The sequence below is a fragment of the Rhinopithecus roxellana genome, chromosome 12, assembly GCF_007565055.1.
Source record: "Rhinopithecus roxellana isolate Shanxi Qingling chromosome 12, ASM756505v1, whole genome shotgun sequence".
NCBI classification, from domain to species: Eukaryota; Metazoa; Chordata; class Mammalia; order Primates; family Cercopithecidae; genus Rhinopithecus; species Rhinopithecus roxellana.
This window is the reverse complement of record NC_044560.1, coordinates 26,545,612-26,617,700: the sequence shown is the minus strand read 5'-3', so window position 1 is coordinate 26,617,700 and position 72,089 is coordinate 26,545,612.

Here is a 72,089-nt window from a genome sequence, read left to right as displayed (position 1 = left end):
TGGCGTGAGTTCACACAGCAAGTGAACAGTGGAGCAAGGGAGGGTTGCAGCACAGCAGTCTTAGGCGAGAACACTCCTTTCTGCCTGCCCTCCAGCTCTCTGGAGGACGTGCTTTACGCGGAGGCCCAGAGAAGCCAAGCAGGCAATCTGATGTCACACAGCAAGGTTGTGGTCCTGCTGGTTTAGAGCCCAGGTCTCTGGCCTTACCTGCTGTGGGAGCAACAGGAAAACAGGTAGGATGTGTCCATGCCATGCACTGTGCTTGGCACTTTCTTTACACATCGCATGTGATCCTGACAACAGTCCTATAAGGTAGACATGCACCTGCGGTCCCAGCTACTTGGGAAACTGAGGTGGGAGGATCCCTTGAGCCTGGGAGGTTGAGGCTGCCGTGAGCCAAGACTGCTCCACTACACTCCAGTCTGGCCAACAGAGCAAGACCCCATCTCAAAAAAAAAAAAAAAAGGAAAGAAAGGAGCTTCTGCAAATGGGATGGCAGAGCCTTTACTCAGAGGCTGGTGCTGGACCAGCCATTTTGACTGGGAAGTGCACTTTGGGGTCTAATATATATCTGTATAATCCCTATGATATGCAAGAGAAAACAGAAAGTTTGAGACACCTGTTCCCAGCAGCTCAGCAACCTGGTTTTCCACCCCTGAACTCAGGCTCCCGCCAGCACTGCAGCTGGCCCTGTCTCCCCATCCCAGGGCACTCTCCCTTCTCCCCTCACTCCTCTTAAATTCTTCAGACTAATTTATGGACGGCAGGCAGAGCGAGTTCCAAGTCTGAGATAATGAAGGTGCGGTATTAGGAGAAGGCAGGAGAAGGAAGAGAGGGGGCGGGGCTGTAAATACTAATTGTTGTATCAGGAGGTTGCTTTTTATTTCCTTGCTGAAGGGAAGGCTATGTTTAATTAACTCTGCCTGTGTGCTGGGGACGGGGCCTGATTGAAAATGAGTTACCGGGCCTCTGTGACAAGGCGGAGGGCACAAACTCTGAGGCAGAGAGGCCCAAAGGCTCTGAGCTATCTGTTCCCAAAAACCTGTCAAGGCTCCCTCGCACCCCTCCTGCAGGTGTCCAGGCCTCTGCTTGAGCCCCTCTCCCTTCCAGGGGCGCCCTTTCCTGTTTCCTCTGGCCAGCACGAACCTGTCCACTCACCCGCCCTAGGGCTAGCATTATTTGAGGACAAGAAACTGGAGGCCACGCTAGTTTCACTTAAGTCCAGGGGATTTGATTATCAAGCTATAGGTTGCCCATGAACCCCAGAAGCTGGAAGAATGGCTGGGCCTCTAGAACTCAGAAATCGTAAGGACTCAGAGGCAAAGCAGGTGCATTCCCTCTTTTCCCCCCACCTCTGGCCTCTGCCCTCCTCTCCTTCTCTCCTTGGCGCTAGCTCCTCTCTGACCCTCCAGTCTGAGGCCACCACAGCTCCCACTTTCTGGTTATGTGGGTTTAAATTCTTGGGTCTGATCGCAGTCTCATTGGTCAGACGTGCACCCGGGTCCCAATAGCCAGGGCTAGCACGGTCATGTGACTGTCCCTTGAGAGTCAAGCATGGGGCTGGGTCCCTGGGGTAGAAGCAAGAGGATGGGATGGTATTGATGAGCAGAAAAGGAAGGACAGGGGTGGTCTCAGGATTCAAGGCTCACCTTAAAGCTCTCCCTTTCAGAAGTGTCCCACTCCTGGACTCCCCTTTTGGAGTTAGTTACACTTCCACTGTATTTTCACTACCCCTTTTACCATGTACCAGCTGTGTGACCTTGGATAAGTTACTCGTCCTCTCTGTTCCTCAGTTTCCTCATCTGTAAAATGATGTAAATAACAGGACTCACCCCATGAGGCTGTTGTAAGAATCTCTTAAGGCAAAGAGGCAAAGCATTTGGCACATCCCCTGGGAGTACAGTAAGTACCTAGATACGTGAACTCTAATTATTGTTGTGAGTACTGTTACATCTTTAATAGCATTTTGGATGTCATTTGGAATCACTTTCTTATGTGTGTGTCTCACCTACTACCCTGAGTGCTCCTCCCTGGAGACACTCAGCCATATTCCTCTAGCCATTTGCCTCCGAACCTGAACCTGCCCTAGCACCTGGCATGAGGTCATTCTCAGTCAATGCCTGATAGGCGAATGATACTGACAACTTCTGTTTACTGAGCACCTACTATGTGCCAAGGCAGGAAGACCAGAGATGGAGTGCCCCTGGGGAACAGGGCCCTTGATACACATTTGCTGAACAAATCCAGAAGCAGGTGCTTCACAAACCTTTATTTAATTCCCACCACTGCCTTGAGAAATAAGAATTTGTGTCCATTTTAGAGAAGGGGAGATTCACTGTCCTTGGTGAGTCTCAGGGAGCCTAGAGTCACCAGCCATGGAGGGGGACCCAGGATTGTTGACTCTTCTCATTGAACTCCTGGCTGTGCTGGCTTCAAAATGAGGCTGGAAACAGGGTTTAAGGTCTAAAAGCCCCAGACTGAGTGGGAGATGGATGGTCAGAGGGTCTCCACCCACCCAAGACAGTCCAGAAAGGGGTTATGGGTGGGGACACCCAGTCCAGGCAGATGGCAAAATCACTGTAGCCTCCAGAGATTCAATTCAGGTACCAGCTCCAGGAGCAGGTGTGCCTGTGTGCGCACATACCTGGGGATGCCTCTGTGTTTGCATGTGTGCAGAACATTTCTGTGCATGTTCTCTTTGTGGCTTCCTGAAAGTGCCAGTATATGTGACGTGCTTGCCTTTTCTTGTCAAATTATTCAAGGCATGCAAATCTAGAAGCCTCCTCATCCCTTAGTTCCAAACTGAAATTCAGGATCCTAATCCCAGCATTACTGTGACCTTGCTGTGTGACCCAGGGTAGGTGCCTTCCCCTCTCTGAGTCTCTGTGTAACAGTGGAGTTGAGTGAAAATATTTTTTAAAGTCTTTCAGCTCAGGATAGTGGAGAGACCTCAGGTCTGAATCAAGTGCCTTATTTTGTCCTTCCACGCAGAAAAGGCCTGCCCCCCACCTCTGTGGAGAGAAGACGGAGCAGGCAGGGGCCTGCATTATTTTTATCCCAGATTAGGAGCCTCTTGCCAGTCGCTAGGCCTCCTGACCCCACACTTACTCCTCTGAAGGGCGCGCCAACTGCTTAATCAGACCGCTCTCAGCACAACTGATTAATAGAGGTTCCTGCTTTTAAAAAAAGAAAGAAAGAAAGGAAATGCTTCTGTAAATCAGCTGTTTATTTAACTTTCCCTGGCATTTAATGATTGCGAAGCTTGGGAGAGAAGGAGAGATGGAAAATTAATTTGAGTCTCACCAGAAAAGCCAGTCAGGGAAATAATGAACTTCCCAAGTCTTACGGGGAACAGAGACAGAGGAGATGCCAGGAGGAGACAGAGCCCCCGAGCCTCCACGCTGTGGGCTGGAGCTGGGCTCTGCTGAGTGGCAGCCAGGCAGCCTATCCTGCCTGAGCTGCCGTCAGATAGTGAGGGTGAGAGACAGGCAGGGTTTCAGCTTCTTTCAATATGCAAAGTCTCGTCAATTCCACCCCACTCCGATCTTGTTAAAATGGAGGGAAGCAGAAATACAGCAAGGAAGAGCCAAGAAATTGCAGATAATAACAACTGCTGGATGTTTTTGTGTTTGTGTGCTCAGATACCCAGCTGAACTCCTCCCCATCCACCCACCTCCCCACAAGATGGTGGCATCGGGATGGAGAGGAGATGGGCCTAAGAGATGTCCAACTCCAGAGTGAAAAAGTAGCACCTCAAAGGTAATCTACCTTGAGTTCCTTCTTCTACAAACATGGAAACGAAGACCCAGGGGAGGCAGGAGTGTGCCCAAGACTACATATTGGGTATGGAACAGAGCCGGAGCTCAAGCCCACACCTCAGTTCCTGGTCTGGCTATCTCTCCACCAGAGGCTGTGCAGAAGATAATTCCATTGTCTGTAAATGACAGAGGGGATGGGGGTGATTCCAGCAAAAGTCCCATGGCTGATTCTCATTGGAACATCTTAGATCACATGCCATTCTGGAACCAATCATGTAGCCAGAAGAATGGACTCTACTGATAGGCCAGATGTGGGTCAGGTGACCTCAGCACCCCTACTGAAACCACATGCCTCAACCACAGGATAGGCTGACAGTCCTGCCTGGGCCTTGCACTCTCCCACCTCTGAGTCTGTGTCTACATTGTCCTCTCTTCCTGGGTATTCTGAGATACTGCAAAGCCCAGTTGAAATACCACCTCCTACAGGAAGCCTTCTGTGACCACCTGGTCCCAAGTGTCATCTCTCTTCTAAACTCATGTTGGTCCTTCTAAGATACCACCAACCACTTTGGCTGTGTGTTTTAGTTAGCTAAGCATGTGTCTTGCCCCACTCATAGACTCCTGGAGGGTGGGGACTTTGTCTTATTTATCTCCCTTGCCCAGGGCTCAGCACTGGCACACAGCAAGATAGATGGATGATGGAAGGATGGATGGATGGATAGATGGATGAACAAATGAATGAATCAGAGCTCATGTGGATGATTCAGAAATCAGAAACAACAACCTCTACACAGGTATCCACAGTCCTCTTTGATAATAAAATGACAACTGGTCCTGCCAAGATGTTCTTCCTGATACCCGACTTAAACATTTCCTGCTTTTTTTGGCGGAGGTCTTTAGAGACAGTCCTCCCCACTCTCCCCATAAAAGTCTTCCTTTCCAGCTCTGCTCTGGCTTCTTCCCTCACAAGCCAAATCCCTCACTTCAGGACTCAGCACACACAGGCTGTTGGAATGTCTTCTTCCAGGGGTAGCGGGATCCAGCCAGCAACAGCTTCACTGGGTGGGTGTGTTCTCAGGAGAGGCCTGGAGGCTGATGCCCGGAAAATGCCACCGCCTCTCCCTGGCTTCTCCTGGCAAGCCCATCTCTGCACCCCTCCCTTCCCTTTCAGCAGTCTGTCAGAGGCGGAAGGCTGATGAACGGGAAGCTGTCACCCTCTCCCCCTACCCAACATTGCCACCACATCCTCCACTCTGGCCCTTCCTGGCTCTGGGTAGTGGTGAAGCTATTCCTAACAAGTTGGCACTCAGCCTGGCTTTTGCCACTCAAGGGAAGGCAGCTCCTTGCATGCTGTGCCAGGATGCTGACAAAGGAAAAGAACCATCTCCCTGCACAGGGGGCAGCAGGGAGGAGCTATCCCCCAAGCCTGGCACACAGAGCGTCCTCATCTGGACCCCAGTGCTAAGCTGTCCCTCCATATCTCAGGCTCCCCCAAGATCAGAAGCACCCAATGCCTCTGTCTTCCTCAGTTCTTCCCAGGAAACCGGGAAATGTGGGAGCCGGGGAGGTTCTTAAGGATCATCCTGTACAAATGTCTTATTTATAAGTTGGAAGGCCAAGACTGGGGTGAAGAAGGAAATGTTCTCAAGGAGGCAGATTTGCTCCAAATGCAGAGGAAAACTGTCAGGACCATCTGGAGATGGCATCAGAAATCCTGTTGGTGCAGGCGCCCTGACCCCACTCTGAATATCGTCAGCTCCCCAATGACATTGCCAGCTCCAAAATGGCATAAATGTGCTTGTCTCTGTCCGCATAGTAATGCTGATGCTTGACATTGTGCCTGGCATATAGTAGGTGCTCAATAAATGTCTTCTGAATGGATGGTTATAGAACAAACTTCATTTATTAAGCAACAGCCAATAGGGATTTAATCCCAAGTAAATTCTTGGTCCCCTTTGCTCTTTTTGAGCAGCTGCAGAACCCCCTGGGACAGCCTCTGGCGCCCTCTAGAGATCTGGAGAACTTACGTTAGAAACATTGGTCTTGCCCACATGTATCATTCATTCATCTATTCATTCGGTCCACAGATCTTTACTGAGCACCTGCTGAGTGCCAGGTACTGTTCTCAGTGCTGGGGATACAGCAGCAAACAAAAATGTGTTGTAGAAATTATCAGGTATGGCACTAGATTCTCACAATAAGCAAACAAACAAAGAAATCTATCAGGGAAGGGAGAGCAATGCTTTGAAGAATAGGGAGTGATGGGGGTGCTAGTTTAGTTAGGGTGGTCAGGGAAGGCTCTTCTGCCGAGGTGACACTTCAAGAGATTTGAAGGAAGCAAGGGAATGAGCCATGTAGATATTGGGGGAGACCATTCCAGAGGGAGGGCTGCAACGGCCTGGTATGTTCCAGGAAGTTAGAGAAGGTTCATGCAGCTAAGGTGGAATTAGCAAGCAGGGAAGTAGCAGGACACAGTCAAAGAGCTGGCGAGGGGCCAGATAGACCCTACAGAGGCTAGAGGAGCCCAGGACAGACTCTACGTGTTATCCTGAGTACAGCACAATCATTCAAGCATCTACTTTGTACCAGGCAATGTCCCTTACTGCTATTTTGTGGCTCTGTGACAGCTGCCCTCTGTCAAGATCTCCGGGGCTGAATGGACCAATGGGTTATGAGAGAGAAGAGTGTGTGTGGCCATAGCTCAGCCACAAGCTCACCATGTGGTTGTGCCCCCTATGTTTAACTTGACCTCATAAATGCAAGGAGGACAGAAAGGAGTGGGGTGTCACCAACATGCATCAAGCACCCATCATGTGCCAGGCACCTCCCACATCATCTTACCTGCCCCGCTGAGCATGGCTGCCCTCCATTTAGAGAGGGTCCAGATGGTGCAGGTACCCCTCATCGGGAAGAGTTTCACCGCTACCCGGAGCCAGGAGGGGACAGGGTGAAGGAAGTGGTGGTGATGTTGGGTGGGGGGAGGAGATGACAACTTCCTGTCCATCAGCCTCCAACAGGCTGGTGGAAAGACAGGGAGGGGTGCAGAGACGGGCTTGCCAAGAGGAGCCAGGGGAGAGGCGGTGGCATTTCCTAGGCATCAGCCTCCAGGCCTCTCCTAGGAACATACTCACTCAGTGGGGCTGGATCCCTCCTCTTCCGGAAGAAGTCATTCCAGCAGCCTGTGTGTGCTAAGTCCCAGGGAAATGAAGGACTTGGCTCCAGGAAGGAGGAAGTCAGAGTGTATCCCAAAAGGTCACCTGGCTGACAGGATTCAAGCCCAAGTCTACCTGGAGCCAAAGTCGAGGATGCTCCATAAAGCAATGGGCATCCTCCAGTGGCCTCCCCTCCCCACTACTGAATGGAAGAAAGGCTCTGCTCTCCCATTTGGCACTGAGCAGGCTACTCTCACCTGCAAGAGAATTACTTTAAACTCAGGAAATGCAAACCAGTTTTGACATCCATCAAAACAAAAGTTCCCTTCCCCCAGATATAAAGGACATAATCTCTTAGGCCTCCTTGAGGCGCTTGCATTTTGAAATAGGAACTCAGTGAAGGCATGGCTCTGGAACGGCAGACTCCAAGCACATTGGCAGTGGATGAGCGATGGAAATATTTCAGGCAGGGGCTCTTCCTAGCAGCCATCATTCACACCATACAGGCTGCCGCCTACTCCATTTGTACATAAGGCTGGGTTTGCGCATATGTGGGTTCCTGCAAACGGTTTTTAAAAAGCTCTCATCCCAGGGAAAGTCTATTCATAGACTCTTAGAGCTGGAGGATCCTTAGAGAGCATCCTAGTCCAATCCTTCTGTTTTCCAATGGAGGAACCAAGGAAGCTCCTCACCGAAGGTCAAACAACTACATTCAGGAGCAGAGCCAGGATCAGAAACGTTTGTCTGACTCTCGGCCAAGATCCCTCCCCACAACGTCGCATTGTTTAATTCACCCCCAGAGTCAGACAGACTGGGCGTGAGGCTCAGCTCTGCCACTCCTTAGCTGCGTGGCCTTCGCTAAACACTTGAACCTCTCTGGCCATAGACTCCATAATGATGGTGCCTGCATCATGTGCTTAAGTGTGATGTGCGCTTGGCCCTGAGCAAGTGCTCAAGACTACAGTATCCATCACCCTCATGTCTCGACCTCATTTCCACTTCTTGACCTCCTGTGACTCAGAGAGAATCACCTCCTGCTCCCAGCAAACACAAGCCTCTCATGGAACAAAAGAGCAGCACAGGACAGGAAGCAAGGCTGGGGCTTCCCTTTCCCTTCTACCCCATGGCTCCACTGTGCTGGACCAACCCAGAACGTCCTACAGTGGAGGACAGGAGGAGTGGGGAAGAGGAGAAGGAACTAGGTGGATTGTTCCCCAAGCCCTGCAATGCAGACCTCTCAGGGGAAGGCAGAGGACCAGGCAGCAATACAGGGTCAGATAGAAAAGCAGGACAAATGTTCATCTCAAAGGCAGGCACAGCCTCAGCACCTGCTGCCATGGTGATGAGAGGCAGGGGATGGGGTTTTGGGAAGCGGATAACGAAGGGATAATGGAGAGCGGAGACACTCAGGGTTCAAGGACTCCACTCACTCCAGCCAGCTTTGAGATCTTCAGTGGTGTCTTGTGGGTTGCCAGCCAGGAAACCTTGCCCCATGGGCGGACACAGGACAGAGGGTGCCATCTGCTGGCCCTTGGGACTCATGGCCTCCATCCCCAGAGGACCAGCACAGATCCAAAGCCTGCCAGAGCCTGGCAAGTCTTGGGAGAACAAACTCCTTTGCTTTGCAGATGAGAAAAGGACACCCCAGAGCAGGGAGGAGGACCCTCTCCTATCTCCACCCCTCAAGTACATGCACTGGTGAGGATGGACCCAGGACTCTAAGTTCCCTCTCTCTGGCTCCTTCGGTCTTTTCTCCATGGTGCCTGTGGGCAATCTTGATTAGATACAGACATCATCGCTGGATGATGAACATTTGGGGCCCAGTCTGGGGGACCCTTATCTTGTCAAGGGGCCTGGAGGATGAGCAGTTGAAATGGTTTCTGTGGTTCATTGTCCTTTGGAGGAAAAATCTTTCTTGAGATGGAGATTGGGAGCTGTCCCTGGTGCTGACTCCTCTCAATGTCCTGTCTAGGTGGCTGTCTGGGCTTGATCTACTTATATAACATTCATGGCAGTCCGTTAATGTCAGAACTACTTCTCCTGACATTTGAAATCTTCTGGGTCAACTCCAGTTAAGTGAAGATGATGGCAAATAACATTGGGGCCAGATGCGATGGCTCATCTCTGTAATCCCAGCAATTTGGGAGGCTGAGGTGGGAGGATCACTTGAGGCCAGGAGTTTGAGACTAGCCTAGGCAACATGGCAAGACCCCATCTCTACAAAAATTCAAAGAAAAAAAACCCAGAAAATTAACCAGGCATGGTGGTGTGCGCTTTTGTCCTAGCTATTCAGGAGTCTGAGGTGGGAGAATTTATTGAGTCCAGGAGTTCGAGGCTGCAGTGAACTATGTAATGGACCACTGCACTCCAGCCTGAGTGACAGAGCAAGACCCTGTCTCTAAAAAATATTAATAAAAGTAAACATTTTAACAAAACTCTCTACCAATCATTACCATCCAGGCAAACATTTATTGAGCAGTTACTATGAATCAGGCACAACTCCAAGGGCTGGATATGTCATGATTTATTATGCTGACAATAGTTTTATGATATAGATACAATTGTTAAATTCTCCTTGTTTCAGGTTAGAAAACTGAGGTACAGTAAGGCTGAATAACTTACTCAAAGTCATGCAGCTAGTAAGTGGTAAAGCCAAGGTACACACTAGGTGGTCTGTATCCACAGTGCACTTACTTACTTGATGCCATCACACTTCTTCCATTCCCTTGCAATCATGTAATGCAACTGAAGGACAAATGTAAATGATTTTGTATTATCTGCTGCTTTGCATGATTAGGGACATGGCTCCCTTCCATAAGTGTAAAAACCAGGAGCTGGCTGGTGAAGACAAGGGCTCACGTCCTTCCTCTAGAGAAGGTTTTACTGGGGTCAGAGGGAAGCCCAGAAATGGAGAGAAATTCCCCAGGTACTTAGTAACCACATCCGATTGTCAGGTTGGGTCTGAAGGCAAGAGATCAGGACCCTGGTCTGACAAAAGATGCAGCCAACAGGAAGTGGGGCCAGGAACAGCAGAGACAGGAGAAGCAGACCTGGGACCCAGAGTGGTCAGGGCAGGACTGACCTAGAAGAGACTTGCGAGAGCCTCTGGGTTAAGCTCTGTGATGTGCTACCCAGGTAGTCCTTCAGGAATGAAAGACTGGAGAGACTGGGTGCCCAGCTACTGGGAGGGCTACCAACTCACAGATCCTAATTCCCAGCCCTCTTCGGGGATTGCCTCAGTTGGAGAAAGTCACCACACCCAAGTCTTGCTCACTCCCCAGGGAGGCCCACACCCCGCCCTCACCCCCGACTTGGGCAGACTCTGAAGAGCCCTTCAAACTCTGGCTAGCCAAGTGCCATTGGCTAAGACCATTTTGGGACTCTGTCCCAACTCAAATTCTCCCTCTGCCCACTTCTGTTTCTATCCTCTCCCTGCCATGGGTGGCGTTTCCAAAAGGCTTTCTAACAAACATCCTGCACACTGAGCTCCATCTCACAGTCTCCTTCCCATAGTTCCCAGCTCGCAACAGTCTTAAATGCCCAAATTTACTTAGTGGAGATGCCCAGCCAGCCTACCCACTGGCCAAGTATGTACTGGCACTTTAGGTGAGCTATATATTGGCAAGTTGATTTTCCACGCAGGAAAAAGAGCACAGAGAAGGTTTTGCAACAACATTACTGAAGAGGAAAAACGCTCCTCCTGCACCCAAACCATCCAAGTAGAATACCACATTGGGAAAGGGAATGACGGGGTGGGCAAGGGGTGGAAGACAGTGCCAGCATGAGTGGGGGATCTGGGCCAAATCCTACCATGTTCGTGAAGGAGACCCGTGGAAGTGACACAAAGGTATCAAGCGGGTCACGCATGTAGAAGAAAATAGAATTAAAGTTGGCATTTGTACAATGTGCCCAACCCTAATTGACAGTGGAAATCCTGCTTGCATTCCACTTACTTCTACATTCTGCTCACCGTGCTATCATGAGGCTAGTGCACCCACTTTGCACTGTGTTTCTAGTGCACATATTTTGCATATAAAGGTGTGGAGATCCAGTCACCCACCTGGACAGGGATAGACCTGAGTAGATCTAGAAACCAGGATTTCATGCCAAGTTTCCCAGCTGCAGAATCCAACTTCTCTCACACCAGGCTGAAGGAGTGGAGAGGCCAAGATAAGAAAGGAAAAAGCAAACAGGAGAGCAACGAAAGCAATTCAGATGGCGGTAGAGACAACAGCCAGCACTAACTCCAGGAGCTGCTCAGCCATCTCTGTGGCCAGCATGGCCAGAGGGTGGCAGCGGGGAAGGAGACATGGGTGTCTTTATTTCCCAAAGCCAAAGCTCCATGAGGAATTTCAAAATTATCTCTGCTGCCCTAGCTGGGACTCACCACTGACAAATGGAGAACAAATGAGACCGTTTAGCCAGTAATTAAGCAATAATGGCCTGCTCAGAGGTCTCCACCAGGCAGCAACCAGCCCAAGAAAGGAGCTAAAGGTTCCAGATAGGATCCGGGGGAGGAAGAGCCATTTATCAGATTATTGCAGAGTGGGAGCGACTCATTAACCCCACGCCAGGCTCTGGGCCTTCCTTTCACTGCGCAGACAGAGGGAGGCCCTGGCATCTCTGGGTTCTCAAACGGGGAAGCCCAGCCTCCTCACTCAGCCTCCTTCTTGGATCTGACTCAAGGCGCAAGACATCCCAGAAACCAGAGCATCTCCCAGCCACCAGCCCTTACCCAGGGGCTCAAAGCAGAGATTTAAGTGAGGTCAGTGCTGTCTACCTTCAAGTTCACATCCATGGCTAGCGACACCCTCCAAATGGCCCTGTGATGTCCTGGTGTGGCCTGAAATCAATTCAACAAAGAGATACTAACATCCCTAATGGTGGTAATAATAATAACAATAATAGCAACTGCCACTCATTAAATGCTTACTATGTGATTTTTACTCTGCTGAGCTGTTCATGTGAAAACATTGCAAACCCATTCTACTATTATCCTATATTGCAGCAGAGGAAACACAGATGAGGCTCAGAGCAGTTGAGTAACATCCTCCAAGGTCACCCCACTCTTCTGAGATTGTACCAGGTCTCAAACTTGAATCTGACTCCAAAGTTCATGTCTCAACCACCATGACACCCAGGGTCTGCTCTGAAGACACTCAAGAAAGTCCCTAACATGAAGCTTCCTACAAGGAAAAGGTTGTTTCTACCTAAATGAATCAGTACAAACTTCCTGGAAGAGGGTATTCCAACAGGCCCTTGAAGAATGAGTTCGATTCATAGGCAAAGGTGAGAGGCGATCGAATGGGTGAGACCGGGGGCGGGTGGGGTCAGGTTCTGAACTGCTTCATGTCAAGATTTGCCCTAGAGGTTCTTTGAGATGTTAACTGGAGTTGCAAATGAAAAAAGAAAAGTCCTAGAGTTAAATTTACTTGGAGAAAGTAAGAATTGAACAACATTAAATCCGTTTGCTTATTCCGGGACTTTCTCAAGGAGCGGGCATTTCCTTATCCTGAGACTGTTGGGCAAGGAACTCCTGTCTGGAGGCCAGCTTCCAGAGGCTGGGTTGGTGGAACACACATCAACACATTGTTTTAGGAAATGACCAAGCCCTCCCCATTCTTCTGTGCCCTGGGGAGCCCTGGTTGGAAGAGTACGCAGGGTTCTTATAAACGTGCATTTGTAGGAGCATAAACCATCAGCTCTGAGGACGATGTGTGTTGAGAAACGGAAGCAGAATGGGGAATCCTGGCACAGCAAAGCTGCACCATGGAAGGTGTGACCTCCAGAGGCAGAAGGAGGGTCCAGGGTCAGGGTCAGGAGGAGAGCAGGGTGAGGGTCAGATCTGTAAACCCAGAAAATCTGAGACAGGTTTCAGTTGATTTAGAAAGCTTATTTTGCCAAGGTTGAGGACACGCACCTGTGACACAGCCTCAGGAAGTCCTGACTACATGTGCCCAAGGTGGCAGGGGCACAGCTTGGTTTTATACATTTTAGGGAGACATGCGACATCAATCAATATGGGTAAGAAGTACATTGGTTCCGTCCAGAAAGGCAGGGACAAGCAAGGAGGGGGCTTCCAGGTCACAAGTAAGTGAGAGACAAATGGTTGCATTCTTTTGAGTTTCTGATTAGCCTCTCCCAAGGAGGCAATCAGATATGCATCTATCTCAGATGCTTTGAATAGAATGGGAGACAGATTTGCTCTGAGCATTTGCCAGCTTGATTTCCTTTTAGTTTCGTGATTTTGGGGGCCCAAGATATTTTCCTTTCACAGATGGGAAGCCTGTTTGGAAAGCCCTTCCACTGGAAAGAGGGCAGAACTGGAGCTCCCAGAGATGGTCTTTGCCCTACCGCAGGGAACCACGCAGCAGCTTGAAGCATGACAGGGGCAGATGGCCTTCCCAGAGCTGGGCAGAGAGAATCTGCAGGAGAAAGCGTGTGGGACAGGAGATGTCTCCCTCAGAGAGGAGAAACAGTGGCCTAGAGGTGAAAAGCTCAGGCTCTGACCACTGGAGTGCCAGCTCTGCCCTTCAGTGCTCTAGCTACTCTGGGCATGTTCCTTAACTTTCCTGTGCCTCGGTTTTCTCATCTGTACAATGGGACCATTCTATAAATTCAATGAGATCTTTGTCAACTACTCAGCCCAGTGTCTAGAACGTGATAAGCTCTCCACAAAAGGGAGTTATTGAGGGAACTTTCATAGCCTACAAAGTCTGAGTGTAACTTCTGCCCAGGTAAGGAGCCCTTTGGTAAACAAATGGCAGAGGCTCAGGAGGGACAAGCCACTTCCAAGTCTGGGAATGAGAACGGGACAGGGCATGGTGTTTCATGTGAACTCAGGGAGGCAGGAAGAGGCAGCCTAGATGCCGCGGGGGATGCAGGGTCTATGACAAAGGAGGACAGGAGGCAGGGACCATAGCTGACACTCCCCAGGACACCCATGACCTTGCACATAACAATCCCCACAGCTTGCAATATTTTTTGCACATTTAGACTATGGTCCAGGAATTGTGGTAAGTCCCTTGCAATCAACTCGTTAATTCCTGACAACAGCCATGTGAAGTGAAGACTGTTTACAGGCCTGTTTGTCAGATGAGGAAAATGAAGTATGTAGAGGGTAACTAAGTTCCCTGGGGTGTCACAGCTGCTGTGCCTCACTGAGCCTTGTAGACAGTGGGAGCTCAAGCATGGCTGTGTCCTCCATGAAGCTGAGGATCAGAGCCCCATCACGAGTGGGCACTGATGGATGCAGTAAGAAGAATTTGGGTGTGGGCTACAGAAGCACACCTAGATGCCGAGAGGGGGACTGAGCCATCCCCAAGGACTAAGACTCAGAGTAGCCAGTTGTAGTCATGGAAACCAAAGCTCTTGAGCACCCAGCACTCACTGCGTGCTAAGTGCTGCACGGAGTGCTTCCCGTGAACTAATTTAATCCTTACAGCAACTTCGTGAGGTGGTCCTCTTATCACCTCCACTTTCCAGATGAAGAAACTGAGGCACGGAGAGGGTATGTCCCTTGCTCAAGGTGGAACCGGTTGCAGAGCCAGCTCCTCCCCACTCGCTGTGCTGCCCAGATGTGGGAGGCAGTGTCAACATGAGCGGATGAAGGAGAGACAGTCTGAGAGCTGCCAAGGGTTTGCAGTCATGACCTGAACCCACCGCAGAGAAATTCTTTCTAAAATTTTGTTGCTTAAGTTTGGGCAAGGCTGGGACACTGGGGACAAGGGCTTGGGGGAGCACTGTCAGGTCACTTAGGGACCACAGCTTGGGGGTGTCCAGGTGGGACAGTAAGGTGAGGACTTGGTGACCATTGGGTCCTGCCTAGGACTTGTCCTGGAGCTGTTCTGTCATCAGTTGACCTTGGCTGGTTGGACTAAGGTGTCTCTAAGGAGGACTTTGAGTGGGACAGGCTGCCTGCTGGGGCTCTACCCTGTGCCCACCATGACCAGAATGCCAAGTCTGAGCTCAGATGGTCTCAGCAGGGGAGGTAAGAATGACCTGATGGTGCAGCATGGGGTGGCTCTGTGCCAGGGTCACAGGTCACGAGGTTAACAGCGTACCTAAGAGAGAACAAGGCAGGCAAAAGGTCATGGCAAAGAGTCCCTCTCAGGAACGCCTCCATGGGGCTCTGTCATGACTCACAGAGACTTATTCACTCTCATGAGAACAGCATCAGAAAGACCCACCCCCCTGATTCAATTATCTCCCACCAGGTCCCTCCCACAACACATGGGAATTATGGGAGCTACAAGATGAGATTTGGCTGGGGACACAGAGCCAAACCATATCACTCTGTGTGTATACCTTACGAGGGTGCACAGAGAGTAATGGGGCCCCCCAAAAATGGCTGGGGTGAGAAAGGGGGGCTGTAGGGGAGGGAAGGAAGAAAAAAGATAGGGGAGAGAAGGAAGGAAAGAGGAAAGAAAGGAAGATGGCAGGGAAGACGGGAAGCATCTCAAGACCAGAAAGTTGTATTTTTCTTTATGCCCCTCTCCTCCCCAGGTCTAGCTTTCAGCCTTGCACCTAATATGCCAACTGATCATTATTAGTTGAATCAGAGTGAGCCACGATCAACTTAAAAGAGCAGTAAATGGAATCCCATAGCAAACTTCAGCAGAAGGCCTCCTAATAATGCTATCCCCGTCTTCTCAAGCTATGAGTAATAGAGTTGTTGTTTTAAATACAGTCTATCCTGGCACTGCCCATAATTCAAAGTCATGTACATTTGTATGTTTGTCTGCTACACAAATAATCACATTAGGGCCTGCAGGAGGAAAAAACGCTCCGTGCTGTCTTCAGAAGAAAAAGCAGGAGAATTAGAAGAAATTGCAGCAATATTTCCAGTTGATCAGCGACAGTTCTGCCTGTGCAGAGGAGCAGGTGGAAAACCGATGCACCGTCCCGTGCTGGGGACTGCAGGGCGTCTGGAGTGGCTAGGAAAAGGCAGCAGGGGGTGGAGAGATGGCTTCTGCCCAGACTCAGACAATGGCAATGAGACAGCAAGGCTGGTTCCCCTCTCTGGCCTCAGTTTCCCCACAGGGGGGATTAGGACCAGAGGAGAGAAGAAATGCAGTGCTGTGATTTTGATCATTGGCTCTGGGGTCATACAAGCCTGAATTCAATCCCAGTTTTGATGCTTAGTAGCCTGTGACCTTGGGCAAGTAACTTGGCCTCTCTGAACTTCAGTTTCTTTCTGGACAAATAGGGATTGTGGCAGTACCATCCCATGGGGTTGCAGTGAGGAATTAGGTCATGTAAAACACTACAGTCAGAGCCCAAACTACAGTAAATACTAAATAAAAAAGTACACATCTCATATAATCTGCCATATATCATATGCAATATGTAATATAATAGGATATACAAACATACAACTTAAATATTTCCCTAAAATCCAGCTGAACACGCCAACAATTAGGCAAACATCCACAAACACCAGTAATAGCATAAAAAACGTGTCATCAAGTCATAAATGATGACAGTTAAAGATGACAGGTAGATAGTAACTATTTATAAGTCACTGTTTATCACTTAATCATCTTAAAAAACAAACTTAGAATTTTCACAAAGTGGAAGAGTCAACATCGGCTCTCTACCCTGATTCAGCAAATAAATCATTTACAAGCTTTCATTCATTTCTGGGTGTTGGTCTAATTAATCAAAGAATGTGCAGTGTCTTTGAGTATCCATTTACTTCATCAGCGATTTAACTGTGTAAAAAATTTTAGAGAAGAAAAACAGCTGAATGGTACTCAAGAACTCAGATAAGCACAAGAGAAAGGCTAATAAAACTTAAGAGGCAGGATTAACAGAGCATACAAGTGAAAGAAAGCCCTGTGTTGGGTTTCCTGAGGTGTGGAACGTATCTGTGTACAGCAGGATTAACAGAGCATACAAGTGAAAGAAAGCCCTGTGTTGGGTTTCCTGAGGTGTGGAACGTATCTGTGTACAGCAGATTTTCTGTGATTTCAGTATGATTTGTGAACCTAGAAAATCTGAGACAGGTCTCAGTTAATTTAGAAAGTTTATTTTGCTACAAAAATTAGCTGGGTGTGGTGGTGGGCGCCTGTAGTCCCAGCTACTCAAGAGGCTGAGGCAGGAGAATCGCTTGAACCCGGAAGGTGGAGGTTGCAGTGAGCCGAGATCACGCCACTGCACTCCAGCCTGGCGACAGAGCAAGACTCTGTCTCAAAAAAAAAAAAAAAAAAGAAAGAAAAGAAAAAATAATAAGAAGAAGAAAGTTTATTTTGCCAAGGTTGAGGACGCAGCCATGACACAGTCTCAGGAAGTCCTGACGGGTGCTCAAGGTGGTCAGGGCACAGCTTGGTTTTATACATTTAGGGAGACATGAGATATCAATCAATATATGTAAGAAGTACATTGGTTCAGTCTGGAAGGGTGGAACAACTTGAAGCAAAGGCAGGAAGACTGGAAGTGGTGAGGGAGTTTCCAGGTTACAGGTAGGTGATACACAAATGATAACACTCCTTTGGGTTTCTTTTGTTTTTCTTTCTTTTTTTTTTTTCTTTTTTTGGGACGGAGGTTTTGCTCTGTTGCCCAGGCTGGAAAGCAATGGTGCAATCTTGGCTCACTGCAACCTCCACCTCCTGGGTTCAAGTGATTCTCCTGCCTCAGCCTCCCGAGTAGGTGGGATTACAGGCACCTGCCACCATGCCTGACTAATTTTTGTGTTTTTAGTAGAGACGGGGTTTCACCATGTTGCCCAGGCTGGTCTCGAACTCTTGAACTCATGATCCACCTGCCTCAGCCTGTAGTGTGAGCCACCATGCTGCCCTGCTGTGAGCCACCATGCTGCCCTGCCACCTGACTCTTCTGAGTTTCTGATTAGCCTCTCCAAAGGAGGCAAATCAGATATGCACCTGTCTCAGTGAGAAGAGGAGTATATTTTGAAAATAATGGGAGGCAGGTTTGCCCTAAACAGTTCCCAGCTTGAGCTTTCCTTAGTGATTTTGGGTGCCCAAGATATTCTCATTTCACAGATTTCAGGTGTTAGAAGAAATGGCATTGGTGGCATTGGTAGCCCCCAAATCACACAGGGTTAGAGTGAATCTCTCTTGAATTCTATTCCAGTCCCTCTGATTACACCAATGAGTCATCTCCCTTGGTGCTACTCTTTAACAATGTTTATTTTTTTTTTTTTAACATTTTCCCTTTTTAACAAAGAGCCTCATATTCATGGTCTTTACTGCAGAATCTAGCCAGAATTTAATTAACACTGATTCGGTTTCACGGTATTTATTTATATTGATGGCATATGATTCTGATTTTCTATGTACAGCAGTGATCAGAAGTTCTCTTCATTACTAAATTTATTAATGTGTTCAAAAATAGAGTGCAGAAAACAATGGTACACGTGATATGCAGACACAACAGAAGTGATGACATGATATCTAAGTAAGGCAACACTGAGAAGAGGGTCAAAGAATGTCTGCAGTTGAGAAACTGTTTACACCTTTGTGAGCAGGAAGAGGAGGAAATCCCGAACCGAGAAAGGAATGGTAGCAAGTGAGAAGAGGAAGACCACGTAGGACTCATAAAAGCTGGATGTAAATTACAAAGAAGAGGCAATAAATGGGGACATCTATCTCGTATGAGTGACCAAGGTGGGCACTGCAGTGAACTTGGACGCTGTGCAAATTCTCACCCTTCCCTCCTCTCCCTCCATATAGATGTACTTTTATGGTCCCAGGCATTCAGCCTTGTCAACAGTCATCAGAGGTACTGAATTTTAGCAGAATCCACATATCCCTTTGGCTGATCCTGGGCCTGGTTGCCCCTCCCTCATTCCCCTGTAGCCCATGTTTGGTCTGTTAAGCAGGGGAGAGCCCAACCCTGCAGGCTGAGCTGCAGACTCCCACGTGGACTGGCTTCTGGTGGGATTTAACCAGTAGGAGAAACCGTTGGAAAACTGAAACGGCAAGAGGAAGAGAAGCTAGAGTAATTCTCTCCCTTACTTTCTGCTAAGCAGTTCTCCAGTGGCCGCCACTCCTCCATGACTCTAGCCCCACTGGATGGGGACAGGGTGGCTGTGGTTCCAGCTTCCCATTGGCTGCCTGGGCTCCTGTACCACCACCTGCTCCCTTCTCCCAGCAGCCTAGGGTTCATAGCAGCTTCCCTTCCAATGTTTTATTTTCCAGCTCTTCCATCATCTGTAGATGCCGATTTACTTAGTAAGCCCTTATCTATCCCTGCTATTTTAAATACTTACTTAGAGCAGCTTCTGTCTTCCCGGTTGGGTCCTGACTGATACACCTCCCAAAACCTTTGCTTATTCAGAAATAACCTTATGTTGCTCTATGAAGAACCCTCTCATTAGACTCATTAAATGTTGGATCTGAGAATAGCTGGTTTATTCTATTTATAACAAGATAGATCAGGGGTCAAAAAGCTTTTCCTATAAAGAGCCAGATAGTAAATATTTTAGAATTTGTAGACCACATAAATCTTTGTAGCAGTCTTTGTTGTGTTTTTTAATTAAGTCCTCTATAAATGTAGAAACTATCCTTAGCTGTGGGTAGCACTAAAGCAAGCTGTGGGCCGGATCTGGCCCATGAACAGTAGTTTGCTGACTGCTACAACAGTGGAGAAATACATACCCTGCCTTCCCACTCTCCAGTCACATGGCTTAGTGTGGCCCAGTCCCCTCTCCAGGGTCGGGGCTGGTCATGTGACCTGGGTCTGGCCAATCAGAGTCTCCTATTTTCCTGGCCCTACATTGCCTCTGAATATAAAATAAGTGCTTTGGGAAGGGCATCCCCACAGGGAAATAGCATTTGAAATAAATTCACCCACTTTATGCCAGGCATTGTACTAGGCACTTTCATGCCCCGTCTCTTTTAATCCTCACAGTGGGGCTTAGAGACATGAATGAATAAGTCCCCCAAGGTAAGTGGCAGGGCCAGGTTTTGGAAGCAGATGATTTTGGCTTCAAATCTGTTTATGCACTAGGCCATCCTAAAATAAAGCCTGGGGGCTCAAGACAGAAGAGAAGAGAATTACAAGTCTTCCTTGACACATTGTCGGGAGCCCCCAGGCTAAGAATAAATGTGTCTGGCCTCCCATCTATAATCATTTCTTCTATTTACCAAGTACTTTATGGTTTCCAAGGCACTTTCACACACGTATTTTCATTCCATCCTCACAACAACCTGATGAGGTAGGCAGAGCAAGAATCCTATCTCCCAGTTTACGGATGAAAAGCCTGAGGATCAGAGAGGTGAAGTGACTTGCCCAAGGCCACACAGCTCAGAGGTGGCAGAACGGAGATCAGAACTTGTGAGGTATTAAACAGGGCCTGTTTTTTTGTTTTTTTCTAAGCCACAGAATTGCAGAGCTTGGAATGCCTGGCTATCACACCCTCTCACCCATGTAAGAAGCCCTGCCTCTTCCTCACTACCCCTGCAAATCCTCCTGTCCTTCAAGTCCAAGTTCAAAGCTTCTCTCTTTCAGAAATGCTTTCCTGACTGCAGCCCATGGTCTTCACTTTCTCCTCTGAACTCCTGAAGCAATTACTCTCTGTACCACTCATTTAGCAATTAATCACCAACAACCTTGCAGCAACCCTTCTATTGCTGCCTCCAACTACTGCTCAAATCCATTGTTGTTTTTTAACTCTGCCTTTCCCGGGTAGATGGAAGATGCCCCGTTGGCACAGGTAAGTCTCCTGCTCCTCCTTGCAGCCTTGCACATAGTAGGTGCTCAATAATGCTTTATTCATTCGATTTAACTGAGTTCCGTCTTCCAGATTCTCATTCTAGTGAGTTTGAATGAGTTGTTCAGGGTCACTTGCCAGCTATGTGACCTGGACAGGTTATTCATCCTTTCTGACCCTCCGCGTTCTCATCTGTAAAGTGCAGGATGTCACAGTACCTTTCTCATGGGGTATTTGTGTGAGGGTTAATGAGGCTGTCACAGTACCTTTCTCATGGGGCATTTGTGTGAACTGGATATAGATTGTCTTTTTTATGCATTCCAGTGGGACTACCAATCACTGAACCCCACCTCCACCCCACCACACCCTCAGAGGTGGGCACGTGATGGGTGTCTGGCCAATCACAAAATCCCATCACCCTGGAAGCACTGATTGGCCCACAGAGGGGCTTATGCTCCAGAGGACAGCCAATCACGGGCCTTCCCTGGAATGACTATACAGACTTTGGGTGAGAGGTGGTCTCTATTCCACTGGGGTAATTAAGTCAGGAGAATGGAAATCTGGGGGCAGCCACACAGAAAAAGTCTATCTCCCATAGGAGGGAATGCAGTCACACAGGAAAATTGAATGAAGAAAACTGAAGGCAGGATTCAAGCCCCTGGACCTGGCTGTTCAGGGATCCACCCCTGGATTTAACAATTCTATGAGCCAATAAATAACATTTTATTTGAACCAGTTTGAGTGGAATTTCTTCACTTGCAAATGAAAAGGTTGCCACTGATGCAGAGACATTGCAAGTAAAATCACCTAGAATAATGCCTGACAAATAGAAGATGCCCAATAAATGGTGGTTATTGATGTTTATCATCATTAGCAGCCAAGGCCAGAAAACTAAATACTTTTCCTTAGGAAGCTGTGTAGCTTGGTGGCTAGACAGACCTGGGCTCAGATCTTCCTTCCATACCCTAGCCATTTTGTGTCTATGGGTGAGTAAACTAACCTCTCAGAGCCACTGTTTCTTGGTTTGTAAATGGGCTTAGTTGTGACAGCCTCACCAAGTTATGGGGACAAGTATGTTTGCTGTTTGTCGTGCCTGGTATGTGAGCTAGCACTCCACTGAGATTCCTGGCCAGGGTTGCAGTCAGAAGAACTACATTGTGCATTCAGCCCAGCTCCCTCCTCCTCCACAGGGAAAGGGAATACGCAGAGTGGGGAATTGCTTGCCCAGGATCTCACAGCTAGGGACAGGGCTTGAGTTCAAACCAGGTCTGCAGGGTTATGCTTTAGGGCTCTTGCTACCCTTTTTTAAAATCATGCTACAGTGCACTTTCCTTCTCCTCATGACATCAAGCATCTTACAGCCTCTATTTTGGGGGAGGATGAAAAAGAACCCAGACAAGTTTCCATCCCATCTCGCCACATGCATGCAACTCCATAACCTCAGGCAAATCACATTCTCACTTTGGGCCTCACTTTATCCATCTGTAAAATGGGGACAATCAGGATAATGTGGATGACACAAGGGTGGCATGAGGTATGAGAGTTGTCATTTGTGACCTGTTTTCTTCTGGGGAGAAAGGGAGGCAGAGATGCTGAGTCAAGTGGCCACTGATCTGAGACTCTTAGAAATCCAGCCTCACGTTCCCAGCCTCGCGAACAGTTGTTCCAGTGCAGTTTCCAGGTGGTGAAACGTCTTCAAGGTCTGTGATTTTCCTGTCAGTCTTCCAGAGAACAAGGTTATTTCGCTAGCAGGACACTGCTGGGAAGAAAAGGTGCTGTGGACTCTCCCTCTGGCTCAACTCTGCCTTGTGTTAGGTGCCAGCCAGCCAGACGCACTGCTGATGGCTCTCTCCCTCTTACCCCGCCCCACATGCTCTCTCTCTTTCTCGGAAGTCTCATTCCCCTGGAGCTCAGTGACAATGCTTGACACCTCCTCACCAACTTTTGAGGAGAGAATGAAGAGGGGATGGAGCTGAATGGAACAAGGGGCCATTCACTTAGAGAGGGTTCTGCCAGGATCTGGAGGTATAGGCTCTCATATGTTCACTCCTCTTAGCTGAGTTGTTCTGGCTTGGGTTCTCTCATGAGGTTGTAGTCATGATACTGGCTGGGACTGCACTCATCTGAAGGCTTGACTGGGATGGAGGATCCCATTCCAAGATGGAGTACTCACATGCCCAACATGTGGAAGGCTCATGCTATGCCTGGGCTTTGAGACTGCACCAATGGACCAGGAGGGTGATTTTTCTTGCAGTGCTTGCAGGTGGGTGACCACCCCAATGTGGACTCGTTTATCTCCTCCTCCCTCCCCTGCTGACCCCATTATCCACTCAGTCAACCATTCACTTACACATTTGCCCACTCAGCACTCACTCAGTCACTCAGTGTACTGAAGCCCTCTTGGGCACCCAATTCCTATCCTCTCAGCCACCTCTTGCTCCAGCCACCACCATGATGACAGTTCTACTCAGGCTTCAGTCAGCTTTGTGTGGGTGTGAGCTGATGGTTTCTCACCTCAGGTCTAATCATGCCCTCTCGTTTCCTGCCTGGAGACTTCCTCACTTCATGCTGTAGGATGCCCACAGGGACCCTCTTGGCATACACAAATGTGTAACCACAAGTGCAGAGGGGCCAATACCTGTGAGGCAGCCCTAAGACAATGGAAGATGGAATCCAGTGGGTTAATGCTTCCCCTGTCTTCCCCTGGACAGACAGTCTTGAGACACATTTTACAGGCTTCACAGAGGTCTGTTGGAATCAAACAACTAGTGACCCATAGCAGGGGCCAATTCAATAACAAAACGTATTATCATCCAAAAACTCAATGGCTAAAAGCAACAATAAACACTAAAAATCTTAGTTTCTGTGGGTCAGAAATGTGGAAATAGCTTAGTTGGGTTGTTCTGGCTTGGGGTCTCTCATGAGGTTGCAGTCACAATATTGGCTGGGTCTGCACTCATCTGAAGGCTTGACGGAAGCTGAAGTGTCCAGTTCCAAGGCAGTGCACTCTTGTGTCCAACATGTGGAAGGTTAGTGCTGGCTCTTGGCAGGATGCCTCAGTTCCTCACTAAATAGACCTCCCCAAAGGGGGACCTGTCATGTCCTCATGACATGGCACCTGGCTTCCCGCAGAGAAGGTGATCCAAGATAGCACAAGAGAAGCTTCAATGCCTCCTATGACCCAGCCTTGGAAACCACATGTTATCATTTCTCCAATACTGTATAGTCAAAAAGGTCAGCCCTCTTCAGTGTTGGGGGATTATGACACGCGGGTATTAATACCAGGATGCACAGCTCACTGGGGCCATCCTGGAGGCTGGTGAACCTCATGGTAGTTGTGCTCCTCCCTTTTTCACCCCTACTTCATTTCTGCCTTGGAGTCACATTCACAAATGGATGATCTTCATTTAAGTCTTTGTTCCAGACTCTGCTTTTGAGAGAAACCCAGGCTAAGACATTCTATCAATCAACTCACACATTCAACAATTATTGAGCACAGACTGTGTGCAAGCCACTATTAGCACTTTCCACAGTCCCCAGACAGTAGAACTTGGCACCACTACCCCAACTGGAGATGGAAGAAGGTAAGCCCTGGGGCACTGCTGACAGGTGAGCAAACTGGGAGTAGAGAGAGCCTGGGGCTTGGAGCCAGGAGGAGAAAACCTTCTTTGAAGGAGCTGGGAGACTGAAAATGTTGGTGCACTCCTCTGAACTTCCATTTCCTTATTGGCAAGTTTGGGATCCTAAAAATAAAGTAATTTTATTCATCAGGGCGCCTTCTGAAACTCAGAGGTCAGGACCTATTAGAGAAGTTCCAGGCACCTTTTGTTTATTTAGTTTCCTTATTTGCCACGAAGCTCTCAGGGAAGGTGTAATTCATCTTGGAAATCCGGCTCAGGGAGAGTTCATAAACTAGATGCAGGCTGAGTCCTCCAGGGCCTCAAAAAGCAGCCTCCTAAATTGCGAGGGTCTTAAAGAGAAAAGGGGGCAGTGGGAGCCCGGGACATAGCACATTTCAGTCTCTGCAGCACAGAGGTCCACTCACGGTAGATGGACATAAGGGTTGGATGATATTGATGGTAACAATGTTGGGTATGTCCTTTAAGGCTGAAACTAACTTAAGCAAAACAAATAATATTGGTTTGTATAACTAGAGAATCCAGATGTCCACATCAGGTAGGGCTGGATCCAGGGGCCACAAAGATGTCTCCATTACTCCATCTCTTGTCATCCTTTGACTTTATGTTTCTTCATATTGGCCTCATTGTCAAGCAACCCATAGTGAAAGGAGTGCTGCCAGAAGATCCAGGCTACAACTTCCCAGGTGCAAGTCCAATGGAAAAGAATGCTGCCTGTCTCTCAGAAAAGAGTCCCAACAAAAGCCTCATTCCATCTTACTAACTCTGGTAGGTCACACAAAAAACCAAGGGAATCCAATGATCTTAGCCACTAGATCATGTGGCCACCCCTAGAGCCAGAGATTAATTCCACCTGAAGTGGATTAGGAAGGTAGAGGGAGTGGATTCCATCCAAGAGGAAATGAATGGAGCAGTAAGAAAGCGCAGTTATCTGCTAACTGGCCTTGGCCTCCCCCTTGCACAATGCTAGTCTTTCATCTCTCTTCTTAACTATTGCCCTCTTTTTTCTCCAAACACATTGGCAGAGTCTTCTAAACACTATTAGAGCTTAGTATCATAGAAGTACAGGCCATCAGAGTTAGAAGAGGCCTTCAAATTCAACCATCCATAAATTGCAAATACACAGCATGCTCACTGTCACTCTTCTCTCCCACCCCCTGGGTAGACATCACCAATAGATCATAATTCTCTTTCCTGCAGGGCAGAGATACAAATCCAGAATCATTTTCCCAACAGCACTCCAAGAAGCCACTACTAATTGATCACAGTGGACTCCTAAGATGAAATCTATGTTTATTCTTTTATCTAGACCAACATTTCATAGATGGCAAAACAGGCCTAAAGAGATTGTTATGCTCAGCCTCATGCTGTTAGTGGATTGTCTTGCTTTCTCTTTCCAATTGGAAATATATGAGATTGTATGATCTTTCTGTTGCTAAGACCTCTTCTTAATAAGACCCTATGGTTCTCATTTTCCTTTCTCCTCCTTTCCCCCTGGACCAGCTCCCTCTTTAGTACAGACAGACCAGCCAACAACTGGAGCAGCAATAATGGTAATAAGAGCTATGTTGAGGTTTCTCTTTTTGTGGGGTTTCAGCAACAGAAATTTCTTTCTCACATTTCTAGAGACTAGAAAGTCCAGGATCAAAGTTTGGTTGTTGGTGAGGGCTCCCTTGCTGGCTTGCAGACAGCTGCCTTCTTGCTGTGTCTTCACATGGCAGAGACAGCCTCTTGTCTTTTGGCTGACTTACTGGTAGTCTCTTTCAAGAGTTAACTTTTATTGGAATATTTATATACGTTATGGACTCTTCTTCATAGTGCCTATGGGTGAGAAGATTAAATTTGCAGAGTGCTTAGAATGTTTAGAATGCTGTCTGGCATAGAGTAAGTGTTCAATAAAATGGTAGCTATTAGGTTAGGTTTTTAGAAGCAGAACCTTGAATGGGAATTTGTGTGTAAGGGACTTTTTTTCAAAGAATGCTCTCAAGAGAAATCTGTAAGGAGGTAAGGGAAATAGGAAGAGAACAGCAAGAAATTAAGCAAAGACGCAGTTCAGACAAAGTCTAGCCTTAGCCTTATCCTGATCCCACAGGGAGTTCAGGAACATAATTGCATTGTAGAGTGTGTCCCACCTGAAGACAAGGGAGTTAGGTTCCTGTATCCCCTACACAAGGGTACTCACCCTTCTCCGTGCAGTCATGTCCAATGGCCACCTCTGGGGGCAAGGTCATCACCTCCCTGATAGCCCCAAGCTAGTAGCTCTAGTCACCCAAGGGCCACCTGCTAGAGGTAGTTGTGCTTTCAGTAGTAACACCCCCAGCAACCAGGGGCTGGGCACACATAACCAGTAAAAGGGAACCAGAGAATCTGGGCAGATGCCAACAGTATCTCCAAAAATGATTACCAATCACATGAGGAAGATACTATTGTTATCTGCACTTGAACGAGGAGGAAAAAAAGCACAAAGAAGTTAAGTCACTTGTCCAAGGTGTACAGCTAAGAAGTCGTGGAGACAGAATTCAAAAGTCCTGGCCAAGCAACTCAAGTGTTGGTAGATGGATGGATGAGGACTAAATAAAACGTGGAACATACATACAATGGAATATTGTTCAGGCTTAAAAAGGAAGAGAATTCTGACAGAGGCTACAACATGGATGAAACTTGAAGACATTGTGCTGAGTTAAATAAGCCAGTCACAAAAAGATAAATATTGTTTGGTTCCACTTATATGAGGTACCTTTGTATTCAATTCATAGAGATAGTGAATGGAATGGTGGTTGCCGGGGGCTAGGGGGAGGGGGAGGAAAATGTGAAGTTGTTCAATGGTTACAGAATTTCAGTTTTGCAAAATGAGGAGTTCTGGAGAGTGGTTGCACAGCAATGTGAATATACTAAACACTACCGAACTGTACACCTAAAATGGTTAAGATTGTAAATTTTATGTAATATGTATTTTGCCACAATTTTTATCAATTTATTTAAATTTTTAATTTTAGATTCAGGGGATACATGTGCAAGTTTGTTGCATGGGTATATTACATGATGCTGAGGTTTGGGCTTCTAATATCCCATCACCTAAGTAGCAAACATAGTACCTAATAGATTGTTTTTCAACGTTTACCCCCTCATGCCCTCTCCCCCCTTTTGGAATCCAAGTATCTATTGTTTCCATTCTATCTTTGTGTCCATTGTGTACTCCAACTTATGTAGCTCCAACTTATAAGTAAGAACATGCCATATTTGGTTTTATGTTTCTGTGCTAATTCACTTAGGATAATATCCTCCAGTTGCATCCATATTGCTGCAAAGGACATGATTTTATCTTTCTTATGGTCACATAGTATTCCCTGGTATATATGTACCACATTTTCTCTATCCGATCCACCTTTGATAGGCACCTGGGTTGATTCCATGTCTTTGCTATTGTGAATAGTGCTGTGATAAACATATGAGCACAGGTATATTTTTAGTAGAATTATTTTCCCTTGGGTATATACCCAGTAATGAAATTGCTGGGTTGAACGGTAATTCGATTTTTTGTTCTTTGCGAAATCTCCAAAGTGCTTTCCAAAAGAACTGAACTAATTTCCACTCGCACCAATAGTGTATACACTATATTCTCTTTTCTCCACAATTTCACCAACATCTGTTATTTTTTGACTTCTTAATAGTAGTCATTCTGACTGATGTGAGATGGTATCTTATTGTGGTTTTGATTTGCATTTTTCTGATGATTAGTGATGTTGAGCATTTTTTCATATGTTTATTGGCTGCTTGTATATCTTCTTTTGAGAAGTGTCTGTTAATGTCCTTTGTCCACTTTTTAATTGAGTTATTTCTTTTTCTTGCTGATTTCAGTTCCTATAGATTCTGGATACTAAACCTTTGTTGGATGCATAGTTTGCAAATATTTTCTCCCATTCTTTAGGTTGTTTGTTTACTCTATTGATAGTTTTTTGTTTTTTGTTTTTGCTGTGCTCTTTAGTTTAAGTCCCATTTGTCTGTGTTTAATTTTGTCACATTTGTTTTTGGGGTCTTTATCATAAGTTCTTTGTCTAGGCCAATGTCTAGAAGAGCATTTCCTAGGTTTTCTTCTAGGATTTTTATAGTTTGGGGTCTTACATTAAGTCTTTAATCCATCTCGAGTTTTGTATATGATGAGCAATAAGGATCCAGTTTCATTCTTCAGCATATGGTTAGCCAGTTTTCCCAACACCATCTATTAAATAGGGTACTTTTTCCTCTTTTCCTCATTGTTTTTGTTGACTTTGTCAAATATCAGTTGGTTGTAGATGTGCGACTTTATTTCAGAGGTCTCCACTCTGTTCCAGACAATGCCTACTTTTTTTTTTACCAGTACAATGCTGTTTTGGTTACTGTAGCCTTGTAGTATAATTTAATGTCAGGTAATGTAATGTCTCCAGCTTTATTCTTTTTGCTTAGGATCGTCTTAGCTATTTGGTTTCTTTTTTTAGTTCCAAATGAATTCTAGAACATTTTTTCTGTGAAAAAATGATGTTGGCAATTTGATAAGAATAGCATTGAATCTGTATTGCTTTGGGCAATGTGAACATCCTAATGATATTAATTCTTCCAATCCATGAGCATGGAATGTTTTTCCCTCTGTTTGTTCCATCTATGATTTCTTTCAGCAGTGTTTTATAGTTCTCTTCATAGAGATCTTTCACCTCCTTGGTTAGATGTATTCTTAAGCATTTTATTTTTTGTGTGGCTGTTGCTAAGTGGGATTGCACTCTTGATTTGTTTCTCAGCTTGAACAGTATTGGTGTATAGAAATGCTACTGGTTTTTGTACACTGATTTTGTATCCTAAGACTTTGCTAAAGTCATTTATCAGGTCTAGGAGTCTTTTGGCAGAATCTTTAGTATTTTCTAGGTATAGAATCATATCACCAGAGAAGAGGAAGAATTTGACTTCCTCTTTTCCTAATTGGATGCTTTTCTTTCTTTCTCTTGACTGATTGCTCTGGCTAAGACTTCCATAACTATGTTGAATGGGAGTGGTGAGAATGGATGTACTTCTCTTGTTTCATTTCTTAAGAATAATGCTTCCAGCTTTTACCCATTCAGTATGATGTTGGCCATGACTTTGTCATAGATGGCTCCTATTATTTTGAGGAATGTTCCTTTGATGCCTAGTTTGATGAGGAATGTTGGAGTTTATCAAATGCTTTTTCTGTGTCTACTGAGATGATCAGATGTTTTTTGTTTTTAAATGTGTGTATGTGGTGAATCACATTTATTGATTTGCATATACTGAACCATCCTTGCATCCAGGAATGAAGCCCACTTGATCATGGTGAATTAATTTTTTGGTGTGCTGCTAGATTCAGTTTGCTAGTATTTTGTTGAGGATTTTTGTGTCCATGCTCATCAGGGATACTGGCTTGTAGTTTCCTCTTTTTTGTTGTGTCTTTGCCAGATTTCGGTATCAGGACAATATTGGTTTCACAGAATGAGTTAGGGAGAAATCACGCCTCCTCAATTTTTTGAAATAGTTTCGGTAGGATTGGTACCAGCTCCTCTTTGAGCGCCTAGTTGAATTCAGCTGTGAATCCATCCAGTCCAGGACTTTTTTTGGTTGGTTAGTTTTTTTTTTTTTTTTTTTTAACTACTGATTCAGTTTCATTACTCATGGTTGGTCTATTCAGGATTTCTGTTTCTTCCTGACTTAATCTTGGGAGGTTGTGTGTTTTCAGGAATTTATCCATTTCCTCTAGATTTTCTACTTTGTGCGCATACAGATGTTCATTGTAGTCTCCAAAGATCTTTTGCATTTCTGTAGGATCAGTTGTAATGTCACCTTTGTGATTTATGATTGTGCTTATTTGGGTCTTCTCTCTTGTTCTCTGCTAATCTAGCTAGCAGTCTATCAAACTTGTTTATCCTTTCAAAGAACCAATTCTTTGTTTTGTTGATCTTTTGTACATTTTTGGGCGGCCTCAATTTCATTTAGTTCTGTTCTGAGTTTAGTTATTACTTTTATTCTGCTAGCTTTAGGTTTATTCTTGTTTTTCTAGCTCCTTTCAGTGTGAGATTAGGTTGTTAATCTGGAATCTTTCTGTCTTCTTGATGTAGGCATTTAATGCTATAAACTTTCCTCTTAACACTGTTTTTGACATGCCAAGAGGTTTTGGTATGTTGTGTCTCTATTTTCATTTGTTTCAAATAATTTTTTTTTATTTCTGCCTTAATTTAGTTTTTTTACCCAAAAGTCATTCAGGAGCAAGTTGTTCAGTTTCCTTGTATTTGTGTGGTTTTGAGACTTCCTCTTGGTATTGAGTTCTACTTTTATTCCATTGTGGTCTAAGAGGGTGTCGGTATGGTTTCATTATTTTTTTTAATTTATTGAGACTTGCTTTATGACTGAGTATGTGGTCAATCTTAGAGTATGTTCTGTGTACATATAAGAAAAATGTATGCTCTGTGGCTATTGGGTGGAATATTCTGTAAATGTCTACTAAGTCCAATTGACCTAGTGTCAAATTTAAGTCCAAAATGTCTTTGTTAGCTTTCTGCCTCAACAATTGTCTAATGCTGTCAGTGGGATGTTGAAGTCCTCCATCATTATTGTGTGGCTATCAGAGTCTTTTCTTAGGACCAGAAGTAATTGTTTCACAAATCTGGGTGCTCCAGTGTTGGGTGTGTATATAGCTAGGATAGTTAAGCTTCTTGTTGAATTGAACACTTTATCATTATGTACTGCTTTTCTTTGTCCTTTTCTATTGATGTTGGTTTAAAGTCTATTTTATCTGATACAAGAATAGTGACTCATGTTCTTTTTTGTTTTCTCTTGCATTACTACAAATTTTTTAAATTTAATAATCTTTTCTTTAAAAAAAGTAAGAAAAAAGAAAGAAGAAAGAAGAAAAGAAAGGAAGGAAGGAAGGAAGGAAGGAAGGAAGGAAGGAAGGAAGGAAGGAAGGAAGGAAGGAAGGAAGGAAGGAAGGAAGGAAAGAAAGAAAGGAGAAATCCTGGCCACAATTCCCATCTGCTAGCAGACCTGTGAGTAGACAGCCCCAAACCAGAAGTCAGGAAGCTCAGGTTCCAGTCCCAGCACCACCACTAACAGTCTACATGATTGGGCAAGGCTTGTGTCATCTAACTTCTCTAGGCCTCAGTTTACCCATCTATACAATGGAGAAGAATATTCCAACCAGGCAGCCAACAGGAGTCCAGAACAGTGAGGCCCTTGACCCAGGGAAGGTGCAGGCCTAGAAAGCATTGTTCCCAGGAATCATGCTTTAATCCTGTGCAGATCACCTCCTTACTCCCTACTGGGAGAGAAACAGCAAGCGGTCAAGCACCGTGCTGATTATAAAATTGAAAGACCCCCTCACAAATTGGTTTCCACTCAAGTCATGGCCCTGGACCGGAGGCCCTGGGGCTCAGGCCAATAATCCCTGACTTAGGGGTGAAAATAACTGGATGGGGAGCTCCTCAAGGCCGTCTGAGGATTCTCATTTCTAACGCAGCAACTCAGTGCATCCTGGAGGGCAGATTCACCAAAGCAGGAAAGGACCTACATTTGTTGGCTCCTGCTCTGGGACCAGCTTTGGCGCGTGTGGGAAATGGAAGCCAGTAGGATACATTTCTTTCCTGGGAAAACTAAGTCTATTTCTGTCTCATTCAGCCAATTTCTGGTACCTTCTGGGATGCCCTGGAAAACTCTTCTCTGGGGTTTGAGGGACAATTTGCGAGAGATTTCAGTGATCCTGGCTGGTCCAACGCCAAGACAAAAATGCACAAAACAGTTCAAGAACATACAACAGGACTTTGGGGAATGCAGGTAACATCTATGGAGCAAAGGCCAAGTGCTTTACCCACACTGTCCTCATTCATGCTGACATAATCCTGCACGAGGAAATATGATTACCCTTATTTTATAGAGAGGGAAAGGAGAGTCCAGCAACTTGCCCCAAATTGCTCAGCCGGTGAATAGCAGGGCTGAGAGTTGAACTGAGATCTGTCCTTCCCCAAAGCCTGTGATCATGACCTGGGGACTCTCTACACTGGGGAGGCAGAGTGTGAAGGTGACCCGGAGGCCCTAATATCAGGAGCCTCCAGTTCCACGGAGGAGACGTTGGGTCCCCAGAGGATGTGTCGGGAGGGTAGCAAGTGCTCCTGGGCCCCCATCAGGAGGCATGACAGCCACGGAGGAGCTGAGGGGGAGGTGGCAGGTCACAAGCTTGAAAGTATAGTCAGCAGGGGCCTGGATGAGGGGTTCCAAAGACGCTGAGCCTGACAGACCAGCCTCAAGCCTCTCCCACGCCTGGCTCTGCTGGGTGGGGAAAGAGGAAGGCAAATTTTATAATCAGCACGGTGCTGACCAGCAGCCAGGTCAGCAAGCACTTCCTGAGCTCCTGCTGTGTGCCAGGTGTTCACACACACACACACATGCACGCACACACATACACACACTTGTTCACATGCACACACACACACACGCTTTATCCTCAACACCCTCTTCAGGGTGTCAGGCCCTGCCTTGCTGTGGGCAGGGGGGCACTGATTGTTTCACCTGCCCACCATCTCCTTCTCCTTTGGAGAACAGCACCATGCTCTTCTTTATGATGGGTCCATGGTGGGGTGAGGCCAAAGCCCCTCCCCACCACAGCAGTGGGCACGTGACCCACATCTGGCCAGTCTATTTTATCTCCCTGGCCACAGTGACTGGCACGGAGGCAGGCCTAGAAGGATGGATAGCTGAGAGAGGTTCAGGCACCTGCCCCAGGCGACACAGGAATGACAGAGCTGAAATCAGAATGACGTCTGCCACAGACTCCAAAGCACGTTTCTCCACTTTCCCACCAGACTTCATCATCAGAAACTGGTCAAGGTGACAGACAACTTCAGTGTCTTAAGTATTTCTACTGGTCTACTTATGGCCAAATGGACACCCCAAAAGAGTTTTCACTGGGATGAAGGATCTCTAACAGGCACTGGCTACCAATGGAATCTACATCTAGGCAGAGGCCATAGGCAGCAACGGTGCAGTTCTTCATTGGGACAGCTGGGACATTTCTTGGGCACCTGTAACCATATCCCTCTGCCCCCCTTTTCCAGTCACACCTCCAGTTTACAAAGCCCCATGCTGCCCACAGCCTCCCATAGCACCCCTGGCCTCACAAGGACTACCAGAGCTATGCTCACCCTGATGTAGCCAGAGACAGCTCCTTGTCCAGGAGCTAGGTGGAGAGGTGAGGCATGGCACGTAAGGGCTGGAAGGGACACTGGAGAATGACTAACTGACTTAGCCAGTTTTTGTTTTGTTTTGTTTTGTTTTGTTTTGAGACAGAGTCTTGCTCTGTTGCCAGGCTAGAGTGCAATGGTACAATCTCGGCTCACTGCAACTTCCGCCTCCCGGGTTTAAGCGATTCTCCTGCCTCAGCCTCCTGAGTAGCTGGGACTACAGGTGCGTGCCGCCATGCCCAGCTAATTTTTGTATTTTCAGTAGAGATGGGGTTTCACTGTGTTGGCCAAGATGGTCTCGATCTCTTGACCTCGTGATCCACCCGCCTTGGCCTCCCAAAGTGCTGGGATTATAGGCGTGAGTCACCGTGCCTGGCTGACCTAGACATTTTATACACAGGCAGCAGAGACCCAAGGGAGACTTGTCCAAGGTCATATAGTGTTTTAGTCCAGACTCTTTTATTGCAAAATGACAGAAACTCAACTCAAACTAAGTTAAACAAACAAAAGCAGAAATAACTGGCTCACATAGCTGAGATGCCCAGGAGAACATTGTCAGGCTCTGCTGGATCCAGGGATTCACATGAGTCATCTGCTCTGATCTCTCTCTACCTCTCAGCTCTGCTCTTCTCTGTGCTGACTGTACTCTCAGGCCAGGTTCTCTCAACCTGGCAGTCTCCAGCAGCTGCAGGCTCAATCCCCCTAGCTCAGCAGCCTTCACAGAAAGAGCACAGCTTGTTGCCAATAACCACAGCCACAGTCCTAGGGTGGACACTAATCGAATTGACTTAAGTTGTGTGTCCTCTTTGGCCAATCTCTGTAGCCAGAGAGGATGGGGTGTGCTGGTTGTTCAGGCCTGAGTCACATGCCCACTCCTGGGACCAGGGAAGGGGGATTAGTCCCATCTACCTCACGTGGACTGTGAGTCGGCGAGGGAGGGCTGCTGAAGGGAAGCCAGGGTGCTGCCCCTTAGGAAGGAGATGCAGATCATGAACAGGCAAAGCAACCAACATCCACTCCACCAAGCGAGGCTGAACACAGCAGGGCTAGAACCAGGTACCTGACTCTCACACCCTAGACCCGGGGTTCTCAATGTTGGCCGTGTGCTGGGATCGCCTGTAGTGCTTTAAAAAGTAAAAGTACTCGTTGGGCATGTTGGCTCATACCTGTAATCCCAACACTTTGAGAGGCCAAGGTGGGAGAATTGCCTGATGCCAGGAGCTCGAGACCAGCCTGGGCAACATAGCAAGGCCCCTATCTCTACAAAAACTGTAAAAAAATTAAGCCAAGAATGGATCGCTTGAGCTGAGAAGGTCAAGGCTGCAGTGAGCTGTGATTGTGCCACTGCACTCCAGCTTGGGCAACAGGGCAAGACTCTGTCTCTTAAAAAAAAAAAAAAAAAAAAAAAAAAGCAAGAGTACTAATGTCTATGTTCCACCACAGAGACTCCAATTTAATAAGGCTTCAGTGCAATCTAGGCATCAAGACTTTTTAAATTTCCCAGGAGATTGTAATATGCACCATGTCTGAGAAACTCTGCCCTGTATCACCTGCCACTACACAGAGAAGGGAGGGGAGTGGAGAGGAAGGGAGGGGATGAGGAGAAAAGGGGAGGGGAGGAGAGAGGAGGGTTGAGGGAGGGAGGGGACGTGCACTAAAGAAGCTTTTTTTACCTTTGATGAATGTGTTCATTGCTACCCCATTGAGCCCAGTCTGTGCCAACAAAGCCCCTTTAGGCACAAATGTCATACTTCCATGGCCCTAAGGTCCCTGTTCCCCTCTCCCATACAACTCCTGGGCCTCAGTCTCCCTTCTCTCTCAGGAACCTCTAGCCACATCTTTATAAACAAAATATTAGCTTCTTGAAGCTGCTTAACGTATCACCACAAACTGTGTGACTTAACACAAATTCATTCTCTCACAGTTCTGGAGTCCAGAGCCTGAAATTAACATACCTTGGCCAAATTCAAGGTGCCAGCAGGGCCACACCCTCTCCAGAGGCTGCAGAAGGGGAACGCATTCCCTGCCCCTTGGAACCTCGGTCAGTGTTCAGTGGCCAGTGTTCCTCGGCTTACGGCTGTGTCACTCCAACCTGGCAGCTCCATGTCACAGCACCTTTCGCTCTGTGTGTGTTAAATCCCCTCTGCCTCCCTCCTATAAGGATGCTGGTGATAGCATTTAGGGCTCACCCAGTTAGTCCAGGGTAGTCCCCCCATCTTGAGATTCTTAATTTAATCGCATCCACTAAGACCCTTTTTCCAAATAAGGTCACATTTGCAGGTTCCAGGGATTACAACCTGATATCCTTGGGGACACCATTTAGGGTGTGTGGCTCCATTTTCCACCTGTGGAAGCTGAGGCCTAGATGATTTGCACACTCTGCCCGATGTGACAGCCAATGTCATCCTCTCCACCCAGCCTCGTTGGGGAAGAAGAGGCTGAAAAAGCATCAGAGAAAAGAGAAGAGGACACCACATACGACATACTCTCCTTTGAGAGATGTCCCAGACAAGCAAACTACTAAGAGGCTGAGCTGCCAGCAGTGATCCCAGCCTGGCTGGCAAACAGCTGGCACCAGAATTGTGCCCTGGAGCCCAAGGGTGGCTGATGGCAACCTGCCACAGAAACTCTATTTATAGCACCTCTTGTCCCAGGTGCTCCTGGAGCTGGCCCAGATTAACCCTGCAGAGCCCAGAGAGGACAGCAGAGATCAGAGGAAGAGCGCCTCCGCAGATGGATAAACTGAGGCAGGAAAACCTCCATGACATCTCCAGAGTTCAAGGGTGCAGGACACTGAGAAGTGGGTGGGGGACTTTTTCTTGGTTCCAGTCCCAGCTATGCTGACGGTTGGCTGTGTGGCCTTGGGCAAGTCACTGCATCTATGACTCAGTTTCCCAAATATAAAATGGAGCTCCTGCTGTCACCCAGAAAGGCTGTTGTTAAAGGAGACGGCAGGTGAGCATCCTCCTGGCTCAGGATATGTAAGTATGGATTTAGGGGGTTAGGGGGTTGCTGAAGTGGAGGCTGAAGCCAACTGGGCTTGTGGGAGGATGTCAGGACAGACACCTCAGGAAGGCAGGGGCTGGGCAATCAGGAAGATTTAAAAGGCAGCCAACCTTGACTCCCTGGCCTGGAGGCTATCAGGGAACATTAGTTTACCTCCCTTTTCCTGCTCCCCAGCAGAGACCACTCAAGAGCAGAGGGGTTGTGACAGGTGGCCGGGGGCACCCTCACAGAGCCAGCAGGCAGATGCAGCAGACAGCAGCGGTGGCTCCGCAAACCTGCTTGTGCTACACACCAGGTGGGTCCTCATGAATTTCTTTGCCGGGTCCTCATGAATTTATTTGCCCCCCGGAGCTGCTGTGGGCTGATTTTATTTCAGACCCACTGGTACATGGTATGCACCAAAAGAGTCTAATAGTGACACCTTTGGAAACCCCACAACGTTTGTATATGAGTGCAACCTGCCTCCCTTGTCTGCCTGGGAGGTCCTGAAGTCTGAGGTGTGTCCTCTCCCTATCAGACTGTGGGTTCCCAGAGAATAGATTCTTCCCCACTCACTGATTTCTTCACTCAGCATTCATTGGAAACTTACTGAATGCATGGCTCTGTGCCAAGCACTGGGCAGAATCAAAGATGGAAACAAAATGTGTCTCTGCCTTTGGGGGCATCCAGGCTGGCCATCCCCAGGGCTAATAATAGTAACAACAACGACAGCAGTGGCAGCAGCAATAAATAGCCCTGTGATTGCACCTCCTTTCCATGCTGCTGGGTGCCATGAGAGCTCTTCACATCTGAGCAGAGCGCTGTTACACTCCTCAATTTATAGATAGGGAAACAAGGGCATACTGGGGTCAATGATTTGCCCACCCCTCAGCCTGTAAGTGGCAGACCTGAGATTTGGACCCAGAGCTAATGCTCCAGGGAGCAAATGTGTGCCTTGCTGTGGAACTGTAAGTATGACATGTGGGTGCGCATGGGCAGGGGTTGAGAGATGGGGCAAGGCTGGAGGCGGGAGGAACCTGATCCCAGAGGGAGGGCTTTGCCAAGCTGAGATCTCCAACTTCAAGTCCAACAGGTGATGGAGAGGGATGGAAGGGGTGGGAGCAAGGCAGGGGTGTGGTCAGATTTAGAGAGACGGCTTCAACAGCATCAAGGAGGATGAGTGAGGAGACGTTTATGGGGTCCTAATGCACAAAGGGACAGGGCTGAGCAGAGCCCCTGAGATGGTTGGGAGAAGCAGACGGATACTGGAGGTGCTCAAAGGACAGGCAGGCAACCTCAGAATGAGTTCTCTACCCACTCCCTCGCTTCTGCTAGGAGAGACAGATCCCACTGGGCGGGGGCCAGTCCTCCAACTTCTGCTCTTGAGTGTTCCAGAGGACGCAGCCCTCACGGCCAAGCGCGGGAGCCCCTCCCTCATCCATATGCCCACCTCCAATGCACGATTCATCTCCCTGACCTACATTCCCTGCTTGCTCGTCCTCGCAGACAAAGCCTGGGCGGGCAGTGTTGAGCTCCCCTCTGGTCCAGGGCTTGGGGAATGGGGAGACTGGAAACAGATGTGTGAGGTGGGGGGAGGAGGAGAGCATAGGTGGGAAAGGTGGAGAGGGGAAGAAAAGGTGGGAGAGAGGGGAGGGCACAGGGGCAGGTCCCTCAGCCTCTGTCGAAGAGCAGCTGGCTGTGTAGGGATTTCTGGTGCAGGGGAACAGACCTGGCTCTGGGGGACTGGATGCCACCTCTCACTCCATCACAGCTGTTGCATGACCTTGAACAAGTCACTCCAACCAAACTGTAGTTTCCTCATTGGGAAAATGGCAATAAGGCTGGAGCCAGCCTGATTCCAAGACCACGACGTCCTTCCACGGCCCCAGGTGCCCTCACCTTTTCCCCAAGACCTGGCTCTCCAAGGAGGAACTGCCTCTTGAGGTGCAGTGAGAACAAATCTCGCCTCTCCCAGCACCCAGCAGGCAGGAACAGGCATGTAATGCTGTCAAGATTAATGGACCAAAAGAAGGCAATTAATTAATGCAAATGGCTCCCAGCTTCACAGGACCCTCATCGTCCAGGTAAAGGAGCCCGGCCCACTTCTTTCTGCCCAGAAGACTCTGAAAAGCCCAGTTCCTCCCAAGAAGCAGTGTTCCTCTGCCACGTGCCCCTTCTGAAGGGCTCAAAGTGCTCATCCCATCCTCAGTGTGCCACAGTCTTGGGAGTCAGAGAGAAGGGCATCAAATTCCAACCCTGGACATGGTGCTCTGCGCTGGGTGGGAACTGCCCCTCGAATCTTTTCAGAGATGCTCTGAAGACAATATGTCTCAGCCACATTCTGGTCTCTCTCCTCTCAGAACTCGTTCCTACCAAACACTTGCTGGTCCCAGACACACTGTGCTGACCCTGGCACACACTGTTCCCTCTGCCTGGAATGCCCTCTCCTCAGCCCCTTCTGTCTCAGGGGTGACCATCCACCCCCTGGCCACAACTCAATGTCACCTTCTCCCTGAGCTTTTCCTGATCTCGTTATGTGGAACTGACCTCACTGTGCTTTGCAGCCCACAGCTCCCACAACAACCCCTCCAAGACGTTGACAGTGGTGATGGCATCATGTCACCTGTGCCATCATCCTCATTAGAACTCATAACCTAGTGTGCTTCAGCATCCTTATCTGTGAAATGGGGCTATGGACAGTATCTGTCTCATTGCATTGTTTTGAGGGTTAAATTACTTACTATATGATATGGTTTAGCTGTGTCCCCACTGAAATCTCAACTTGAATGGTATCTCCCAGAATTCCCATGTGTTGTGGGAGGGACGAAGGACCAAGGGGGAAGTAACTGAATCATGCGGGCCGGTCTTTCCCATGCTATTCTCATGAGAGTGAAAAAGTCTCATAAGATCTGATGGGTTTATCAGGAGTTTCCGCTTTTGCTTCTTCCTCATTTTCTCTTGCTGCCACCATGTAAGAAGTGCCTTTTGGGTTTTTTTTGTTTGTTTGTTTTGTTTTGTTTGGAGACGGAGTCTCGCTCTGTTACCCAGGTTGGAGTGAGTGAAGTGGCATGATCTCTGCTCCCTGCAAGCTCTCCCCCCGGGGTTCACGTCATTCTCCTGCCTCAGCCTCCCGAGTAGCTGGGGCTACAGGCGCCCACCACCACGCTCAGCTAATTTTTTGTATTTTTAGTAGAGATGGAGTTTCACCGTGTTCCCCAGGATGGTCTCGATCTCCTGATCTCATGATCCACCTGCCTCGGCCTTCCAAAGTGCTGGGATTACAGGTATGAGCCACCGTGCCCGGCCTTTCATCTCCCACTATGAGTCTAAGGCTTCCCATCCATATGGAACTGTAAGTCCAATGAAACCTTTTTCTCTTCCCAGTCTATGGTATGTCTTTTTTTTTTTTTTTTTTTTTTTTTGAGACAGAGTTTCACTCTGTCACCTAGGCTGGAGTGCAATGGCACCATCTCGGCTCACTGAAACCTCTGCCTCCCTGGTTCAAGTGATTCTCTTGCCTCAGCCACCAGAGTAGCTGAGATTACAGGAATGCGCCACCACACCCAGCTAATTTTTATATTTTTAGTACAGACAGGGTTTCTCCATGTTGGCCACGCTGGTCTCGAACTCCTGACCTCAGGTGATCCACCCACCTCAGCCTCCCAAAGTGCTGGGATTATAGGAGTGAGCCAATGGGCCTGGCCTCGGGTATGTCTTTATCAGCAGTGTGAAACAGACTAATACACTGTACAAAGAGAGTACACAAAGTGCTCGACATATTTAGCTACTATTATTATTATTATCAATACTACTATTATTATCTTTGAAGCTCCAACGTGGTTCTTAGCACAGAGGAGGTGCTTATTATAAATGGCTAATGAATAAGGAGAGAATCAAGATCCACACTTTACAGTTGAGGAACGTGAGACTCAGTGGTGGAGGGAGCAGAGGGAGGTGGTGTCCATGGTCGCTCAGTCAGCCTCCAGCAGAGAAGGATCTGACGCCACAGTCCAGGCTATTCCTGCAGTTCCTCGAGGCCCTGCTCACTGAGGCCAAGATAGGAGAAGGACCTTTCCCAAGGTCATGCACTGGTCAGCTGGCTGTAGAACCGAGATCAGAGAGCTGGCCCCTGGCCACTGGGCAGATAGCAGCCTGCAGTCAAGCACAAGTGGCTTTCTGGAGGTGATTTCATTGACCCCTGCTTCTCCCCCCAACCAGGCTTGGCCATTCCCTGGCTGCCAGGAGCAGCGACAGGTGATGGAGCAGGAGGTGATAAACACATCCCCTGACTTCCGTGAACGCCCATCCAATTTGCCATTCCCAGGCTTATGCCAAGAGTGTTTGTGTTAATAAACCAAATGGGCTTTTCACAGTCCACCCAGAGTGACTGATGGCAGAGGCAGCGTGCAATCCTGGCGGCTCCTTGGCCTCCTTCCTACTGAGCAGGGCGCCAGCTGGAACGGGGAGGGGGCACAGGAGAGCACAGACTTCAACTTCAAGTCGCTTTAAGTTGCAGACTTCCAGAGTCATCCGGGCCCAGGGACACTTTCCCAACACCGTCAACGTGCAGGTGAGGAAACTGAGGCAGGGGTAGAACAGGCAGAGGCACTGCTGGGACTAGAACCCAGGATTGCCAGGTCCCAGGTGTGTGTGGGTCAGGTCTGGGTTCTGGGGTGGGTGGTGGTGTTCTGATAAGCCAAAGACCACTTGGTGGAGAAATGAAGCAGAAGGAGCGGTCAGAGCGAGGAATGGAAACTTGGAGCTCAGACATTTGTCAGGGGAGGGGTTTGGGAGGGGGTTGAGCGGGAGACCCACCCCAAACCCAGCTCCAGAAGAAGAACTATTAAGCCTGCTTTAGGAGGGATTTAATTGTTCTCCAAATATGACCTTTCTGAGAGCAATCTGACCCCCTGCAGGGACGGACTGTCCACCCCAGGGTCCCTCCTCCCCTCTCCCAGCCCCCTCATCTCTCTCAGAGCCCATACCCCATTCCCTGGGCCTGGGGGCTCTTTTCTGGAATTGGTCCCTCATCTCCAGAGCCTACTGACATGGGCCCCAGTGCCAGCCTGGGGGATATCCCTGCCCACATCCTGACATCCCCCCGCCAAGCGGGCCACACCCTCTTCATGGCCCTGTTCCTGCCCCATGTAGGGTCCTGCCCAGGCTTCCTCTGAGCACGTGCCAGTCCACAGTGAGCCATGCACAGTGTGGGTGAAGGTATGGGAGGCTGGAGAATCAAGAGCCTCTCCAAGTCCCTATTTCTAACATCAGAGGGTCAAAAGGCAGTGACTCTGAGCTGCCCTGTCCAGCCCCTCTGGAGGAAGTGACTGGAGGAGGCCCAGCCTGGATAATCCACAGGCCCGGGGTCACCTACGGAGAGGCCGGCAGGGACACTCAGGTGCAAACTGGGAAGCCCTGCGAAGCCTGTGTCCCTCCCAGCTGGGAAGGTTGGACTCAAGAACTTTCAGGTCACACACCCCTCCGAGTGACCCCAAGTAGCTGCTGTCACATCCTCCAGGTGAGCCTCACCCTGGGGAAGCTTTGACCCCAGAAGTCCCCCAGTGGAGCCCTGTTGGCTGCAGGGTGGGAAGGAGGGATCAGGGAAGGCCCACCCCACCGACCCCCCACTTGCCCACCCCGACTCCTGCTTCAGTCGGGTCCACTCTGCTTTGATCTGTTTTCTACAAAGCATTTCTGGGTGAGATTTTGTTTGAACAAAGCTTCCCTCCACTACAAACATTTTGCAAACCTCTGATCCAGCCCAGCCCCTCATGTTAGACAGTGGAGGTCTGCAGTCAGGCGGCCTTGGGCTAAATCCTATTTATAACTCTCCCTAGCCGGGGTCTCTTTCGTGTCTGAGCCTCGGTCTCTCTGTACAATGGAGAACTTCCCAGGCTTGCTCTACAAATTTAATTTTAGGAAACCTGGTGCATAGTAGGTTTTCAGTGACAGCAAGAAAACTCCTTTTCTTTACAAATGAGGAGCCCAAGGATGTACGGGGATGTCACTCATCTGATGGTCACCCGGGGGTCAGTGGCAGTGCCCCTGGGACTGGACACCGGGGAGCTAGCTCCCCACTGCATGGGCTGCCTACCCCTCCCCATCTCCAGAACCCTCCAGGGGCTGCAGCCTGCCCAGCCCTGCTGTGTGTGCAAGCCTCGGCCCCTCAGAGAGCCTCACGGTCTGACAAAGTGTGAGCACTAACCAGGTCCGACAGGCTTTCAAGAACAGTATGGGGCGGGAGGAGGACGGCAGGCAGGAGATGGCCAATAAGCCCACACATTGTTCATAGAGCCCGTCTCGGCTGTTACTGCTGCTATTTAGCATTTAGATAACGCTCTATATTTCCGTAGGGTTGGCTGCCTGGGCTTTTAGTAACCAGCCGGGGGTTCAGATGCTTGTTCCAAGCAAAGAGGAAAAATTGAGTGGAAGCTGCCTGTCTGCTGAACCTTGCCCCATCTATCCATCCACTCATTCATCCACCCATCCACCCACCCATCCACCCACCAATCCACCCATCCACCCATCCCTCCATCCTTCCATCCAACCACTCAACACATAATAGCAAAGCCCCTAGAATATTCCATGTCATGCACTGAGGACATGGTGGTTAGACCCAACCCCTGCCCTCAAGGTGAGTACAGTCTAGAGAGGAAACTGACATATTTACGGTCAGTGCGATAAGTCTAAGTCTAAGAAGCATGGGTGGCTGAGGGACACAAGGATGAGATACCTACGCAATCCAGACAGGGAGGAGAGTGGGTGATAGCTGAGCAAAGGCTGAAGGATAATGAAGAGTTGGTGGTAAGTGAAGTGGAAAGACAGAGCATCCCAGGCACAGAGAACAGCTTGTGCCAAGGCCTGGAGAGAGCTGCACATTTTTGGGAAACTGCCAGGAGCTCAGCAGAGCTAGACCCTCAAGTGTGATGGGAGAAGGGGGTAAGAGATGAGATGCAAAGGAGGTGACCAGGGGTCTCTACCTGAGGGGCTTCCTGGACCTTGGCAAATAGTTGGACTTCATCCTGAAGGCCAGAGGCAGATTTTATGTGATTTAAAAGGACTCATCGCCACCTACAGCAACATCTTCCCTGCCACTCCCCCTCACTAGGGATAAACTGCATCTCACCTCCCAGCCTGGAGTAGCTTGAGCTCCCTTTGCTTGGTACTCAGCCCCGAAAGCTTGGCTCAGGGCTGCAGGCTTTGCTGTGTCCAGGAAGGCTTCCACCTCCCCCTCCATTAACACACATGTACCCACACCTGAAGCCACTCCATCAGCACTGTGGAGTAGTCAGTGGGCAGAGCTATCACCAAGAGGTGACTACATTCAACTCTTCCCTGAGGTTGCTAAAACAGACATGGAGGGCAGTTTCCCCAGCAGTAAGAATGGATTCCATTGCAATATCCAGACCCTCTCACTACCTGCAGGGCTTCTGCACACTCTCCTTCCACCTGCCCATTACTAACAGGAGTAGTTCCCACGAAATTTGTTGAAGGCACAACAATGAATGACCTGCATTTGACAGACATCCACTGAGGATCGGGCTGCGGGCCTAATCCATGACCACGGTTCAGGGGCATTCTGACCAGGGTTAGGATCAGCCATAAGAGATGACATCTATTAGAAGAGAGGCTCCCTGAGGGCCAAGAGATTGTCTGTCTGGGTCCCCACTGTAATCCCCAGGACATACAGCAATGCCTCCTGCTCAATAAATAGACACTGAATGAATGAATGAATGTTAACCAAGCTTCATGGAATAGCCAGGGCTCTGGTTCAGGGACAGTCTGTGTCCAGCAGTAAGTCAGTCTGAGAAGCATGTTGGAGCCTTTCTGTAGTGGGCACCAGGGCCAGGGAACTAAACAAAAATCAAAGGACCCCCTTGGTAATCAAGCTACCATCTTGATTTCCCCAGTCATGGGTCCTGCTCCAGCCCCCAAACTCACTGACACCTCCAGCCCCTGGAGAACTAGTATACCATAAGATAACACTCATCCTTCATAGATGTCTGGCTCATGCAACATTCCCCGGACCCCACCCCACCCCATCACACATAAGAGCTGGTGACATCAGGTGTCTCTGGACCTCAAGCCCCAGCTGATCTGGTTGTGCTGTGTTGTAAGTGCCTCCCCATCATTGTAAGAACAAGGCCAAAATCCTTGCTGTGGCATTCAATGCCCTGCCTACCTCTACAGCCCCTGCCCTGCCACCTCAACACCAGCTCAGGCTCTGTACTCCAGCAACAGTGAACACCCTGCCATTTCCTACTTCCACGCCATAGCAGGCATGGTTCCCACTCCATGCCATACCCTTTTCCTCCTTAAAAATATGGCAAATCATTACTCCTTCAAAACGCATGTCCTTAAAGTGTTGACCAATTCATTCTGATGTTCTTCACTGTCACAAAGTATGGTAATGACCAATTCTGTGTTTCTCTTTCCTACCTTTAAAAATCTTCATATCCCCAAATCCCAGCCCCAGGCTTGACACTCATCACCACCACCACCACCACCATCACTACCACCACCATCATCATCACTACCACCATTGCCACCATCCCATCATCACCCCTCCATCATTCCCACCACCACCTCCACCACCATCACTGCCATTACTGTCGTCACAGCTGACATTCACTGGGTATTCACCGTGTGTCAGGCCCAGGGTGAAGGTATCCCCAGAAAGATCCCAATAAGGAGGACGGTCCTTTATCATTATCCCACTGTAGGGATGAACAGATCAAGGCGCCTAGACATTCGGTAACTTGTTCAATAATTCAAATTGAAGCTGTTTTTTCCTTATTGAAACCAAGGCAAGAGCCTGGAGCCCAGGTAATCCAAACAATTCCTTGCAACATTGGTTCTGTCTGACTTTGGACTGTCTTGAAGAGGTCAACCACTTAGAGAGCCATTAATATCTATGGACTCCAGACACTGTCCCAGGCACCACATCTTAGAATGTGAACCTTTGGGGCAGAGCTCCTGAAATGCCATCTGATCCCCCTGATCCCTAACCCCTGCTCCACTCCTGGGCTCAGATATAGCACCAGGCAGCTGACCTGCAGAGCCACTGATGAGGAGCCCATATCTACTCGTTACGGCCACGCAAGGTGCCACTCGCCTCTGGAAGGATGGATCCCAGCAGCAGCCAACTCCTGGGGCAGTTTGATAGATCCCACAGGAAAAGAAAACCTCCCAGCCAGCCATCTGGCACTCTCTGCTTCTCTCAACATCTCTCCCTTACCCCCTAGGCTGGAGAGAGATAAGGAGATTCCAGGTGATGTCATCCTCCTGCCCAGTGTCCCAACCTTCCCTGGCATTGTCCCCTCCATGTGCACAAGCCTGCCGAGGCCTTTGCAAGATGTCCTGCCCACCCATGACCCCTACCCATGGTCCAGTCCAAGCATCAGAAAGGGCCTTTATCCCAGTATCCTGCCAGTCCACTGAGATGGGCGGGCCGGCTCCGGGGACAGCTCCCTTACCTCACCATAGCACCAATAATCCCTTCATTTCACACACATAGTCTATCACTCACCTTCACACCCATTTTCTCAAGAATCTTGGGGGTCCTGCTTCCTCCCAGAATCAGAGCCTATTACAGAAGCGTCTGATGATCATGCTTAGGATCTGGTGCCTTTCACTGACACTCAGCATTGCACAGCAGTGATGAGAAGCACAATAAAAATAGAAGCGATCGGCCTGGCAAGGTGGCTCACACTGTAATCCCAGCACTTTGGGAGGCCAAGGCGGGCGGATCACGAGCTCAGGAGATCGAGACCATCCTGGCTAACATGGTCTCTACTAAAAATACAAAAAAAAAAAAAAAAAAAAAAAAGTAGCCGGGCGTGGTAGCAGGCACCTGTATTCCCAGCTACTTGGGAAGTTGAGACAGGAAAATGGCGTGAACCCAGGAGACGGAGCTTGCAGTGAGCCGAGATCACACCACTGCACTCCAGCCTGGGTGACAGAGCAAGACTCCATCTCGAAAAAAAAAAAAAAAAAAAAGAAGAAAAGAAAAAAATCGAAGCGATCTTCATTAAGCTCTTGCTTTGGGCCAGACATGTTCAATCACTTCATTTGCACATGAGCCTATAAACTAGAAACTCTCATCATCTCCATTTTACAGGTGAGAAAACTAAGAGCGGCTAAGCCACCTGCTATAGGCCTCACAACTAGAAGGTGACAGTGCCAGGATTACTTTTATATACCAGGAGGGGAAATGCCTTCTGCAGGTTTCATGTGTCCCGATAACACTCCCACTAGCTTGCTATGCACCCAGCCCCTTCCCTACATTTCCCCTTCCTCCCCTCCCCCAGTCTCTGATTGGTGAGTCCGGAGGGGGCACCCCAGATGCGTGAGATGCTCGCCCTCCTCCTCTGCCTGCAGAGGGCACTTGCCTGGCCCCAGTAAAGGGGTTAGGACTGGCATTGCCCGCTCTGCCAGGGTCTGGGCTGTAGGAGGTCTGCTGAAGACCAAGCCACCCACGCCAGACAGCTTCATCAGCAATCAGAATGACGTTTGGCCTCCCTCCCTCTGACACACGCATCTGTCTCTCAATTGGTTCTAAACCTGGGTGTGGAACAAGTTGGTTGCTGTCTGCCCAGTAGTTACAAACACATAAACAAATAAATAGATTTTTTTTCGCCCCTATTGGAATTCACTGCCTTCTAAATATATCCCATTCTAAATATAAACTTTGCCATTCTCTTACACTCACCTCACATTTCATTTAATAGTAGAAATAGCAGTATTAATAATAAGGCAGATCACGGCTGTTTGGTGTCTGCAGTATGCCAGGTGCCACGGTGTTATTCTCACACTTCATTTCACAACTCCCATACAAGGACTCCCTCTTGGCCCCAGTTTGGCAAATGAGAACATTTCAGCTCCAACAAGGCTTTCCCAAGGACACACAGCTGACAAGTGATGGATCAGAATTTGTAGAGGTTCAACGGTACCCCCCAAAATTCACATCCCCTGAAACCTTGGAATATGGCTTTATTTGGAAATAGGATCTGTGCAGATCATCAATGAAGTGGAGGTCATACCGGATTAGGGTGACCTCTAAATCCAGTGACTGGTGCTTTTTTTTTTTTTTTTTTCTTTTTCTGAGATGGCATCTTGCTCTGTTGCCCAGGCTGGAGTATAGTGGCGCGATCTGGGCTCACTGTGATCTCCATCTCCCGGGTTCAAGAGATTCTCCTGCCTCAGCCTCCCAAGTAGCTGGGACTACAGGTGCGTGCCACCACATCCGGCTAATTTTGTATTTTTTAGTAGAGACGGGGTTTCACCATGTTGGCCAAGCTGGTCTCGAACTCCTGACCTCAGGTGATCCGCCCACCTAGGTCTCCCAAGGTGCTGGGATTACGGATGTGAGCCACCACGCCCAGCCTTGTTTTTTTGTTTTTGTTTGTTTTTGTTTTTAATTGAGACACAGTCTCACTCTGTCCCCCAGGCTGGAGTGCAGTGGTGCAATCTCAGCTCATTGCAACCTCTGCCTCCTGGGTTCAAGTGATTCTCCTGCCTCAGCCTCCCGAGTAGCTGGGATTACAGGTGTGTGCCACCACGCCCGGCTAATGATGGTACTTCTAATAGAGGCAGGGTTTCACCATGTTGGCCAGGCTGGTGTCAAACTCCTGACCTTGTGATCTGCCCGCCTCAGCCTCCCAAAGTGCTAGGATTACAGGTGTGAATCACCACACCCGACCTGACTGGCGTTCTTAAAATGACAGGAAGACTTGTGGAGACACAGACACACAGAGGAAGCCAAGTCATGACACAGAGACTGGCACGATGCAGTGACAAGCCAGGGGACACCAAGCATTGCCAACAGCCCCCAGAAGCTGGAAGAGACCAGGAAGGATTCTGCCCTGGAGCCTTCAGAGGGAGCATGGCCCTTCCCATACCTTAATTTCAGACTTCCAGCCCCCAGCACTGAGAGAGAATCCATTTCTACTGTTTTAAGCCACCCAGTTTGTGGTATTTTGTTATGGAGGCCCCAGGAAACAAATACAGAATCTAAGAGTGACTATTCTGATGTCTCCTCCGTGCAATCTTCCCTTCCCACAGTTAGGGTCACACAGTATCTCTTTGTGCAGTCAAATAAGTATTTCCTGACAGTCAGTAGGTGCCAGGGGACTGAGGACACAGAGAATATATGGCCCCTCACTCAAGGGGCTCACACATCAGACACTGACAATGTAGCTCTCTCCCATCCTGGGTGCTCAGCTTCTGGTGGGGAATAGGCGGGAAGAGGCTGGACAGATTTTGACAGGTCTTGGTTTGGAGTCTTGGCCACTCTCTGGCTGCGTGGCCAAAGGCAGGTCACAGCTCACCTCTCTGAACCTCCATTTTCTCATCTGTAAAATGGGGGCATTTATACCAATCTGCCTTCTTCACATTAGGTAAGGGATCTGGAAACACTTTAGCCACCATGTCTGGCTGCAGAACGGGGTAAGCGTGTGCGCATCTGAGCATAAGTGTGCAACGCTACACTTCCGAAAGGGGAGATAAAGTCCTGGTGGCAAGTAGGGCTTGGTTGCTCTTATTCTTTGCCTCTTTCTGTGTGCAGAAATATTTCTTAAGAAATTCAGAAGAGGAAGAGAGAGGGCACGGTCATGGAGGGTGTCAGGGCTGTGAAGTTCTGCCCTGGATACATTCGTACTTTCCCCAGATACCAGGGCCTTTGGGAGCCCAGAGCCATTCTGAAAGGGTATCTTGAATCTCAAACAGGCAGAGCCACAAAGGAAAGGAAAGGCCTATGGGGAGAAGGCACATTTGGATCTGTCCCCAAATCCTGCCACCATCAGCTGGCAGATTTGTTTCTCCCGCCTTGGCGGCCAGCATCAGCCATGCCAGGGACTGTTCAGTAGCCCTGAGATTTGTCACAAGCCACGTCCAATCACTACCATCAGCTTCCAGTCAAGTAGAGGGGAAAAAAGACCCACAAGATCAAACAAGACTCCTTTGAAAACTGCTCTGTTTTCAAACAGGAAGCCTTGGAGTGCAAGCACCAGAGCATGAGCTGGGTGGCTGCCTCGACATGGAAGCATTTTCCTTGCAGATCCTGGGAGGATGGAGAGAATGGGGTCCCCAGAGTGCAAGGGGAGGGCATGTCCAGCCCAGAGAGGGGACTTGGCAGCTCCTGGTACCACTAAGCCAGGTCTGAGCAGGGCACCCCTCTTCAGAGCCTCTGAACCACTGCTGGGCAGCCCAGCCTCCAGGGCCAGGCCGGGGCAGTTCATGGAGGTCACACTGTCCTGCCTACAGGGCTGGTAACCATGCCCTCATGGGAGTGTGACTTCACTCCCTGAATCAGAGTCCAGAAGAAAGATGGATGTGGTTGACTAAGCCCCTCAGAGACTCATGAAAACTCACCCCCAAGCAGGCCTGGCAAAAATCACGCAGGTGATTTAATTCAATCCAATTCAACCACTATTTATTAAGTGAACAGACAGCAAAACATGGAAGCTAAGAAAAGGGACTGTAGAGCCAGGTGGACTGGGTTTGAATCCTAGCTGTGATGCTCGGACAAGCCACTTAGCCTCTCTGAGCCTCAGTTTCCTCATCTGTAAAATAAGAAGGGTAATAGCACTTACTTCACAGGATGGCATAAGCATGAAATTAGTTAACAACTGTAAAGCACTTGGCTGGGCATGGTGGCTCACACCTATAATCCCGGCACTTTGGGAGGCCAAGGTGGGTGGACCACCTGAGGTCAGGAATTCTAGACCAGTCTGGCCAACATGGCGAAACCCCGTCTCTACTAAAAAATACAAAATTAGCCGGATATGGTGGCACGCACCTGTAGTCCCAGCTACTTGGGAGGCTGAGGCAGGAGAATCGCTTGAACCCGGGAGGCAGAGGTTGTAGTGAGCTGAGATCGCACACTGCACTCCAGCTTCTATGACCAAGTGAGATTCCACCTCAAAAAAAAAAAAAAAAAAAAAAAAAAAAAAAAAAAAAGAAAAGAAAAACACGTAAAGCACTTAAAAGTCTTTTCAGGTATATAGTAAGTGCTAAATAAGTGCTCTATATGGGCTTGATAAATGAGGCAGTGTGGGGCAGTGGTATAAACACAGGCCGTGGATATCCTACCATGCACCCACACACAGACACCTGGGGCTGGACAGAGGAAAGGCCTGATCCACGGGGGCACAGCTCAAAAGTTATCAAGGCAGGATTTTAACCCGAAAAGCCCAATTCCAGAGACCCTCCTCCCTTAATCACTAAGTGGCAGAGATTCTTCCTGTTCAGTTCAGTATTTCCCCCGGGAAGCTGAGCCCACAGCCTGGCGCACGGAAGACACTCGGTAAATGCCAAAGGAATGAGAGCCTGGCAATTGCATCAACAGCTCTTCTCTTGCTCTTTATGTGACCTTGGGCGTGTGACACAGTCTGTCTTAGGTGTCAGTTTCTTTGTGTGTAAAAATGTGTGTCCGAATATCCAATTCACAGGGCTGTTGGTGGGAACCAAATGAAAGCTTGGATGCAAACACGCCTGGTGGGGTGTCTGACAGTCCAGGTTAAATAAATCTCATCTTGATTTTATTTCATTTCCTGGATTCTGTGTTCAGTTCCACCCAAGGACCCACAGAGAACACAACAGAAGGAGAAAATGTATTCTTGTCCTGAAGGGCTTTACACAAGACAGAGAAGAAGTAGGAAGCTGTTCGTTTAGAGGACAAGCTACAATTAGGTGTTGAAGCAGAAGTCCCCTGGGAGTTCAGAGGGCACCTTGTGGACTGCAGCAGTCTGGAGGGCCTCTGGGAGGAGGTGTTTGAAAGAGCCATCCACCTCATTATCTGCCACACGAAGGGCCTCGTGGATCACGTTCCCATTAGGCAAGACTGGACCGGCGATGTGGGTGAGGACATGAAAACGCTGCCTCAGGGTTTGAAACCCACTGCCTCTGAGGGAGAGAAAGAGGCTCTCATCACTTCTCTCAGATCAAAGGATCGAGGATGGCAGCGGAACCAACTGGAGTGCTGGCAGCGAGCGAGGCTGAGCGAGTGATGTTCAAAACCGCACGCTTTGGGTCCAGACATTGATATCCTTCCAGAAAGTGCCCTGCATGGATGTGAGGGAGAACAAAAGGATGGAGGAGAGAGAAAATGCTCAGCTGGGAGAGTCAACCCAAGGCCCAAATGAGCCAGTTCCAAGATATTCCAGCAGAAAGGAAATCTGAGCATCACCAAGTCACACATTTCAGGCCTGGGCAGTCTGGCAAGGTCATCCCATCCCGGCAAACCCTCCGTAATACCTGTGTGTTCGGCATCCTCACTGAATCAGGAAAGGATGCTGACACTCAGAGCTTCTGAGCACCGCTTAAGTTCATGGTGATGGACAAATGCCCAGAATCTAGTTTCCTCCCCAAGCTGCACCCCATGTGCAATTAACTCCACCCTCAGCTCCATAGGTGAACACGTGCTGGGCTGACTGACCCAAACACTGCTACCCACCCGGACACAGTAATTCATTCTGGTATAAGCTCACAAATTTAAGTGATGAGATACAAGGTCTGGGACTCCATTAGAACTATTAAGAGGGTGGTATCATTTCTGCTGGCCTTAAACCTAGGACCCTCCGGACCTCTACTTGTTCTAGAGTTGCCAGCAGCTATGTTGCTATTCCATGGGCTCGAAGAATGAAGCCAGCAGAGAAGCAAGCAGAAGAGACAGCTGGAGAGAGAAGAGGTCCTGATGATATCTGTAATAGTCAGAGAAATGCTAGTTGCTGTAACAAATAAACCCTCAAATCCTAAATAATAAAAATTTATTTCTTGGCCATGATGGCTCGTGCCTATAATCCCAGCACTTTGGGAGGTTGAGATGGGAGGACTGCTTGAGCCCAGGAGTTCAAGATCAGCCTGGGCAACATGGCAAGATCTCCTCTCTATAAAGATTGTTTTTAATTAAACAATTAGCTGGGCATGGTGACACACACCTGTGGTCCCAGCTACTTGGGAGGCTATACTGGGAGGACTGACTGAGCCCAGGAGGTTGAGGATGCAGTGAGCCATGATCACACCACAGTATTCCAGCCTGGGCAACAGAGTGAGACCATCTCAAAAAAATATATTTCCTGCTCACATAATAGTCTTACATGGATCTCTTTGGTAAATCAGGATCCAGGATCCTTCTACCTTGTGCTACACCTGCCCCTTGTGCCTTGGAGTTCTCTAAATTCCACCCTTGGGGGAAGTTGAAATGGAGGAGGCATACCTGTTCCTTAAGCTCCTTGGTCTGGAAGTGAGTCACATGCCACCTCTACCCTTTACTATTGGTGAGAACTGGTCATGGTCACACCTAAATACAAGGCATGCTGGGAAATGTAGTTCCTGGCTGGCAGGGCAGCGGCTTCTAAGCAACAGCCTACACCATGACAGAAGGAGCCTGAGCTCTGGGTGACCAGCCAGCCACCTCCACACCTTGGAATGCTTCCCTCTGGCAGCTCCTGGAGCCTGGTTCACCCCCTGATCTTCTTCACTTACATAAGTTATTACATTTTCTATTCCTACTTAAGCCAGTTTAGGCTGAATTTTCTGTTATTAGTGCCCAGAGAGTCCTAACAGATTCCTGCGGCCCATTTGTGCAGATCAGACTAAAACTCAGTTCTTGCTTTCCCTAGTCCAGTGCCTGTCCTACGATACCCTGCAACCTCCTCCAGCAAAGCTCCGTGGCCTAGGCCACGCCCCCGGGAATCAACTAACAATGCAGTCATCCCAAGGAAGAAGGGGATTGGTCAAGACCACGTGCAGAAGCCAGTGATTCAGCTAAAAGTCCATCACCAGTAAGAGGGTTAGTCTGAAATATGTTAGATGCTTTTTTTTTTTTTTTTGTCATTAAACAAAGGGTAAGTTATATGACTCAGGGCAAGCTATTAAGTTGAACCACGTGAAATACCCAATATACAACCATGTTCTGACCTACAAAACTGGTAACCTCATATGGTTCAACCTGACCCTTCACCTTTTTGTGAAATAGAGGTCATGACCCTCATGGTAAGGATTAAGCTGATAACCAAAATGACATTACAAACCACAGATGGGCTGCCCAGAGCAATAGGATGACAGTGAGTGCCTTGCCTGAGGGCACAGAAATCAGCTACTGGGGAGCGGGAACAGAGAATGAAAGTAAGGATCTGCCAGTCGTTGGAAACTTGAGATCTGCCCTTGTCTCCCAAATAGAGAATTGGGACCTGAAGGTGGGATCTCAGTCTTCCTCCCTGTGTAATGGGAATAACATCTGCATGGTGCCTTTCCTGAGCCAGGCTTATTTTTCTGGCCCATCTCTGGCCCCCTGGAGGAAGACAGAGAGACCAGTAGGCTGTGTCCCCGCTGCTGGGCCCCACAGACAGCAGGAAGAAGGGAGGGTCGGGGAGGGCCTTCATTGCTGAAGCAGGCCTCATCCCAGAGGCTGGATTTGGCAGGATTGTTCCAGCAAATGGCTCAATTCCCCCCAGTTTTTGTAGTACAAACAATCCCAGACAAGTCTTAGAGGGAGGGGGAAAAAGAGTAATTTGTGTGGTGTGAAAAAAACGTGAAGCATTGAGCATGGCCTCTCAAAGGCATTTGCATTTCTCAACAAGAAACCGCTGCTGCTGCGGAGAGTGGCTGTCACTTACTTATCTTGTTAACTCCCTCCTGCCCCAGGTGGGCGAGACAGCAGGCGCTTAGCTCCCAGGATGCCTGGGGTGCAGAAGGAGAGGCAGATAGATGGCCGCCCTGAAGACTGGAGTTAAAGTCCAGCTTTGCCACTAAGAATGGAGGTGCCCTTGTGTCACCTCTTCAGTTACCCCTCATCTCTGTAAAATGGGGGGTTGGATTAGATGACTACTAAGAGACTTCTAGAAGTAACAGTCCATGGTTATTCCTAAGAGTCCAGACACCTGCACTTATTCTAATTGTGAACCTGGCATTGACTCACCACGTGGGCTGAACATAACCATTACTCCTCAGAGCTCAACACTAGAAGGCATCTGTGGTATGAACTGGTTCAGCCTCTGATTCCCCCTAAACCCCTCCCTAGCATTCCTGAAAGATGACCATCTGGCTTCTGTTGGAATACCTCCAAAGATGGGGAGCTCACTTCCCTGGACCAGGAGGAAGACATCCATTCTATTGCCAGCTCGCTCCACAAGTTACAAAGTCTTTCCATAGATATGAGTTGAAATCCACTTTCATGAAACCTCTGCCCAAAGGGAGGCCCGGGAAAGCCCGCTGGACAATTAGAATCTGACAAGTGTGTGTGTCCATTCCAGCTAGGTGAGCTGCAGTGCCTTCATCACTCTGTGTCTTGGTTTCTACATCTGTGAAATGGAGACAATAATTCTGCTCACCTCCCAGGGTTGTTGTGAAGAAGCTTCGAGCTGATTACTCAACACGGTGCCGGCTATATGGCAGTTGCTCAAGGACATCAGCTATGTCAGTAGTGATCGTACATTGGGGATCGCCCCCAGTGTCCCCACCCTGACACTCAGGACACATGATATTCATAAGTGGGGAGAGGGAACAGAGAATGAAACTAAAGATTTGCCATCTGTTGGAAACCCGAGATCTGCCCTTGTCTCCCAAATAGAGAATTGGGACCTGAAGGTGGGACCTCGCAGAACCATCCATTAGAAAAAGCAGAGTGAATCTCTTCCTTCCCCATGGATATTGGGTGTGGCCGTGTGATATGATCCAGCTGAGGGCTTGTGGATGGGAGCAACAGTGTGCCAGTTCCAGGACGAAGCCTGCATTGTGTGCCACATTCCCGCTCACTCCCTTGTACCCTGGTAATCCAGCCTAAGAAGAGCATGCCCTAACAGCCACTGGCCCTCAGCCTAAGTCCCAGAAGGAGCACAGGGGAAGCAGACCTGAGCCCAGCCTGCAGCCTGGAGCCCAGCCTACCTGACCTGCAGGCAGAAACAGAGCCATGGGACAGGCCCATCTTAAGACTCATGAACCCTAGTCCTGTGAGCTTGAGAAGAAATGTTTATCATGGGAGTCCAACTGAGTTTGGGGCAGATTTATTATGCTGCCCTATTGTGGCAAGAGCTGGTGCCTTATTATCCATCGATAGCAGGTGACTTATAGCACCCTACCTTTTGAGACACCCACTGAGTCCCACAACCACTGCTGAACACTCAGGCTTCATTTCCAGTCCTTCAGAAGAACAAACAGTTGCTTGTAGGGTGTTTGCAGTCTGATGGGAGAGAACAAAGTCTCCTTGAAAATATCCAAGTCCATCCAGCAAACTTAAACTTGCATGGCAGCCTGGCTTCCTGTCATCTCCCAGTTCTGGTGCACCTCGACCCCAGCCCCTGGACTTCAACTTTCACACTGATATCATCAGAAGGATGAGAGAACTTGTGGAAGTTGATTGGTTGGTTTGGAGGATCCACAATACAGTCCCTCTTGAGTGCTCAGGTAGTCTCCATTTCCAGTGAATGCTCACATCCAGTAGGTGGGAGTCCAGCTCCAAGATGGCCCCAGTGGTCCCAACCTTCTGGTGTTCATATCTTATACGGCCCCTCCCACATTGTGCCAGCGTTGTTCTCTGTCACCAAAGGACAAGGGGTGGCACAATACTTCTAAGACAGTGATGATATGATACCATATTTGTTCTATGACTGAAGGAACAAGAGATGGCATGATACCCTTAAGATTGCAAAAGACATTGCCATCCTTACAAAGATCCCTGCAGGCTTTTTTGCAGAAATTAGCAAGCGGATCCCAAAATTTATATGGAAATGCTAAAGAGGTAGAACAGCAAAAACAATTCTGAAAGAGAACAGAATGAAAGGATTTATACTACCTGATTTCAAAACTTACTATAAAGCCACAGAAGTCAAGAGAGTGTGGTATTGCCACAAAGATAGGCACACAGACCAACAGAATGGAATTAAGAGTCTAGAAATAAATCCTTACATTTATGGTTAATTGATTTTCAACAAAGGTCCTAAGACGTTCCAGTGGAGAAACAATTATCTTTTCAACAACTGATGCGAGGATAATTGGATATTCACATGTTAAAAATATCAATTGATACCTTTACCTTACGCCATACACAAAAATCAACTCAAAACGGATCCTAGGCCTAAAAGTTAAAACTAAAACTCTAAATATTTTAGAAGAAAACATAGGGAAAAAAATTTATTACTTTGGGTTGGACAAAGAGTTCTTATGTATGACAGCAATAGCATGATCAATGTAACGAAAAATTGATAAATTGGACTTCATCAAAATTACCACTTTCACACTTTAGAATATACCATTAAAAGAATAAAAAGAAAAGCCACAGACTAAGAGAACATATTTGCAAATCATATATCTGATTGTGGGCTTGCATCCAGACTATATAAAGAACTTTGGTTGGGTGCTGTGCCTCACGCCTATAATCCCAGCACCTTGGGAGTCCAAGGCAGATGGATCACCTGAGGTCAAGAGTTCAAGACCAGCCTGACCAACATGGTGAAATCCCATCTCTACTAAAAATACAAAAATTAGCCTGGCATGGTGGTGCATGCCTGTAATCCCAGCTACTCGGGAGGCTGAGGCACAAGAATCACTTTAACCTGGGAGGCAGAAGTTGCAGTGAGCTGAGATCATGCCATTGCACTCCAGCCTGGGCAGAAGAGCAAAACTCTGTCTCAAAAAAAAAAAAAAAAAAAAAAAAAAGAACCTTGATAACTTAGTAATAAGACAAAAAATCCAATAGGCAAAAGATTTCAATACATATTTCACTAAAGATGATAAACAAACAGCTAACAAGCACATGAGAAAATGCTCAACATAATTAATCATCAGGGAAATGCAAATAAAAACCACAATGAGATACCACTACACATCTGCTGGAATGCCTTTAATCAAAAAGACAGATAATACCAAGTGTTGAGGATATAGAGGAAGTGGAACCCTTGTGCATTGCTGGTGGGAATTTAAAACGGAAAACAATGTGGCAGTTTCTTATAAAAGATAAACAATAATTTATCAAGACCCAGCAAGTCTGCTCCTAAGAATCGACCCAAGAGAGATGAAAACATGTCTACAGGAAGATTTGCAGGTGAATGCTCATAGCTATGTTATTCATCACAGGCAAAAACTGGAAATACTGTAAATGCTCATCAACAAACCAATGGGCAAACAAAATGCAGTATATCCATTCAACGAGACGCTACTTGGCAATAAGAAGAAATGAGCTCTTGATCCCTGCAATAACATAGATGAACCTCAAAAACATTTTGCCAAGTGAAAGAACTCAGAAAGAAAACATTGCCTATTCTATGATTCCATTTCAATGAAGTGACTAGAAAAGGCAAACCAGTATAGACAGAGAGCAGAACAGGCCAGGCACAGTGGCTCATGCCTGTGAGCCCAGCATTTGGGAGGGCAAGGCAGGAGGATCACAGGAGCGTGAGACCAGCCTGGGCGCAGAGGGAGACCCCTTCTCTACAAAGGAAAATTTAAAAATTAGCCAGGTATGGTGATGCATGCCTGTAGTCCCAGCTACTTGGGAGAGAGAGGCTGGAAGATCCCTTGAGTCCAGGAGGTGGAGGCTGCAGTGTGCCAGGATCATGCCACTGCACTCCAGCCTGGGCAACAGAGCAAAACCCTGTCTCAAAATAAAAGTTAAAAATAAAAAAACAGAAAGCAGAAGAGTGGCTGTCTTAGGAGCGAGAGTGAGAACAGGTATTTACTGTAAGTGGGCAGAAGGAAACATTTGGGGATAATGGGAATGTCCTAAAACTGGTTGTGGTGATGGCTGCACAACTCTGTAAATTTGTTAAAACCACTGGCAGGGGGAAAGACATCACAGCTGCCACCTGCATAGCTCTTGCGTTTTCTTGACCATTTATTGCCCACCGTTGTGTCCCTTGCGACCCTGTGGAAAGGTCCAAGTCATGAAGAAGTGAAGCCTCCACAAAGCCAGGAGGAAATAAGGCTGCCTGAACAGCTATGTGAGTGCGCCATGTTGGAAGCAGGTCCTCTGGGCCCAGGCAACCCTTTGATGACTACAAGGCCTGCTGACGTCTTGACTGAAAAAACCCTTCATGAGACTCTTGAGCCAGAATCACCCAGCTGAGCTGCTCTCAGTACCCCACCCTCAGAAACCATGTGAAAGAATACATGTTTGCTGTTTTAAGATGCTAATCTTGGGGTCATGTGATACACAGCCATAGATAACTAGTATGCACTATCTCATGATGACCCTCATAGCCTAAATTTTAAGTAGATATCTGTATCCACATTATAGAGGTACAGAGACTAAGGCCCAGGGGTTTTGTCCAAGATAATACAGCTTAGCAAGATATAGCGCTGGGGCTTAAACCAGCCTGACCCCAGAGCTGTGGTCTTTCCACCACACTTCTCTAAGCATCCTAAACCAGGTCCCATGGGAGATCCCAAGGAAGGAGGAAAAGTCAGGATCTCTGCCCTACAGGACCTCCCGGGCTGATGGCGCAGGCAGGGGAGCAAAGCAGAGGGTCCTTTCCGCCAAGCTGAGTGACCGTCCCCCACCCACGGCTTCCTGTGGCTCCCATTCAGCACCACAGCTGCCAAACTCATTTCATTCAATTCTGCAAAGAGCTCGGAGCACCCCGAGTGGGGGTTCCTCCCTCTCCCTCGAAGCGGAAAGCAGCGAAATTGGACAGTAATGTGTTGTCGTTCAAATATTTCAGCTGGAGCCAGGGTGAATTATGATGCCGTCCCACTTTATTCAGTGTAGCATCTTTCAAAAGCACAGTGTCTCAGAAACACGTTGGAGAAGGAAATAATAAATAATTGCCCAAGGGGACAAAGCATAAGATGAAAAGCTCCAGGCTGTTGGGGAGGGGAGAAGAAACTCCGACTTGAGGAGCTGGTGTGTCCAGGGAGCCCAAGCTGGGCCCTGGGCTCCAGCAAGCAGAGCCTTGGGCTTGAGTGGTGGGTTCTGGATGCTTCCAGGACCTCCAGGAGGCAAGGCCACAGGGCCCCCACACCCCAGGACTCCACAGAGACTGTCCTGCTGTCAAGGAGTCCTAGAGCTCCCTCCATCGGAGCTAGGCTCCCTGGATAAGCGACCTTTTTGCAGAGACAGGGTGCTCACTCTACTCTGAGCTGTCAGTCAAGGCACAGGTCCTCGCTCTGACCCACAGAGCCCTACACACTCCCATTACTCCCCTGACCTTCTCTGACCCCTGAAACTGCTCTTCCTGCACCAGCCCCACTGATCTCCTTGCTGTTCTTTCAACATGCCAGGCACACGCCTGCCCTAGGACCTTCACACTGCTGTTCCATTTGCCTGGAATAGTCTTCACTCAAACAGCCATATCGTCAACTCCCCTCACTTCCTTCAAGTCTTTGCTTAAACATTATTAGATTGGTGCAAAAGTTAATTGTGGTTTTTGCCATTGTTAATTGCATTATTAATTGCAAACACCACAATTACTTTTGCACCAACCTAATGCCTTCTTGGTTAAGCCTTGTGTTAGTCCACTTCGTGTTGTTATAAGGAATATCTAACTCTGAATAACCTAGAAAGAAAAGAGAATTATTTGGCTCACAGTCCTGCGGGCTGTACAAGCATGGCGTTAGCATGTGCTCAGGTTCCGCTGAAGCCTCAGGAATCTTTTACTCCTGGCAGAATGTGGAGAGGAAGCAGGTGTGCCACTTGGTAAGAGAGGGAGCAAAAGAGAAAGAGCAAGAGAGAAGGAAGGAGGTGCCAGGCTCTTTTAAACAACCAGCCCTTGCATGAATGAATAAAGTGAGAACTCACTCATTATCATGAGGATAGCACCAAGCCATTCATGAGGGATCCACCCCCATGACTCAAACACCTCCCACCAGGCCCCACTTCCAACACTGAGGATCACCTATCAACATGAGATTTGGAGGGAGCAAATATCCAAACTATATTAGGCCTACTATTATTGCCCTATTTAAAATTGCTTTTCCCTTTTTCTTAACCTGCTCTGTCCTCCCGGCAATATGATACTTCTCACCTTCTCCCATACTCTGCAATGCACGGATTGTTATGATTATAATCCATCTCCTCCTGCTGCTGTTTCTGGATTCTTTCACTTAACAAAACGTTTTTGAGGATCATCCATGCCGTTGCATGGATCAAGAGTTTATTCCTAGGAGTTTGAGACCAGCCTGACCAACATGGTGAAACCTTGTTTCTACTAAAAATACAAAAATTAGCTGGGCGTGGTGGCACATGCCTGTAGTCCCAGCTACTCAGGAGGCTGAGGCAGGAAAATCGCTTGAACCTGGAAGGCGGACGTTGCAGTGAGCCAAGATCGCGCCACTGCACTCCAGCCTGGACAACAAGAGGGAAACTCCATCTCAAAACAAAAAGTTTATTCTTTCTTACCACTGAGTAACATTCCGTTGAATGGATATACCACATTGTGCTTACCCATTCTTTTGTTGATGGATGTTTTGCCTGTGATGACACCTCTCACCTCTTGCACACACTACAACGTACGTGTTATTAGGATCAGAATCCATCTCCTACTGCTAGGTTGTAAGCACTGCAAAGGCAGTGCTTTTGTTCCCACATGGTGCCTGCCACACCCTCAGTGTTCTGTCAATGTTTGTTGAGTGAATGCAGGCATGTACCAGCAGACCCTAGAGCATCACACTTACAGGTAAGTACATGCATGTTCCTACCTGTAGGCCCATCTGCAGTGCCGCACACATGCACACCCTCAATGCAAACTCACAGAGGCTCTCTGATTTGAAAGACCTGCCTCCAAATGGGTAAAGTCCCAGGCCTCACCCTCCCTAGATTTTAATCCCAGCTCTACCATGGGCTGTGAGGTCACCTTGGGCAAGGCGTGTTGCCTCTCTACGCTTCCAAGTCTTCATCTACAAAAAGGAGATAATCATGATTACTGCTACCCTGTTAGGTAGAAACTAATTATTGTGTCGGTTGTGCAGATGGGAAAACTGAGGCATAGAGAGGCAAAGTGAGAATGAAATAATTGCGAAACAGCTATCATCACTCAGGTGTTTGCTGAGCCTAGAAATTAAAACAGAGAGGACATAGGAGGCAGAAGAAGGCTGAAGTAAAAACCTCAAAATAGACACTAGAACTGACCTGGAATAATTTGTCCCTAATCCCTGTACGATGGAAAGTAAATTTGCTGCAACAAAGTGAACCAAGAGCCAATGTCAGCCATGCGGACTAAAAATTATCCTCAAGCATCAGTGCAGGAAGGTCCTTAGAGATAATCAACCCACGTACCCACTTTCCAAACAACGAATGAGGTTCAGAGAGCGAAAGCCACTTGCAGGCAATCACACAGCCGGTAAGCGTGTGAAATCTGGGATTTCAGTAGGCTCTGGCTGACATTTAAGCTCTTGCCCTTTTTGTTGTCTGACTTCATATTGATTCATTCTCCAGGAAGCCAGCTCTTGCCCAACTCCTGAGTCACTGAGGGCGCTGGAACCCAGTCACTCTGGAGCAGGCTCTCTGGAGGCCATGAAGATCCCCAATGCTGGGTTTGTGCTGAGGCAGCAAAGCCACTCGTAGGACAGGAGAAGGGGTCTGTGGGGTACGGGGCAGGATGCTTTTGTGCAGCTCAAGTGTGTCCGTCAGATCCACAGCTGTCAGTCACGGGGGCAGGAAGCAGAGGCCAGTGGGGACCTCCAGGAACATCTGGCTTGAGGCTTTTCAGGGATATTTTTTTCTTGCTTGTTCAGAAGCAGTGATTTCTTGTTGGGAAGTGAAGATGTCTCAGCAGAGTCTGAATTTAAAATAATTAAAGCTGCCACGTCCCCCAGGGCCTAACAGAAAATTTAGGACTATGTACAAGAGTGAGTTTTACATGCAGGTGGGAAGGGGAAAATGAGTGGGGAGGGGTGCTCAATTCCCATACTCAGTCTCTGTTCAACAAAACTATCCTGGGTCCAGCACCAGGCAGGACAAGGGGGACCAGGCCAGGCACTGGGGCAGGTGGGGATTCAAGGATGAGTAAGATATGGCCTCAGTATTCACAGAACCCACAGTCTGTTTAGAAGTAGGCCAATCCTATGGTATTGTCTGAATCTAGCCAGTTGCAGCTCCCTCCACGTCAGTGGTCCTCAAGTGGGCAATTTTTGTCCCCCAGAGAGTATTTGGCAATGTCTGGAGACATTTTTGTTTGTTGTAATGGGGAGAGTGGGCAGCCATGCTACTGGCCTGTAGAGGGTGAAGGCCAAGGATGCCCCTAAGCATCCTACAGTGCCCAGGGCGGCCCACAACAAAGAATGATCCACCTCTAAATGTCCATGGCGCTGACGATAACAACCCTGCTCCACACAAGGAGTTTTGTTTTCATTTTTATTTGTTTGAGGTGGGGTCTCACTCTGTTGCCCAGACTGGAGTACAGTGGTGCAAGCATGGCTCACTGCAGCCCCAACCTCCGGAGCTCAAGCAATCCTCCCACCTCAGCCTTCCAAGTAGGTGGGACTATAAGTACACACCATCACGCTGGCTAATTTTTGGTTTTTTTTTTTGGTAGAGGCAGGGTTTTACCATGTTGCCTAGGCTGGTCTCGAAATCCTAGGCTCAAGCGATCCTCCTGCTTGGGCCTCCCAAAGTGCTGGGATTATAGGCATGAGCCACCGTGCCTGGCCTAAACAAGGAGTTTTTGTTTTTTGTTTTTTGTTTTTAAAATAGAAAAACAGGGATTCTAGGATGCTTAGAAGGCCCAGGGATGTCTTCCAGAAACCCAGGTATCTCCCTAAAATCATAAGCAAAATTGGGGATTTACGTGTATATATGAATTTTTCCGGCCTGACAACCATTGTAAGTTTCAGTTCAGTTTTGAGGCCAGATATCAAGCTGAATTGTTTGACTGTTTTGTGCTCAGCACAGGCCACGGCACAAAGTAAGTGCTTGGTACACAGTTTGGATGAATGGCAGGGGGTCCTTAAAGACTCCCAGAAAGACTGCCTCTTCTCCATCTAAGTTCTGAACAAATTGGGAAATAAGACAGGCCACCTGCCTCCCAGTCCCCTCACAGGAACAAAGCTCATGTCTAGATCAACACTGTCCAATAAAAATATAATGCAAGCGACATATATATTATTTTAAATTTTCATGTAGCCACATTTTTAAAAAGCAACAGGTGAAATTGATTTTAATAATATATTGTATTTAACCCAGTATCTCTAAAACATTATCATTTAAACACATAATATAAAAAATTATTGATGAGCTATTTTACATTCTTTTTGAATACTAGTTTTCAAACTCCAGAGTGTATCTTATGTTAACAGCACTCTTTTTTTTGAGACAGGGTCTAGCTCTGTTGCCCAGGCTGGAGTGCAGTGGCGCAATCATGGCTCACAGCAGCCTAGACCTCCTAGGCTCATGAGATTCTCCTGCCTAGGCCTCCCAAAGTTAACAGCACATGTCAATTTGGACTAGTCACATTTCAAATGCTAATAGTCACAAATGATGAACAGCTACCATATTGGATAGCAAAGGTCATAGAAGATCAGAGAGCAATGCCTGCCCCCTGTAGACAGCAAGCTTTCAGGGGGAAAAAGAGGGAAAGGGCCAGGCTATGTGAGCCAAAATCACCAATCAGATCAACCACTCCACACCCCTGGGACAGAATGGAGAGAGGCCAAGAATTATACTAATTGAGCCACCTGTGAAGGAAACATTGGAATTGGAGACACATTCCTCCCAGATGGATGGATGGATGGATGGATGGATGGATGGATGGATGGATGGATGGATGGATGGATATGGATGGGTAGGGATGGGTAGGGATGGATGTGTGGATGGTGGATCATTAACACACAGATGATGTGAAATCCAGGGAAGACAAACCACACCAGGGCAGGAAGACAATTTCTATTTTAAAAAGTTACCAATGCCAAACCCTTATGAAAGAGAATACTGTGCTTTTGGTAGCAATAAGTCCTTGTCTTGAAAAAGACCAGAATCCCATCCACTGTCACCTCACCCAGCCTCTGAGGGAGGAGGAAATAATACCTAAATAATAAATAAGTCACCATTGCAAAGCTCTTGCTGTATGGCAGATAGTTGAATACTTCATCCAGTAAGAACACAGGCTATAAGCAAAGAGGGATATTTTTGTCTGGTAGTTTATGTCTCTATCTCTAGTACATGCATAAAATAGTACTCAATACGTTTCTGTTGAGTTAATAAATTATTCAATTGACTCAAAAGGCTCAGGAGGATGAGGCCAGGTCACATCACCACTAAATGGTAAAACCTGAACTTGAACCCAGGTCAGTTTCCAACACCTGTCTCTCAAGCGAATGATGCAGAAAACCACATTTTCCCATCTGTTCTTCAGGGAGTATGGCACCAGCTCAGACCTGTGGATTACCTGCCTTCGAGACTATCTCAGCAAAAGTTTAAAGCCAAAGTGGTTTTCCCCATTTCTCCAGCGAATAATTTGCCATGATGCTCTCCTCAACCCCCAGAGTTGAGAGTGCCAGGGGGGAAAACAAACTCATTTAAATGAGGAAAAGTGGTGTGCTGGTGCAGGCTCGCAAAGGCTTGTGAGAATCCATTGTCAAGGGTTCAGGAATTCTGTGAGCCTGTTGTCAAACACAGCCATTATTAAAAAATCAGATTACATAAACTAAATACATTTTGTCTACATCTTCTGTCCAGTTGAAACTTGATCCTGTTATAAGACTTCCGCAAAGCTATTCTTTTATATTTTATTTTATTTATTATTTATTTTGTTTTCTGAGGCAGAGTCTCACTCAATCACCCAGGCTGAAGTGCAGTGGCACAATCTCAGCTCATTGTAACCTCCGCCTCCCGGGTTCAAGCGATTCTCCTGTCTCAGCCTCCCAAGTAACTGGGATTACAGGCACGTGCCACCATGCCTGGCTAATTTTAGTATTTTTAGTAGAGATGAGGTTTCACCATGTTAGCCAGGCTGGTCTTGAACTCCTGACCCCAAGTGATCCACCTGCCTCGGCCTCGCAAAGTGCCGAGATTATAGGCGTGAGCCACCGTGCCTGGCCTTCTTTTACTTTTGATGCTAAGACATAGGGGACTAAGTTTTGTTGGGATTGGGTTTAAAGTAAGAGGAGAAATTGAAAATCTGTACCTGAATCTCTCACTAGAGGAAAAATATCTAATTAGTGTTAACTAATACTTTTGTAGCATCTGATATTAATTTGAATGCCATGTGTTCTTTGTACAATGTATTTTTCCCTATTAAATGAGAATGTGGACTAGATCAATTTTAGTTACATTATTAGTTTCAACATTACATAATTCATTTAAATTATGAACTGTACTATACATGTAATGTTTGGTATAATTGATAATACAATTAATGATCATGATAACAATAATAATAATAGCAAACACCCATGTACCCACTAGCAGTTTTCTGAATTCTGTATTAATCTCTTGCATTTTGTACAGTTTTACCATATATGTATACATCTTTAACATGTTATTTTACTTTGCCTGTTTTTGACTGTAATAAATATAATGCGTGTAATTCTTTAAAAAATTACATAAGTTGCCATTAATTAAATCACATTAAAAACAGATGATTAAAACTCAAAATTGATCACTTTATAATTGTTTTAGTATATTTAGTACTACCTATGTTTTTGAGCTTATTTCTGTTTTCTGTATCTGCAGGATCAAGATACTCTAGGATATCCTACTGAGGTTCCCTTCCCAACTCCATGTTCAATGATGTCATATTGGGTGACTTGAGATCAGCCATGGTGGGAGTATTTACATCACAGAAACTGGCAAACGCTACAAACCAGGTCCTGTTTTTACTAATGTCCCAGAGAGACCATTATTAAACATGTGCCAACAACGTTATGGTCACATAATCAAAGAGTATGGTTTTCAAACTCTCCACTAGGCCAGTATATAACTGAGAGAAAACCATCTTCACTCAAAAAAGGACATCTTGCTTCAGAAGCCAGCACCAGCCTTGCACTTTCTGATGCTTCCCCATGGGGGATGGGAAATTCAGCGCACATTCCCTTTGGGGCCTAGCTGACCTGTTCATCTCTGCAGGGGGCCTCTCTGACCACAGAGAGTCAAAGGGCTCTCCCACAGACATCTAGCTCCCTTTGGAAATATCAAAGCCCAGCCCATTGGAGTCATTGCTATGCATGTCAGAGCAGGTCTCTCGTCTCTAATGAGCAGTTGGCATGATGCCCGCAGTATCATCCCAGGCCCCCTGCTGAGATGAAGTTGATTTAACCATGTCCTGCTGTCTATATTGCCCACCCTTTGCTCTGCTTTTAATACTCTGAAGAATGTATCAGTGGTTGGAGTGGAGACCATGCAAAGCAGAGAACAAAAGCAGAAGTCAGCCTCAGAAAGCACGTCTGCCCTCAGCCAGCCATCTCATATATACCTTGAGAGCCACCTCATATGTACAGGAGGGTCTTTAATCAATTTCGCATTTCCTCTTCAATGGAGTTTAGTATTTGCTGAGTACCCCCTGGGTGCCATGTATGTTGCTGGGCACTTTACAGACAATCTTATTTAACCCTTCAATTATTTCGCAAAGTAGGTATCATTAGCCCCTTTTCCATAAAAGGAAATTGAGACTTTGGAGAGGTTGAGTAACCTTCCCAAGGTCATACAGCCAATGAATAACTGAGCCAGAATGATAACACTCATCTCTAGCTGCAGAGTCACCTATTTTCTAGTGTTCTCTGCTTGCTTGAAATAGAGTTCCTAAACTAACCCTTGAAGAGTGAGTATGATTTCAACAATCAGAGTTCAGGAGGAGGACATGAGAGACATGGTAGAGAGCATCAACAAACTAACGGAAATAGGAAATGACGGGGCTTATGAAGAGCACTGAGTAGGCTTAAGGTTCACACAGGAGGTGAAGGAATTAGTGTGGATGGAGGGATATATGGACAAATCGGGGGTGGTTAAAAGGACGGGTGGGTGAGTGAATGGGGGAATAGATGGATGGGTGAATAGGTGGGTGGGTAGATAGGTGGATAGGTGAATGAGTGAATAGATGGATAGGTGGATGGGTGAAGAGGTGGATTGGTGGGTAGGTGAATGGGTGGATAGGTGGATGAGTGGATAGATGGATAGGTGGATGGGTGGAGAGGTGGATGGGTGGAGAGGCAGAGAGGTAGATGGGTGGAGAGGTGGATGAGTGGAGAGGTGGATGGATGAATGGGTAGAGAAGTGGATAGGTGGCTTGATGAAGAGGTAGATGGGTGGGTGAGTGGACAGGTGAATTGGTGGGTGGGTGAGTGGATAGGTAAGTAGGCAGGTAGGTGGATGGATGTATGGATGGATAGATGGATGGATGGAAGGGTGGATAGGTGAATAGGTAGATGGGTGAACATGAAGTCTGGATTGATGAATGAATGGAAGAGAAAAGGTAGAAGGATGAAAAGGGAGATGGGTAGACGGGTAGACAACGAATGGTGGCAGGGAGGGAAGGGTACAGGGAAGGGTGAAGGGAGAATTGGTAGGTAGATGAATAGGTGGAAAAGTGGAAAGTGAAGGGTGGATGGGTAGATGAATGAAAGTGTGGAAAGGTGATGGATGGATAGGGAGAAAAATGAAAATGTGAGCGGTGGCATATGGATGCATGGATGGGTGTTAATGTGATCATCTGGAAAGATGAACAGGTAGACATATTGATAGTGGTAGACTGAAAATGTGGGAAGGTGGACAATGACAGGTAGATATAGATGGGAGGGTGGGTGGGTAGGTGGATAAGTGGGTGGGTGGCTAAGGATAGAAGGGTGTCTGGGTAGATAGATGGTAATGTGACTGGATGGATGAACACATGTGTGGGCCTGAGAGAAGGAAGAGACAGAGGCAGAAAAGAAATGAAGAGAAGAAAAGAGAGTAGGGCTTATCCCAGCCCACATCCACCACAGAGGTACATCCTAGGGCTCCTGAGGAAAGAGAGTCATCCTCACACCGCATCCAAGAACCAACCAAAGCCAGGCTTCCTGGGGAACCCAAAGTACTAATAGCTAAGCTTTCTCCAGGGACTCAACGCCTCCTCTGAGTCCCTGGTCAAGGACTAGTCTCTGTCCCAGGACTTCCCCCACCTCCTCCTTCCTCTTCCCACCTCCCTGCCCCTCCCTCTGCCGCTCCTTCCACACAGCAGCATTCTCTTGGCAAGAGTCTTGGAGTCGAGCAGTGGGACCAGCCAGTTTGACCTTCTCTGTTCTTGGACATAATTACTGTTATCCCAGATAATCACTTTGAAATAACTCTATGTCAGTACGCACCTTTGTGCTGCTTTGCCCATTTATCTGCAAGCAGCCCTGTCCTGGGGAGTGGGGATTTGGAGGGAACAGCCTGCTGGGTTGTTTCTCTGTCTCTCTCTCCCTCTCCCCCTCCTCCTCACCCTTCCCCTCCCACCCGCCTCTCTCTCCTCCCAGGCACCACACTTGCCTTAACCCTTCCCATCATTGTTCTTGTCAATGTAGAGTTCAAAAAATAGGATAGACAGCCCCTTCAGGCCAGGGACCAGACACCTCTGGACGGATAAAGAGCCAGTGGCCCAGGCAGACTCTGAAGCCATACCGGACCAGATGTGCATTCTGAGGACCCAGGAGTAGGTAGGGGTGGGAGGGAGAGACAATCTAAAGCCAGCAGCAAGAGCTGTACATGCTGAACAGAGGAACCAGAGTCGGGCCCAAGAGCGAGTAAGACCCTTGGTGAAACTGACCTGGAGGAGGCTACCACTGGATGGTGATTGAGATTGTCATCAAGTGTCCCCCAGTGTCCCATGGTGAGCTAGCAGAGTTGGTCATATCTGGAGCATTCCAAGGCACAGGGCCACAGATGGTGGATAAAATAACGAACCCAACCAGGAAGGGCACTTCCTTGGGGTCAAAGGGCTGTGCCCTTCAACCTGAGAAGCCTCCATCCGACAGGCCTATCTCTAAGTCTGCAGAAGGAGTGATGGTCCAGACAAACCTTGCCCACGGAGAGGGCTCCAACCTCCCATGTCTCAGCTGTGACTCCGCCACCCCCATCATTTTCCTGGGAGGTCCACCCATGGTCTTTCCCCTAGAATCAGCCTGCTTGGAAGACTGCCTTTGGGACGAGACAGACTTGCATCTGATCCTGGCTTCATCACGGAGTAGTTCTGTGACTTGGGGAAAGTGACTTAGTCTCTCCGGACCTTGGCTTCCTCATCTGTAAAGTGGGGAAAATGATTACACCCACTCACAGGGTGGCTGGGAAGATTCGACATGATAATGCACACAATTAGCACAGTGTACAAAGCATAGCAGTTGATCAGTAAATAACAATAAGAGGAATAGTCAGCTTGGGCAACCTTCCCCCTTGCCAGCCCTGGTTGCCCTCCAGACTTCTCTCTTGCCACACCAGACCTTGGGTCTGTGAGCCTCCAACTTCCCACTGGTCTCCATTTTGTTCCGCCTCTCCTAGTATCAGCAACGCCCATCAGCTCTGCCGTGGGACCCAAGCCACATATGGCAAAGGCTGGGAGTTTAAGTAGAGGGAATGGCATGTCACTAGGGTCAGGTGGGCTGGAGGTCAAGGCCAGAGAAGCCAGCTCAGGGAGGGTATCAGGCAGTGTCCAGCCCTTAAGCCCACCTGATGCATCCAAAAATGAATAGCTCCCAGCAGCTTGGCTTGGTTCCCAGGCCACATTCCAAGACTCTCAGAGCTTCTTAAGCCTTTCCCGAGCTCAGCAGTCCCTGTTTGTTGCCTCTTCGCCTGTCCATTGTGCTTGCTAACACTCTGACTTCTGCCTGCCTGGCCTGGCTCCAGCATCCAATTTGTCTGCATTGAACGTTGCCATGGCAGGTGACTGGGAGCAACTGATGTAGCCATTGCAGAGAGTATTCATGACTGGGGAGCACGGGGTTACTCAAACCTGATGGCTTTTCCATTATAAGCTCTTCCAGCGGTGTCTTCTATCTCCTTTAATTATCTTCATTACACCTTTCCATTACAGCCTTTAAACACGTCCTCTTGCTTTGAATGCATCATCACTCTTGAGCAGCTTGGCTCAGCTGCCCAGGAAAGGTGCAAGGAGAGGTGAGGAGGCCCAAAAGGGCTAAGAACAATTCAGTGGCTGAGCTCCTCCAGAGGAACTCTGAAGAGAGATCAAGACCTCAAAGTCTAGCCTCCGTGCTCTCTTCCTGCAGGAAGCCCTCCATGATTTAAACCTACCCAAGTAAGATCAGTCAGAGTAGCTTCCAAGCTTTGAGTGCTCACAGCCAAACACTGTACTTGGGGCTTTAGGAGCATTCACTTATTTAAATATTAACCCTGTATTTAGTGAGAAAATAGTCTCACTAGGCACAGTAATGTAGCCAAGGTCACAGTTTGTCCGCGGTGGGGCAGAGATTCCAACTCAAGCCTGTGTGACTCCAAATCCAGCGTACCTCCCATAGGGCCACACTTCCTGTCACACAGCATCCGTCCTTGATGCAGATGTCACTTTCTGTTTTTAAACAGAGTTTTCAGTGATTGAAAACTACACCACGGCTTTCCAATATTTCTCTATTGTCTTCTTCACGAGACTGAGAGGTCCCCAAGGGCCAGGATTGTCACCTCACTAGACTGGGAGCTCCTTGAGGTAGCAGCTGTGCTTCTTCTATCAGGCTGGAAGCAGAAGTGGTGCCTCCCCTATCAGAGCAGCAGTTCCTTGAAGGCAGAAATTGGGCCTTCTCCATCAGACTGGGAGATCTCACCTTCCCTCCACCACACTGCCTATCCCTGCAACGCCCTACCCTCCTCTGCGCTCCCCATCTGTCAGTGACTACAAAAAAGGCTGCTGGGCACCACAGCAGGACCCCCTCTCCCAGCACACAGCCCTGGCGCTCTCCCTTCCCTGGATCCCCTCTTGTGGCTCCTTCTCATGGAAGCAAATAGCACATCCATTATCTCACTAACAGGTGTCTCGTGCGGCCCACCCCAGACTCTCCAACAGCTGGAGCAAAATGGAGTGTGCACGCTTATATGGGTGGGGTGGGAGGGGCAGCATGGCCTCCTGCTCCCTCCATGGTGGCACAGAGCCCACAGCTGGACCAGGCCACGGCAGAGGGTAGGGAGGTCCACAAGAGAGCACACAGAGTCCACCCTGCTCCGCAAACACTAATTCAAAGCCCTGGCTTGCCAGTTCCACTCCCGGGTCCAACTTAGCAGCTGCGTGGCCTTGGGTAAGTCTCCTGTCCACTCTCGACCTGAATCCACTCTCAGCCTGGAAATCCATCCCTGCCAGACCTGCCACTTCTGCTGCCACTCTGCAACCTGGGAGTTTCTGGAAATGGAATGGCAACCACCTCCCTTCCCACCTCACAGGCTGCCTCCGAGGACAGATGAGGCTGTGTGTGTGGAGGCTGTTTCTGAATGGGGGTTCCTTATGGCTGCAGCCCACAGCCTAGCAGCTCATGCCAGGCTGGGATGCCCGAATCCCTGCCACCTAGGCCGGAGGCTCCAGACCAGCTGGGGCAGGAGGCCTGGATGCCAGGATGGTGTTCAGGGGCTGTGCTATCATCTTTCACCCTGGGTTTTTTTTGTTTTTTGTTTTTTGTTTTTTGAGATGGAGTCTCGCTCTTATCTCCCAGGCTGGAGTGCAATGGTGCGATCTTGACTCACTGCAACCTCCTCCTCCAAGGTTCAAGCGATTCTCCTGCCTCAGCCTCCTGAGTAGCTGGGATTATAGGAGTCTGCCACCATGCCCAGCTAATGTTTATATTTTTAGTAGAGATGA